A 66,481-nucleotide genomic window follows, 5' to 3' on the forward strand; every position below is an offset into this window, starting at 1 on the left:
ATACAGAAAGGATAGAGAAAGTGTTATTATAGTAGTCACTTATTATTCAGTCAGTAGCAGATACCTAGCACCACTTACCTCTCTAAGTCTTATGTAAAACACTCCAAACCCATTGTAATTTATAGGTAGGTAGCAATGATTGGATAGAGATACTCCCCATGGGCAGGACTTTATCATACTTCGCCAGCCAAACACACTGTGATATGGGCAACACTTGGATAACCTTATATGAGGACAAAGATTGCTAAATCTACACAAGACTAGGAAACAACGGAAAAACTAAGAATAAAAACTACTTCCCTCAATGTGTAGCTAAGGGTCTTAAGTCCAAACATCTCAAAAATCAGGTGTCACTTCATATAACTTACTCTATACAAGCAGTACAAAGCATTGTGGGAAAAGTAGAGCTTGTAAAGAGGTAGTGAAGGTAAAGTCTAATCTCTTATTAGATGTTTACTCCTTGCAAATTAGCTCCCCTTTATAATATATCGTATAATATGTTACAGAGCAATGTACTCACAAAGTAGGCCTCACCGCTAGTACCAATCTATTGTCACACTGGGGTACCTGCATTATTTGCATGGCCAAGTAATATAGGGAGCATGCAGGACTCTGACAACCAATTGTGAGCAATAGTGGATTATAATAAATGCAGTTTGGGTGGTAGCCCAGGGCCACAGGCCTTTCAGGAGGCCCATGGCCAACCAACCCACCCACCAAATTTTATACTGGGTAGGGCCTTTACCCATGAATTCTTATAGATCTGTTTCTGCTCTCAATACACATGTACACAAGAGCAATTTCAGGACCAATGAAGGTCCCCCTAATGTCCTGAAACTTCAGATTGAAAGCAGGCAGATTCCCATGGAACCTGGCACCTATTTGTTGAACATTTTCCCAACTGGTTTGAGGAAACACAGTTTCAAACTACTTAATCTCTGCCAGATGGAAACAAGCGGCACCCCCTTCTCAGGTGGACTTTTACGCCAGAGTAAAGGAAATCGGCACTTTGGAACACCTGAAAGCTCTCTTGAATAACAAAAATGGACACTTTTGTGCTTATATGGGCACCATGGGATACATATTGGTCTACAAGCTTAACGAGAAGAGGGTAGATGCACAAAGCCTGACAGGACAAACTGAATGGTCCACACTTCAACCCCCCCCCCCCCCCCGCCAACCCAAATGTGTCACTCCTTAGTCATGTCTCTTGTCTTAAGTGTTTTAATGTTATAACGGGGTAGCGGACGCCACTCCTTGGTTTGGCGATTGAGCTATAGCATAAATTTTTTTTTACAACAAATGTTTAATGTATTTCCGGAATTACATGTTAACCCCTCCAAAGTTTATGTATCTCCGAATATGAGATCATATAATACAAAGGAAAACACTTATTTCCCACTGATTTCCATCTTCACCTCATTTTGCCCATCAATGAAGTAATGGTTGGGAAAAAATAATGAGATTGTATGAATCTCAACAGGAAGTGTCATTAAATGATATCATGTAGGCACAAGATTGTACTATAACGTTTATCTAAGGTTAAGTAAATACATCAACCCGTCTGCCTGTCATATCAAAGTACAGATAAAGTGAGCTGTAAAGAGATTAATCCAAATAACTTACCTGACCTCATGGCTTTAAGTTTTCATGTAGAATAAACCAATAAAATCAACAATCTGACACAGGAGTTTGAAGCAGATCAGATAACAACCAAAGGGCCACTAGTCTATACCATAAAATAGTTACAAGCGTGAACTATGTTTTCCAGAAAAAGCTTTTTTGAAGATCTATATCCTGCTCCCGCAACATCATCATCAGGTTCTGTACCTGCTTCCAGTCAGAGGTGAAGTATAATATAGCCGGTTTAGGTAGTAGCCCAGGTAGCACCCCCTTCTAGGGGGCCCATGGTCACCCAAACCTCCCACCAAATTTTATACAGAGAAGAACCTTCAACCATGAAATCCTTGTACATTTGTTCCTGCTCACATTTACACAAGAGCAATTTCAAGACCTTAAAAGGCCCTGAAACCACAGATAGGAAGCAGGCAGAAGGGACGCATCCTCCAAGAAGCTTGATTCTTGTATCATATGTAGGAAGTAACTTGTAGGGGCTATAATATTCATACAGCCCAGGGCCCATGGCAGTCTTAATCCGCCCCTGCTTCCAGGCTTTCACCATGCAGAGGATAAGCCCTGAAGCAGATGTCCATTGTGTAGCGGCCACTTTGCAAGAGTCATTCCCACACTGAGCAGGATCAGGTAGTGATGGTGTTTTTGGCATGACTAATGGTCAAGTTGGAATGGCTACACTGGGATGAAACTTATGGATAGCAAATCCTTGTGACTGAAACTGGTTATAAATTGGGCTAGCCTCGTGTATCACAACTACAGCAACGTGCGGTTGAGCAATAGATAGAGACCTGTGAACTTCTTATTACTAGAGATGAGAGAATCTACTTGATGGTTCGTAGAGGTGTCATGGGTGCACTGCTCTCTCCATGCACTTCTATGGATGTTCTGGAACTAGCCAAACACACATATAATTAACAAAGCCAGTACTGTGACTAAAGTGTAAAGCTCTACAAACACATGTATCGTGCCAGCTAAACAAATAGCTGATAAATCATATCAGGGGATTTTATGAGCCGTGTTTCCTGGTGAAACTTTTGGGAAACTACTTTTTGGTTTAAAATAGTTTCAATTGAAGAATCCCTTATGTTAGTGGTTTTAACTGTTAATAAAAGTATAAGTGAAATTAAAACTTATATAGTCATGGAAAGATATTGAGACAATGGGGGTTAGCATACAGCGTATTTATCAGGGCTTCTGCACCCCACCGGATACATCAAGGGGCCAGAGCACAAGTGTCGGTGTATGATATCCCTGCAGAGCATCCGACTCAGCCGAAGGAGGATTGGAATATAACGAATAAAACACTTTTTGACGGAATACAGCGGTTTCTGCTACTAGTCAAGATATGGTCCTGCATCAGCTCACCCTGAGCTGTTGCAAGGTATTTGTGGGTTATAAGTGTAATAAAGTGGTAGGTTTCCTTTAAAGTCCAGGTTGTCAGTTTTGGGGGTTTCGTATTCCTCAAATTTAAGTTCTTGATATCAACTTTAGCAACAAAAAAGAAATCTGTGTGAAATCAACATAGTTGATTAACCACTATGTCAGACAGAGAGGTGTCAGGTGGAGCAGGCACAGGATGCAGCACAAGGGGACGTCGCAACAGGGGTGACTCTGTGAGGCCAGAACTGCCAGTGTCATCTAGCGGCTTTGTGTTGATGAACAACCCAAAGGTTCTCGATTGGTTGACAAGGTCATCCACTTCCTCCCAAATGACATCTGACAACCCTTAGTTGGCATAGCCCAGGAGCAGGTCAGCGCCCCTCACCAGTCCCGAACCAACCTCTCCTGCCGGTTCAGAGATCAACTAGGTGGTCTGGGTTCAGTGCCACAATACAGCGCCACTATACAGTGAGGACAAACTACTGCCACGGCTGCCGTGGGGAGATGGAGGGGGGGTAGGAGCAGTAGCAGCTCCATCAGCAGCAGCTTAAGTCTGGAGTCCTTAATGAGCAGCTTCCCTCATCCACCTAGTGAGGAGGGTAGCCACCATCAGCAGCAGGACATGGAGCAGACCCAGCACTCTACCACCCCAGGTAGAGGATCCCCTGGACTACTGGGCAGCCAAACTTGATGTGTGGCCACAACTTGCAGAGTTTGCAGTAGAGAAGCTGTCCTGCCCGGCCGGTAGTGTGGCATCAGAGCGGGTGTTCAGTGCAGCAGGGGCCATAGTTACCCCAAGGTGAACCCACTTGGCATTTCGTCTTTAGTGAATTTGAGACTTTTTAAAACAAAAGTTGCAAAAGCTCCAAAATTTGTGACTCTTTTTGCAACTTTTGAAAAAAAGTTGCAACTTTCACATCTGGATTCAGTTTGAAAAGAAACTGTTTTTGGTGCAAAAAGGTCACAAATGAGCACAAGCACCATGAAAAGTCTCATAAAATTAAAGAAAAAGGCAAGCCAAAAGTTTTATACATGTGCTCCTGTGACTTCTGGCCAAGTGGAGTTTAAGTCATAGAGAAAGTTTAGTACATTGTCCTCTGGGCCTGCTAAATATGCAGAACACATCAAATTATCTTTTCCAAACCCGACTGTGTGTTCTAAAAAGAATGTGGGGAGGTTTCTTCATAGTCAGACATATAGGTGTTTGCATTTGGGAGTGCCACATTGGACCCCATTGTGTCCGTGTCGTATAATGTGTGTTACAAAAGGGGGAAAAAAAATAAGTGGGGCACATGTACTTACCCATCCGATATCCTGCATGAGTCGGAAAATCTGACAAGAGTGCGGCCGCAAACCCTTAGTAAATAAGCCCCAGTAAGTACAATAGTTCAAAGCAAAAATCAATCTCTGATGGAGAGTGGTGGGGCAGGGATCTAGAAACCTTGTTGCTGCCTGGTCTTGGCTCAACATCCTCTAACATTACGGCAATCTCTCCTCTCTTCTTTATTATGAATCCGCTCCCATTGTCCTCTTCTCTCTTCCTTTTCTTCTCTTCAGTCTACCTCATCTCCTCCTCTCTTTTTCTCTACTATACTGGCTGTGTGGAGCTCCTCGCCCAAAAGATACCCCAGATGTACCAAAGAGACCCTATTGACTTATATTAGAGTCTTGTCCTGGCTCTATTGTGTATATCCAATTAAACTGTAAGGCGTTATAAAAATTGGAAAGCAGATTATTAACACTGATGAGAACCAGCCACGTTTTCAAAGGGTGAATGCCACCCCAGTATCTACAATAAAACTACTTTCTATGGACCATAAATGCACAATGGAAAGCAGTTTCAGCGGTGTGGGGTGTGCACTATTATGCTTGAAGGAATATGACTATGAGGGGGTAATATCATTAAAGGCGTGTCTAGGAGCATTAACTGAGATTTCCAGGAGGCTGTACCTGACTACAAGGGATATTTGCACCGAGCCTACATCAGTCAGAAGTCACAGCTACACATCACACTGTGACCATGGAGTTTGTACTCAATGAATAATCTGTGTCATACATAGATCCCACATTACAATATGTCCTACATTGTAAAACCGTATGTTTCTACCTGTCCATATATACAGGTGGATTTTGGCCATAAATACAGGACTTTTTTTACCCGTATGAGCACATATGGCACTGTATCAGTATAAAATACAGTGGTTTGCCAAATTATGGATGGTTGATTATTGGTTGGCAAATAGAATGCCCCTCCCACTGGTTCTGGTCTCCCTGGATACTACACGTATATATACGGCAGCATACAGTGCACAGCCGTATGCAGCACATATTTTATATGTTCCCATTGACTTATTTAGGACATACACAAAAGAAATACATAAGAAAAGAGGACATTTTATTTTTATGTATCGAAAACGATACAGTGCACAATACGGACATTGAAATGGATGGTCACATTGCCCATTGAAATGAATCGGGCCGTATACTACACATATTTACAACCGCTTTCATACTTTTGTGTGCATGAGGCCAAATATAGGGTGGATAAATAGATGACACACTGCTTATCACTACACAAAAGGACACTTTGTATTTCCTAAATCACTGCAGACTCAGGGTGGAGAACTCAACAAGCTCTCTCTGAAATAGGTTAAGTGGTTTAAAAAAGAAACATAATTTTCATATCATCTGTGTCAATGGACCCAAATTAAAGCCATGAGTATTACTAAACTGTTATAATAACAACAGCAGCATTCAACAAAGTTTAACAGAACTTTCTGTGTCCATGTATGTGTATACAAGCCAAATGGACACTGAAGTCATATTCAAGAATGCAGACACAAATAACAGTTTCATATAATTTAATGTTCTAGATGGAACATTACAGTTGTAGAATCAACTGAACAAAATCTATGATCACAAGTAGGATCATCAAGGAAATTCAATTCAAAAGGTTTCAGGTTTGCATCTTGGAGGTTTTCAGTGGATAATCTGGGATTTGGAAAAAAAAAAAGAGTTACATTAAAGGACTTATATGACGATGTTCCATACAACCAATTTAGGAATGAGGTGAAAACTAGTCACTTGTATAAATGCATTTAACAAAAACCTGTATTTCACTTCTTTACATACTTACAATATGGGCTTCTAAGCTTTCCAAGGAGTCAGATCCATGACTGGGAAGTTAGAACACTCAATGAAATCTTCTGGGAACTTATTCACCATAAAGACATTTCGAGGAACTTTTTTAATGTTGGTGTTAGCGCATATGATCTGTGCCAAAGTCACAGACTCTATTGATCTCATCTGCGCTGAGCTGAAAACTGAGGGACTTTCATAATAAAACCTAAAAGAGGATAAAAGGATTCATTATCCATTGTTAAAACTACATACAAAGCAGCACTTTGATATACCTAGCCGAGCGACTGCAGTTTAGCTCATATTAAAGGGAACCTGTCACCAGGAGACCCATTTTTAGCACTCCCCCAGTCCCCACAGAGCATAGTACATATGCCGCCAAAGTGTTTTTGTATTAAAAATTGGTTTTACAGAAAAAAAGATATGTTATATTGTACCTTTCATTACCATCTGCTGTGTGACTAGGCAGTTGCCCACTGGGAGGGGCTGGAAAGGGGCCATTCCCCCCCACCCTTGGGAAACAGCTACTCCATGTGACCTTTTCAAATATATGAAAACACCCATCACTTGGCTTAGCAACGCCCCCTGCGCCTCTACAGCCAATCCCGAGTGTGGGGAGTTATTCATGTATTTGAAAAGGTCACATGTTTCCCAGGGGTGGGAGGGAAACTGCTCCTTTCCAGCCCCTCCCAATGGGCAACTTCCTAGTCACAAAGCAGATGCTAATGAAAGGTACAATATAACATATCTTTTTTTCTGTAAAACCTATTTTTTATACAAAAACACTTTGGCAGTATATGTACTATGCTCTGTGGGGACTGGGGGAGTGCTAAAAATGGGTCTCCTGGTGACAGGTTCCCTTTAAAATTAATGGAAGCTGATCTGCAATAACCTGGTGTGGCCACTGAACAGAGGACGGAGCTGTCTGTCTCTTGTTCCATACTTTTATCAGCTAATCACCTATCCACTGGAGCCCTGGTAACTGCTTGTTTAGTGCGGTCGTACTGGACAATAACTAGAATGGTCTAGAGACAACCAGAAATAGTTGAATAAGATAGCCATACAATGGCTTTTGAGATCTCACTGTATTCAAAGTCTTTGGCACAAATAAGGATCAAATAAAATCAGTCCATTATAATATTTATTGAAGTGTGACTGAGTATGCTCAACTGCGACTACATCCAACTCCTACTGGTTATGGTTTTGTGGCCTGCATAGATGTCACATTAGATCTACATCACAACAGAGGATCTTAAATAATTTTTAAAAAATGCTCATCTTGCACTACACATCTAGGCTAGAAAAGGGTCTTTTAAAGGAAACCTACCGTGAGGGATCTACTATCAGAGGTAGATCTGATGGTAGATTCCTCCTGTCTGCCTCTGCCCTAATCTGTAATTTAATAATCCTGGAGCCTAACCTAATTTATTACGAAAATAAAGTTTTTTAACATGTAAATTAACTGCAGAGGCTACTGGGGCGTGTACTAGCCTGGCAGGGTACTGAGAACTAAGGCTACTCCACGCCCCAGTAGCCTCTGCAGTTAATTTGCATGTTGAAAAAACTTTAAAGGAAACCTACCATTTCAAATGGTAGGTGTAAGCTGTAAACACCGAGCACCAGCTCAGGGTGAGCTGGTGCCGGTGCTTAGTTTCGTTAGTGTTATAAACCGCGGTATCGCGGTTTTAACACTTTTTAAACTTTAGAGCAGAAACTGCTTCGGCGCTGCGTGCGCACGATCATGCGCGCGCCTACATAGGAAATGCTGCAGGCGTTGCACGGTCGCGCGCAGCGCCGAAGCAGCTTCTGCTATAAAGTTTAAAAAGTGTTAAAACCGCGATACCGCTGGTGCTCGGTGTTTACAGCTTACACCGACCATTTGAAATGGTAGGTTTCCTTTAATTTTCTTAATAAATTAGGTTAGGCTCCAGGATTATTAAATTACAGATTAGGGCAGAGGCAGGAGGAAGCTACCATCGGATCTACTTCTGATTAAAAAAGTTTCACTGTATACATTTAATTTATTTATTGTTCTGTAAATTGGCACATACCTATCTCCATCTCTAGTCCTACGAAATTGGTTTCCGATCAAACAGGTGAACAATTTCCCAATTCTCCCATTTGAATTGAAAGGCTCAGAGATTCCACCCACAAAGATATCAATATTTTCAGGTGTTCCATACAAATGAATGAGCTTCTCAGCAAGTTCCCTATTCTTCAGTATATCGGCCAATTCATCAACATTACGTGGTGCTGAAAGTCCACAGAACCTTCTCCATGCATTGTACCCTATGAGTACAGAAGATTACTTTAATAAAAAATGTATCAAAGGGAGGCATAGGGAAATGTAGAGGAAGGAAAAAAGGTGGGGGGATGAATATTGACTATTGAAGTGGAAAAACCCTTACTTCCATGATCTGATCTTCAATAAAATACACTTTAAAAATACTTTTTTCACAACTGTTAGTCTGAAGTTTTCTAGTGGCTTATGTTGCACAATACATTTGTTGTACCTCTGTCCTACTCCACCTACTTCCCAGTTTACATTGTGCCAAAAACCAAGAACCTTGACTTTGATGCCCAATTGTGAATTAAATCTGGGCTTCTTGCTATAGAGTCACAACCCATTGAATTTGGATCAATGTGGATTTTTAGCTTATCCATCTTCCCCTATATTTTAATTGGAATGAATAATTTCTTTTTGGTAGTTTTAGTAGATTATACATGAACAAAATAACAATTATACATACAAAGGAGGCATTTTACCACCAACACCAATGCTTTGCAGCCTTTAAAAGCTGTCCTGTGAAAGATTCTAGGTGGAACTTTTTTTGGTAGTTTTACCCAATTCATTATATAGGCTCCTTATTGTCAAATAGACACTGGCAGGTTGTCTGTTCCATCCCAGGACTACCCTCCTGACAGTGTAGATTCATAAACCAATGGCATCAATTGCTAAAAACTTTGGGGCAAGAGAAAACAGAATCAGCAGAACACCACCAATAAAGAGATGCAAAGAGTTGGAGTTGGTAGATGTTGTGAAAGGTTCTCAAGGTGGTTAATTGTACATTTTTTTTACTTGTAGACACAGGTGTGAGCATTGCTTTGGGTTAAAAGTATTTGACCAACAAGCAATTGACTTAAAAAACATTGCAATTCGGCTTTAAAGAAAGATAGAGTCAATATACAGTCACATAAATTATCAGTTGTATATCTCCACATTATAGATGAGAAATAGGACTAGACAAAAGACTATGATCTAGGACAATTTTTTTGGGCGGAAACCTAATGCAGGGCTGTCTATGGGACTGGGTTTTATAGTGTCATACAACACAATATAAGAGTATAATATAATATGAAATAATAAATAGTTAGGATTCATTTCAAATTGCCAAATTTTAAATGTGTCCACGTCTTACCTGGTAACCCATGGTCTCGACCTCGCTGTATGTTTAATGCTGCAAGATCACGACCAATACGATTAACTACTGGGAAAAGACGTTCCCTCAAGGCGTCCACCATTATCTGATCCTGAAGGTTTAGTTTGGCTTTATTCAGCATCATACCTCTGAGGATTGGATCAATTCCACCTGCGGTATAATAAAGGGTCATTAGTGGTAAAGAGTATTGATTAGTGGTAGGATTAGTATATCTATACTGTTACTATCATATAACATTTTACATTTCGAGTATGAGTAATGAAATTGATTACCTTGTCTTGCTATTCTCCATGGGGCAAAAAATGTTTCAAAAATTGGCATTACAGGCTCTGGGCTGGCGGGAGAGTAATCCTCTGCTAATCTGTAAACAAATGGCTGCACCAGTGTATGACCCATCCTGAAGGCAATGGTGAAGACATTGGCTATTGCTGGGTTCACGTCTTCACTGTAAGATGTATATGTGGGAATATTTTTTGAGGTTTCATCACCCAACAAGAGGTGTATCCAGTCTTTGTATGTTATTTTCTGTCAAGAAAAATTTACAGTAAACAATAAAACTTTCAGTCAACATATTGTCATCTAAAGGGATCCTGTCATTTTTAATTAATGCCAAATAACAATTTTCTTTATAATGAACATTCTTAGTGCCAATAAGTATACCCAGCTCCCAGGCATTAAAGACAATTAAGTCATGGTATTGAGTATTGGAGTTAATGGTATTGAATATGAAAAAGTTATGCGGCACCTGGAAGACTGCACCCATTATCTTGCGGGCTTCTTGGTATAGTTTCTCTTCTGACCAATGTGGGTTTAATTTATGTAACTCTGTCGCAAGGCGATTGTGCTCTCTCATGAAAAGCGTATGAAAGGTAGTCAGCATGGGCTGCTCATTAGCACGACTGTCCCCTGAAATAACAGATAACAAAGAAAAACATTTTTTTATCAGACATTGGGTTTCCTGGCTCATCTTGCATGGGAATGAGTTTCTAAATCAGAAACTGTATTCAGGCCACGGCTATAAATCACAGCACAACTTTCATTTCTCATATTGACCTGAAAAAATCAAAGCTGTGCTTAGATTGGTTGCTCTGGGTTTATTATATATAGAGAAGTGTAGGGCAGGGGCGTTACTAGGAAAAGCTGCATCCCACCCATACTTCTGAATGGGGCTGCCCTACTCCCTCAGAAAATACACATATTTGTATGCTCATACATACACATTTATGCACTGAAATATAATTTATACACTTACAGAGATCTGTCCTCCTTTGGTTTTAATGAAGCCTGGAGCCAGGCTTATTTGCATCATTTTTAATGCCTTTTTTTCTCTAAACCAGGGTCATAAGAAGTGTTAAAAAAAAAATAAATGGTTCCTGTCACACACCTGCATGTCATAGTGCTTGGTTTACAATCCTTCATCCTGGTGGAAGACGTCCTTTAAACAATCTTTTACCACCACAGACAGAAAAATAGAATTAATTGAAGACAAGGAAGATGTATTTGCGAGAAGGTATGCCATGAAATAAGAGGGGTGTAGAATTGGGGACACATCTAAGTTTCCTTCGAGTACTTGCATTAAGGGGTATCTATTTGACAGATGCTATTGTAGTACAACTGTACTACATAAAAGAAACAACTGCCTAAGCAGTCTTGTTTTCTTTTATAGGCTGCCTAAAAATGTCAAGCAAGTCAGAGAACTTTCCAAAATCTCACCTGATAAGAAACAAGGTACTCCTAACGATGGGTTAGACATAGAACATTGGTCAGGTGCGTTCCCATTAAATGACAGGAAGGAAAGTCCATTGTCGGAGAAAATCTGATTAATAGCCAAAAGTCCCAGCTGGTTTGTGTTATTGCGAAGCATGTTGGCGACATGGTTGTCATTTCCATACACCTGGCTGGCATCAATGTATGAAGTCAGACCATTCATCTGCTCACGTACAGGATTTGTCAGACGGCACACAGAAGCTGTGCGAATCATACCGATACACTCCGTCCCTTTGATGTATCGGGGATCCCCTGGTGAAAACTGGAAAGATACAGAAGCGAATTTCAGATATTTGATATGTGTTGATTTGTTGTCATTTTATTGATATAACATGATAATTTTTTTCCCAACCATTTCAAAGACACTTCGTCCTCATGCACACATGCCATTCTAGTCCATGGGGCCCCGTCCATACCTCTGTATGCCCCTAATCTATATGATCTTTCAGCATGTGGAGGCTTATAAATAGGTACAAGGGAGGTCCACTAACAAACATTGATATGTAAATGTATGAGGAAATGGTCTTACCATTAAGGGAAAACAGGGATGAGTTTTTACACAGTTATTACAATCCACATTTTGCAAAAATGATGAAGTTGTTGGTGTGGGAACAGAGAACGTAAGGTCGTGATCTATCCACTGTGCCCATTGCATGAACATAAGTGATCTTCCATCATCCAATTTCAAGGATTCAGTGGATATCTTTACAACTTCATTTGATACGTCACGTGCCTGTTACAAAAAGTCAGAAAACCATGTTACAACTGGGCCGAAGGAAATTTTTTACTTCATGAACATCCAACTGATTGATGAACAAAATGGCTACTTCTGATTATACACAGTGCAGATGCCTTATTATGTCATCATGACATATTCTAACAACAGAGGGGAAAAAACTAGCAATGAGCAATTCAATTTGCTGGCTCATAGATTCAGTACAAATCTGGCATTTTCCAGGAACCAAATTTTTTTTCCAACAAATATTTCAACATGGCGACGAGCTAACATTGTCATTCATCCCAGACCATGTAGAAGAAATTAGATTAGAATGAGTGAGGAAAATTTTAAACATTTGTAATATATTAATGAAATAAGACAGGAGTTTTTTTTTTTAATGACCAGGGGCCCCTGATCATTTTATTGAAGGGGGAACATGGTAACACAATCCCCTAAGATTGCTCTCAAGGGTTGATTAACAAAGGGGATTATATGTTGGCATTGAAAGGGTTAATGTTATTCTGAGGTAATGTGTTCTGTGTTTCCCGCTTTTTCCATGAGGTAGTTTTCTGCACTTTTCTGTCAGATGTTGTTTTCCAAGATACTGCCTGCTGATTCGCTGGAGGTGAAGGTCAGCTGTGATTGGTAAACAGCTGGATCTATGGCAGCGCTATAACCAGGCAAAATATTGGAGGCAGCCAGCTGATTGGCAGCTGGCCGAAGCCACTTACCCATAAATTGAGCTGTCAGCAGGGTGTCTAGGCCAGTCTGAAGAAGAATCCGGTTACATTAGGGAGGGCTGGGCGAGGCGTTGTATTATTTCTCCTGTCCATCGCACTGCTTATTAGTGGGGTTGTGTCTCCCAGCTCAGTAATATAATATTATCATGTTGTTAATCTGTAGTTTTGATTTATTCTGTTTATTCATTTAATAAAATTATTGATTTAATTATTTTGGAAACCCAATAATAAAGCATTACGGCCAATTTTTAATCTAACATGGTTTATTATGTCTTTATTTATTGTGGAATTATTATGTTTATTTTACAAGTGGGATTTGTGTTACCATGAGAAAAATCAACGTTTAAGAAGACTAGTGGCATTTGTATAACAATTTCTAGGATAATTGGATCAACAATGGTTTGGAATCGAACCCAAAGCAAATCTATAATATCTGAACCCAAACTACTGTTTGGATAATGTAAGTAACTGACAAATGACCTATGGTAATTCTGTCTTTCACTGCTACCAGCCCTGAATAGTAGGCAAGTTCTCTTACCAAGGGTAGAGTAAAGCCATGGATGGTGCGGCTAGGTGTCCAGCCTCGTGGCAGCGATATCCCATCCTCATATTCAGGCTTGAGTAGACGAGTGAAGCCAGTACCAGATGCACCAAGATAAGGTTTCTTTCTGTGAAGAAAAATCAATTCCTTAATATTCATACTGTACATTGTGGTTTTCTGTGCAAATACTAGATGATATGTGCTGATATAACATTACATATTAATTTATTATACATTAGTGTCCTTCGCTTTTAGATGCGGAAACTAAGGAAAAAAGGCAACACTATCATGAGTCTGTCCCCTCTTCTGAGCGCAAGTGCTGGACCTACACAGGGGACCACATCTATCAGCTATTAATTGGTAGGAATAACCCTTTAATGTTCAGTACATTATAAACATCATAATTATTTTTGTACAAATTTAGCTATTTTTTGTTCCTTGAAAACATAACATATACTACAGGCGGTCCCCTGTGGGTAAGGCGTAACTTGAATTTATGGGAAAACCCCTTTAAGGGGCTAATTATTAGTTATGCGTAATCAGATCAGAAATATTTGATATTTTATATTTATATCTTTGTACAATACTATGAGTAATATTAAATAGAAAATGAGCAGCCTTATAGTCTAAAAGAGGTTTCTCACCTGTTGTTACACTCCCCAGTGATGGTGCGGTAGGGCGATGGCTCGCAGAATTTTGGCAGATATTGATAGGCACATCCGGTCAGCTGGGCAATAATTTCATTCTGTTCTTCTGTCAGATAATCTACATAACACCAAGTGCATGTTAATAGTTGTGTGATATACAGTGTAATAAACAGGCAGTATCTAATAGAGAAAGCAGAGATCTTGTAAATACATCGTGCTGGAGACATTATACAACATACAGTATTATTATTATAGCATTAGTTATGTTGTTTTAATACCTGAAACATTGGCGGCTTGTGGATAGTTGATTTTTAACTTCTCAGCTACAAGCTGAAGTGTGACATCCAGATAATCAGCTGATCGGACAATGTTTCTAGCTCCGCCTACAGCTTGTTTGAAGAAAGCCATTATATCTGATATTTTTGCATCTTCTCTTTTTGATCGAACCTTCAGACTGAAAATACATTGACAATTGTTTGATGAGCAACAATTTCTTATGATATTATAAGATATTAAGCTAAATGCACATGACTGTTGTCTGCTCATAGGCTGCAAATAGCAAAATTTTAAAATGCAAATCAGATCAATGGGGTCTCGACTCCAAAATAGACCCTCCAAAATTATGCGAGTTCCCCTTATCCGATTTATACTTTGTCTATACTGTTAACTGATCTTAAGTCCTACAAATGTTGATGAAGCACCAAATGGGGCTCTACTGAGTTTTATGGGTCTTCTGGTTCAGCATAGACACATCTTCAACCAAGAAGTCTCTGTACTATGGGAAGAAAAAGGAAACTTGCACTACCTTGTTCTGCTGGTAGCAGTGGAAACCCCCACAATCTGATATTTATCTCCTATCTTGTGTATGGGTATTATTATTATTATTATCATTAATACCAGGAGTCATTTAGAGGTCTTGAACGGGGTTTGATCGAGGGACTTCAGGGACTGATAGAGGACTGATAACCTTAAACCGTCTTTTAACGGTCTCATTTTTCACCCCGAGCTATAGTATTCTTACCTTGTCCGGGTCTGGTAGTATGCAGAATCCACCAGCTTCTTAGCTTCATTGACCGAATTCCGAACATCATTATTATTCAGAATATTTTCTCCTCCTTGAAATATAAATAATAAATTGGTTCAATCCACATTCACACACAAAACAGAATCCTTACATAACATCTTAGATCTGTGATGCTTGAAGAGTTTTGTGGGAGTACAATGTACATAGCCTAACGTTGCCTCTGAAAGTGTGGCTAGTCCTTAGGAACAAAACTAATATATAGAGAGCTGTAATTTGAAACAACCTTTCGGCAAAACTGCAACTACAACATTTAATTCATTCTATAAATTAATCTGGGCTGAAAATGTTAATCACATGATGTAAGGATAGTTCCTCAATATCAGATCAGTGAGTGTCCATCACCCTGTCAGTCAGCTTCTCTTAGCTGGTGATGAACAGAGAATAGAACAGGAAGCAGACAGTTCCATCCTTCGTCTAGTAGCTAAACCAAGTAACTGCAACCTTACCTCACATACATGTGAATTAGGAAGGTAAAAGGACCGGCAGAAAATATCCAATATTAATGAAAAATTCTACCTTCGTGAATTATTTTTGAATTAATCTCTTCTTTCAAGAAACTGAAGTGAAGGAATCAATATTCATGTATTTATTTATATTAATATAAAATAATAGAGATTTATCAAAAGTGGTAAATTAATTTCTAGCCAATCACATTTCAAAAGTTCAGAAAAATAAATGCTTGAACATGAATGGCTGCTATTTTAAACTGCTCCGTTTTGTATTTGCACCACTTGAAGTACATTCATACGTGTTGGGGGGTATGCCTTTTCTGTGGGTCAAAAAAGCAGCAAACTTACGCCCATTAATCACCCTATCAATACCGAAATAACAACACATCTGCAAAGCACGGAACTGAAACAATTCTAAAACCTAATTTATACTACAACGTAGAACCACAACACAAAAACATTACAAATAATAAAGAAAAAGTGCAGCCCATGTGGCTAAAAGGGCAAAAGGACAGTCTTACCTAAGGACTGGTGCACAGCCAGGGAATATGGACGCTGTAGGGGAGTACTCTGCCTCTTATCTTCCCCTGTCAACCCAATTGTTATTAACAAAAAGGCAAAATTTCACAGATAGAAGTCCAACCTGTCTTTATCAGCCCTGGTATATGCAATTTCAAGACACAACCTAGCGACGACCCTGTAACTTATGACTTTAGGGTGGGGCGCCATCTTGGATTCCTGTGTGAGGCCATGCTTGCTGAGTTTCTGTGTCTCCATTGGAAAACTGGCGTGAACTATAGCTTATATGGCGTGGTGGAGTGCACACCAGAGCCACTTAATTTATCCAGTGTACAGTACACCAGCAGGGGGAAAGCAGGTGTTCAATACTTCAATCTTAATAACTTACCCTGATCATCTATTCACATAAATAGTGCCCCCTGTCTCACTGTAGTGATTATCAAAAGAGGATAAGAGGAAACCGTTATTTTTTAATCTTATAAGGTTCTTTTTATTAGCAAAATTTAGAAATAACCCTATTCTGTAAAACATTGCTGAACAGTAGAGATGAGCGAACATACTCGTCCGAGCTTGATGCTCGATCGAGCATTAGTGTACTCGTAACTGCTCGTTGCTCGGACGAGTATTTCGCCCGCTCGAGAAAATGGCAGCTCCCGCCGTTTTGCTTTTTGGCGGCCAGAAACAGAGCCAATCACAAGCCAGGAGACTCTGCACTCCACCCAGCATGACGTGGTACCCTTACACGTAGATAGCAGTGGTTGGCTGGCCAGATCAGGTGACCCTGGGATAGACTAGCCGCTGCCCGCGCTGCTCGGATCATTCTCTGTCTGGATGCCGCTAGGGAGAGAGCTGCTGCTGGTCAGGGAAAGCGTTAGGGTTCTTCTATTAGCTTGCTGTTAGGCAGGAGTGATTCTAAAAGAACCCAACAGCCCTTCTTAGGGCTACAATAACGTTATAATTTTTTTTTTTTTTTATTTGCAGCTAGTACCATATTGTGAGGAATTAGCAGGGGGACTTCCTACCGTTGTGTTTAGCTCTTAGTGACACACATATCCACCTCAAACACCAAAGTGGGAAAATTTATTAGGGGTTTGAGTAGAATTAGGCACAGTCTGCCAGTTTCTTTTTATTTTACGTTTATTGTTTTAATAACTCAGTGTCATCTCATCTGGCATAGTAGGGTGCTGTAATACTTGGCTAGAAAATAGCCATAGGAGAATACAAACGGCTTAATTACGCCTACAGTAGCGTTATATATATTTGTTTTCTGGTTGATCTGCTGGTGGCTGTAGTTGTTGCAGTGCATCTACTAGTAAATTGTGAGCAATTTGGAGTCAGACTTGCGACCACTGTGTTTTAGTGACGCACATATCCATCGCAAAGACCGAAGTGGGAAAATTTATTAGGGCCCGGGGTTGTATTTCAATTAGGCACAGTCTGCCATTTCCTTTTTTATTTTACGTTTATTTTTTTCATAACTCAGCGTCATCTCATCTGGCATAGTAGTGTGCTGTAATACTTGGCTAGAAAATAGCCATAGGAGAATACAAACGGCTTAATTACGCCTACAGTAGCGTTATATATATTTGATTTCTGGTTGATCTGCTGGTGGCTGTAGTTGTTGCAGTGCATCTACTAGTAAATTGTGAGCAATTTGGAGTCAGACTTGCGACCACTGTGTTTTAGTGACGCACATATCCATCGCAAAGACCGAAGTGGGAAAATTTATTAGGGCCCGGGGTTGTATTTCAATTAGGCACAGTCTGCCATTTCCTTTTTTATTTTACGTTTATTTTTTTCATAACTCAGCGTCATCTCATCTGGCATAGCAGTGTGCTTTCATACTTGGCTATAAAATAGCCATAGCAATAGGATAGCATCGTTTGGTTTTAAAAACTAAAAAACACAAAAAAAAAAAAAAAAAAAAAAAAAGTTAAAAAAAAAATTCAAGTTATAACTCTCATTTTCAAAATGTTTAACCCGAGGGCTAGGGGTAGAGGACGAGGGCGGGGACGTGGGCGTCCAACTACTGCAGGGGTCAGAGGCCGTGGTCCTGGGCGGGGTGAGACACCACCTGCTTATGAGGGAGCAGGGGAACGCCGCAGAGCTACACTCCCTAGGTTCATGTCTGAAGTTACTGGGAATCGTGGTAGAGCACTGTTGAGGCCAGAACAGTGCGAACAGGTGATGTCGTGGATTGCCGACAATGCTTCGAGCAATTTGTCCACCAGTCAGTCTTCCACGCAGTCCACCCATGTCACCGAAATCGGCACTCCTCCAGCTCCTGCACCTCAGCCTCCTCCCCCCCAGTCTGCCCCCTCCCAGCAAAATTTGCCATTTGAACCGGCATACTCTGAGGAACTGTTTTCTGGACCATTCCCACAGTCACAAACCACTTGTCCGGTTGCTGATGAGCAATTTTCCGATGCCCAGGTTTTCCACCAGTCGCAGTCTGTGGGTGATGATGACCTTGTTGACGTACTGGAAGAAGTGTGTAAAGAGGTGTCCGACGATGAGGAGACACGGTTGTCAGACAGTGGGGAAGTTGTTGTCAGGGCAGGAAGTCCGAGGGGGGAGCAGACTGAGGGATAGGAGGATGATGAGGTGACAGACCCAAGCTGGGTTGAGAGGCCGGGTGAACACAGTGCTTCTGAGACGGAGGAGAGTCCTCGACCAGAACAGGTTGGAAGAGGCAGTGGTGGGGCCAGACGGAGAGGCAGGGCCAGAGCTGGTGCATCAGCGCCAAATGTGTCAACTAGTGAAGCTCCCGTGGCAAGGGCTCCTGCGGCGAGGGCTAGATTTTCAGAAGTCTGGAGGTTCTTTAAGGAAACACCGGATGACCGACGGACTGTGGTGTGCCACATTTGCCAAACCAGGATCAGCAGGGGTTCCACCACTACTAGCTTAACTACCACCAGTATGCGCAGGCATATGAATGCTAAACACCCCACTCAGTGGCAACAAGCGCGTTCACCTCCGGCCGTGCACACCACTGCTCCTTCCCCTGTGTCAGCTGATAGTCAGCCCCCTGCCCAGGACCCTGCCACAAAAACCCCATCGTCGCCTCCACGATCCTCCACAGCATCCACCAGCGTTCAGCTCTCCATACCCCAGACGCTGGAGCGGAAACGCAAATATAGTGCAACCCACCCGCACGCCCAAGCCCTTAATGTGCACATCTCCAGATTGCTAAGCCTGGAGATGCTGCCCTATAGGCTAGTAGAGACCGAGGCCTTTCGCAGCCTCATGGCGGCGGCCGCCCCTCGGTATTCGGTCCCCAGCCGCCACTACTTTTCCCGATGTGCCGTCCCAGCCCTGCACCAGCACGTGTCAGACAACATAATCCGTGCCCTGACCAACGCCGTTTCTGACAAGGTCCACCTGACCACGGACGCGTGGACGAGTGCTGCCGGGCAGGGCCACTATATATCTCTGACGGCACATTGGGTTAACTTGGTGGAGGCTGGGACCGAGTGTGACCCTGCGGCTGGTCATATACTGCCGACGCCGAGGATTGCGGGGCCTACCTCGGTCCAGGTGTTTGAGGCCTACTATGCCTCCTCCTCCTCCCACCCCTCCTCCACCTCCTCCTCCGAACGACCATCCGTGGGCATGGCGCCATCAGTCGGTAGCTCTAGGCACAGCAGCAGTGCCGTCGCTAAGCGACAGCAGGCGGTGCTCAAACTGCTGAGCCTAGGCGATAAAAGGCACACCGCCCAAGAACTATTACAGGGCATCACGGCGCAGACTGATCTGTGGCTGGCACCGCTGAACCTGAAGCCAGGCATGGTTGTGTGTGACAACGGCCGTAACCTGGTGGCGGCTCTGCAACTCGGCAGACTGACACATGTGCCATGCCTGGCCCATGTGTTAAATCTGATAGTTCAGCGTTTCCTCAAGACATACCCCAATCTGTCTGATTTGCTCACGAAGGTGCGCCGCATCTGTGCGCATTTCAGGAAGTCCAGCACAGATGCTGCCACTCTCAGGGCAGCGCAGCGCCGCCTCCAACTGCCCGCTCACCGACTGTTGTGCGACGTGCCCACGAGGTGGAATTCAACACTGACCATGTTATCCAGAGTTTACCAGCAGCGCCGAGCGATTGTAGACTGCCAGATGTCAACTTCCACCAGAACTGGTAGTCAGGTCAGTCAGCTTCCTCAAGTCTACAATGAGGAGTGGACGTGGATGTCTGATATCTGTCAGGTGCTGAGTAACTTTGAGGAGTCAACACAGATGGTCAGTGGCGATGCCGCCATCATCAGCCTCACCATCCCGCTGCTTGGCCTGTTGAAAAACTCTCTGGTCAGCATGAAGTCGGAAGCTTTGCGCTCCTCACAAGAGACGGGGGAAGAAGATTCCCTTGTTGATAGCCAAAGCACCCTTAGGTCTGTTTCTCAGCGCATATCGGAGGAGGTGGAGGTGGAGGAGGAAGAGGAGGAGAATGTTGGCGAGACACAAGAGGGGACCATTGTTGAGTCCTTCATTGTTGAGCGTGTATGGGCAGAAGAAGAGGAATTGGAGGAGTTGGAGGAGGAGGAAATGGACAGTCAGGCCAGTGAGGGGAGCGAATTCTTACGCGTTGGTACTCTGGCGCATATGGCAGATTTCATGCTAGGCTGCCTATCCCGTGACCCTCGCGTTCAAAGAATTTATTCCAGCACCGATTACTGGGTGTTCACTCTCCTGGACCCACGGTACAAGCAAAATCTTTCCACTCTCATCCCTGGAGAGGAAAGGAGTGTGAGAATGCATGAATACCAGCAGGCCCTGGTGCACAAGCTGAAACAGTATTTCCCTTCTGACAGCGCTAGCGGCAGAGTGCGTAGTGCTGCGGGACAAGTAGCGAGGGAGAGTAGGCGAGCAGGCAGCTTGTCCAGCACTGGCAAGGGTACGCTTTACAAGGCTTTTGCCAGCTTTATGTCACCCCAGCAAGACACTGTCACCTGTCCCCAGTCTCGGCAGAGTAGGGCTGATCTTTACAGAAAGATGGTGAGGGAGTACGTAGCTGACCATACCATCGTCCTAAATGATCACACAGCTCCCTACAACTACTGGGTTTCAAAGCTGGACATGTGGCACAAACTGGCGCTGTACGCCTTGGAGGTTCTTGCCTGCCCTGCCGCTAGCATCTTGTCCGAGCGGGTTTTCAGTGCAGCTGGTGGCATCATCACCGATAAGCGTACACGCCTGTCGACTGACAGCGCTGACAGGCTGACGCTTATCAAGATGAATAAAGCATGGATTTCTCCTAATTTCCAATCTCCAGCAGGTGAAGGAAGCTCAACCTGAATAATTTATCCACTCCTCCTCCTCCTCCTCATTTTCCTCCTTCTCCTGCTCTTTGTACAGTAAAGCAGAGGAAACTGGCTATTTTTTGACAGGGCCCACTGGCTCTACCTATAGTACTTTATGCATTTAATTTTTCTGGAGGGCCACCGACCCGGTCCTCTGTTTTAAACAATTTTTTGGACTGCCACATACAGGCACTCAATCTATTCCATTTTTCTGGAGGGCCACCTACCTGCTCCTCTGGTTTGAAAACTTTTTTGGACTGCCACATACAGGCACTATCCAAATTGAATTGTCTCCATAGCAGCCTCCACACGTTGTCTCCATTGCTACCTCCAAAAGTCGTTTATATAGCTGCCTCCATACATCGTCCCTTTATCAAACGAGGTGTGTCAGGCCGAAATTTGGGTTGTTTTCATGGATTCCACATCAAAGTTGTTATGTTAGGATTGGTACACAAAAGACAGGGGATAGTGTGCCCTGAGCTTGCCCCAACCTCTGTCCCTTCCTATAGCCCCCCCACGCTAAACCGTGGGGCGACTACTTGAAGACTCGAAATATTCTGGGTAAGTGTGGGAAGGGGAACACAAACAGACTGACAAACATAAAACATAAAAGAATCGTAAACAAGCCGGAGTCACAACTAGAGGGTACGTCAAAAGCAGAATCAGTAAGCAAGAGTCAAAGTCCAAAACTAGCCGAGTTAGCAACAATATAGATACAGATACAGAGCAATACAAACTAGCAGCAACCAGGTGGAGAAAGGGATTTTCAAACACTGGCACTGGTGACTAGTGAAGCTGCAATTTATGCAGCCAGAACTCCACCTCCAGAACCTGATAGGTGCTGGACAGCATCTGGGAATTAACCCCTCATGGTGCAGAAACAACCAAGCACCAAGCAGAGGTTCAAAGTCCCAGCCACTCCTAGACAGCGCGAGATCTTAGCAGCCGCTGCCCAGGACGAGAGGTGGAGTTTGCGCGGATACGCGCCGGGGTTCGGAGAACGCTGCTGGTACCACCAGAAGAACCAGAAGTTCCAGCAATCTCCCTAGCGAACCTGACAGTACCCCCCCCCTGACGGGGGGCCTTCGGACCCCTAGATCTTAAAGATGGCTTCTGAGGGTAGGTCTGATGAAATAACCTGAGTAACCGTGGAGCATGAACATCTCTAGCCGGAACCCAAGACCTATCCTCAGGACCAAAACCTTTCCAATGGACCAGGTACTGCAGGGAGTTACCTACCCATCTGGAATTCACCACCTTTTCCACCTCAAATTCCAGATTCCCCTCCACAATAGATGGAGAAGGAGGGTCAGAAAGAGGCAAAACAGGCTCAACATAGCGCTTCAGAAGACTCTTATGGAAGGTGTTATGGACCCGCCACCCTGCTGGAAGTGTAATCTTGAAGGAAACCGGGTTAACAATATGAGTAACAACAAACGGACCCACAAACCTGGGCGCAAACTTCAAAGAGGGGACCTTCAATTTAAGGTTTTTTGTTGATAACCACACTTTATCCCCCACCACAAACGTATCAGATTTAGTGCGCCTTCTTTCAGTTTGTTGGACCATAGAATTTTGTGCCCTCTGAATATTCTCCCGAACTTGTGACCAGAGCGAGCGCAACTTGGATGTAATGGCTTCCGCTCGAGGAATATTAGAGACAGGCACAGATGAAAAAGAGAAACGTGGATGAAAACCATAATTACAGAAAAACGGAGATACCTGTGTGGACGAACTACAGTGGTTATTAATAGCAAATTCTGCCAACGGAAGGAATTTCACCCACTGGTCCTGACTGTCCGAGACAAAGAGTCGCAGATATTGAATCATCTCCTGATTCATTCTCTCGGACTGACCATTAGACTCAGGATGAAACGCTGAGGAGAACGACAGATTAACTTCCAGTCTAGAACAAAATGCTCGCCAAAATTTGGAAACAAATTGTACGCCCCTATCAGACACAATATCATCTGGTATACCATGGAGGCGTACAATGTTCTGTATAAACAAATCAGCCAATTCTTCAGCTGAAGGTAACTTTTTTAATGGAACAAAGTGTCCCATCTTGGAGAAACGGTCCACTACCACCCAAATCACTGTATAGCCTTGAGATGCTGGCAGATCAGTGACAAAATCCATTGACACTTTAGACCATGGCCTGGTGGGAACTGGAAGCGGAAGAAGAGGCCCCTCAGGACGTCTCCTGGGAGTCTTTCCTCGCGCACAGACCTGACAGGCTTGGACAAATGCGTGCACATCATTAGTCATGTGAGGCCACCAGTAACTTCTCTTTAAGAGATCCAAGGTACTCCGCATTCCCGGATGACCTGCCAATACTGAGCAATGCGTCTCCTCCAACACTCTCAAACGACAAGAAAGAGGAACAAATAATTTGCCTTCCGGAAGGTCTTTGGGTGCAGATTTTTGTCCTGCTAAAATTTGAGAGGAGAGGTGGGAGGAGACAGCTGCCAACACAACACCTGGAGACAAAATATTACTGTCCGTAGTCGCTGGAAGCTCAGGAGTCCCGAAGCTACGGGACAAGGCATCAGCCTTCACATTTTTTGACCCAGGTCGGTAGGTGACCACAAAATTAAAGCGAGAGAAAAACAAGGCCCACCTAGCCTGACGTGAGTTCAAACGCTTAGCAGTATCCAAATATACTAAGTTCTTATGATCTGTGAGCACAGTTATCGGATGAAGAGCTCCTTCCAAAAAGTGTCGCCAGACTTCAAATGCCCACTTAATGGCAAGGAGCTCTCGATTACCAATATCATAATTCCTCTCACAAGAGGAAAACTTTCTAGAGAAATATGCACAGGGCCTAAGTCTGGTGAGAGTGGAGGACCCCTGAGACAACACTGCACCTACTCCTACCTCGGAGGCATCAACCTCCACAACAAACGGTAGAGAGAGGTCAGGTTGAACCAAAACTGGGGCTGACGAGAATGCCGCTTTTAAAGTTTCAAACGCTGAGCAAGCGGCAGGGGACCAGTTGTTTGGATCAGCACCCTTACGGGTTAGATCCGTGAGGGGTTTGGCGATCACAGAAAAGTTCTTTATAAAGTTCCGATAATAGTTAGCGAAACCTAAAAATCGTTGTAGGGCCTTAAGATTGGTAGGCCGAACCCAGTCCGTGAGCGCCTGAACCTTACTCGGATCCATCTGTACATCAGAGGGAGTCACAACATAACCTAAGAAGGAAACCTTCTGGACGCAAAAAACACACTTTTCCAGCTTCGCGAAGAGGTGGTTTTTGCGCAACCTGGTAAGTACTTGGCGGAGATGTTGCTGGTGAGAAACCATATCAGGAGAAAAAATCAAAATATCGTCTAGATACACCACCATAAACACACCGATGTAATCATGAAAAATGGAGTTCATAAAGCCTTGAAAAACCGCTGGGGCATTACTCAAACCAAAGGGCATAACCAGGTATTCAAAGTGCCCCAAAGGTGTATTAAATGCGGTTTTCCACTCATCCCCTTCTCGGACCCGAATCAGGTTATAAGCCCCTCTGAGATCTAATTTAGAGAAAACTTGGGCCCCAGAAACCTGATTTAAGAGATCCGGGATCAAGGGGAGGGGACCTGAGTTTTTTACCGTTATCTTATTTAATTCTCGATAGTCAATACACGGCCGTAAACCACCATCTTTTTTCTCAACAAAAAAGAACCCGGCCCCAGTGGGCGACTCAGAGGGACGAATATGTCCGATTGCCAAACTCTCATCAATATAACTCTTCAGTGCCTCCCGTTCTGGTACCGACAAGTTATATATACGACCCTTTGGCAATCTAGCATCAGGAAGAAGGTCAATTTTACAATCAAACTCCCTGTGAGGAGGAAGGACTTGGGACAAGGGTTTTGAAAACACATCTGAGTAGTCCGAGAGAAAACCTGGAAGACCCTGATCTTCCGTCACTACTGTACATAGTGAAACTCTGGTCAGGTGCTCCTTACAGAGAGGACCCCAATGAACCAGCTCCAGAGTTTCCCAATTAATTACCGGATTATGGATCCGGAGCCAGGGTAGACCAAGAATGACATTTTCAGACAGGTTTTCCATAACTAGAAAAGAACACCATTCTTCATGCATAGCTCCCACCATAAGCTTTATCTGCGGGGTTCGGAATTTGATCAACCCTGCCTGTAGGGGGGTCAAATCCGCACCCGACATCTGGATAGGAGTGGACAATGGAATCAATGACATGCAAAACTGAGAGACAAAATTATAATCGATTAAATTAGTCGCAGCACCTGAATCCAAAAAGGCGCGACCAGTGCAGGAAACAGACTGAAACTTAACCGTACAAGGTAAATACATTCTAGACACAATAGGGAGTACCTGAGCTCCTAAGCAGTCCCCCCGACTACTGCTTAGGAGCGGAAGTTTTCCTGCTGCTGCCTCTTGGAACAGGTGTTGATCTGATGATCAGGACTTCCACAGTAGAAACAAAGATGGCGTCTTATTCGATGTTGCTTCCGCTGTGCAGGAGAGATGCTATCCAGCTCCATGGATTCCAATTCTGGACTACCTGGAGACGGACTGGCCGCTGGCTGACAGTCCGAGGACACCCGAGGTGATCGCCTGGATCTTAGGCGACGATCAACTCGGATGACCAGAGTCATAGCATCATCTAATGTCTGAGGCTCGGCATAAGCTAAGACTAAGTCCTGTACTCTGTCTGACAGTCCGGACATAAATTGGTCTTTTAGGGCGCAGTCATTCCATTGAGAGTCAGTCACATACTGTCTGAACTGGGCACAATAATCTTCTGCTGTCCGTTTTCCCTGACACAGAGATCTAAGGTGGGAAACTGCAAGTGCTCGCCGGTCAGGTTCGTCATAAATCTGGCCTAAAGCAGAAAAAAAAGCGTCAAGAGAAGAACGGGATGGAGAGTCAGGTGGGAGAGAAAAAGCCCAATTTTGCGGATCCCCACGCAACAGGGAAATTACCACGCCCACCCTTTGAATCTCTGTGCCCGATGAACGAGGGCGTAAAGAAAAGTAAAGTTTACAACCCTCCCGAAATGAAAAAAATTTCTTACGGTCACCAAAAAACACGTCAGGGAGAGGAACCTTAGGTTCAGGCGTGGGTGGCAGTGGATCCTGCGGTGATGTCTGCCGTGGAACCTGCATAGATTCCTGAATTTGGAGACGGGAAGCTAGATCCTGAACAAGCTGAGTTAGGGTCTGGACCTGAGCGACCACAGCTGACAAAGGCTCCATGGAAGGAGAGAATGTAGCAGGTCGGATACAGGATGCAGACCTATGTGTGGCCAGTGTTTCTGTTAGGATTGGTACACAAAAGACAGGGGATAGTGTGCCCTGAGCTTGCCCCAACCTCTGTCCCTTCCTATAGCCCCCCCACGCTAAACCGTGGGGCGACTACTTGAAGACTCGAAATATTCTGGGTAAGTGTGGGAAGGGGAACACAAACAGACTGACAAACATAAAACATAAAAGAATCGTAAACAAGCCGGAGTCACAACTAGAGGGTACGTCAAAAGCAGAATCAGTAAGCAAGAGTCAAAGTCCAAAACTAGCCGAGTTAGCAACAATATAGATACAGATACAGAGCAATACAAACTAGCAGCAACCAGGTGGAGAAAGGGATTTTCAAACACTGGCACTGGTGACTAGTGAAGCTGCAATTTATGCAGCCAGAACTCCACCTCCAGAACCTGATAGGTGCTGGACAGCATCTGGGAATTAACCCCTCATGGTGCAGAAACAACCAAGCACCAAGCAGAGGTTCAAAGTCCCAGCCACTCCTAGACAGCGCGAGATCTTAGCAGCCGCTGCCCAGGACGAGAGGTGGAGTTTGCGCGGATACGCGCCGGGGTTCGGAGAACGCTGCTGGTACCACCAGAAGAACCAGAAGTTCCAGCAATCTCCCTAGCGAACCTGACAGTTAACCTTGTCGCCACCCTGCTGTGTTATCCACAAAATACACTGGCAAACTTTTACCATTTACGGATATTATTTCAGCGCTTCTTGCGCATCTGTTTACATTCCCCTCACCCGCCATATCCTAAACTTATAAGAACGCTACTACACTTGATCTTATACAAAAGGTTCTTAGAAGTGCTGTTTGGGGAGTAGCCTAGAGACAGGGGCTTGGATTGGCGAAAGCTCGCCTGGCAGCGGAGCGCCAGCTCCATGCGCATCATGCGCTTCTTGCGCATCTGTTTACATTCCCCTCACCCGCCATATCCTAAACTTATAAGAACGCTACTACACTTGATCTTATACAAAAGGTTCTTAGAAGTGCTGTTTGGGGAGTAGCCTAGAGACAGGGGCTTGGATTGGCGAAAGCTCGCCTGGCAGCGGAGCGCCAGCTCCATGCGCATCATGCGCTTCTTGCGCATCTGTTTACATTCCCCTCACCCGCCATATCCCAAACTTATAAGAACGCTACTACACTTGATCTTATACAAAAGGTTCTTAGAAGTGCTGTTTGGGGAGTGGCCTAGAGACAGGGGCTTGGATTGGCGAAAGCTCGCCTGGCAGCGGAGCGCCAGCTCCATGCGCATCATGCGCTTCTTGCGCATCTGTTTACATTCCCCTCACCCGCCATATCCCAAACTTATAAGAACGCTACTACACTTGATCTTATACAAAAGGTTCTTAGGAGTGCTGTTTGGGGAGTAGCCTAGAGACAGGGGCTTGGATTGGCGAAAGCTCGCCTGGCAGCGGAGCGCCAGCTCCATGCGCATCATGCGCATCTGTTTACATTCCCCTCACCGCCATATCCCAAACTTATAAGAACGCTACTACACTTGATCTTATACAAAAGGTTTTTAGAAGTGCTGTTTGGGGAGTAGCCTAGAGACAGGGGCTTGGATTGGCGAAAGCTCGCCTGGCAGCGGAGCGCCAGCTCCATGCGCATCATGCGCTTCTTGCGCATCTGTTTACATTCCCCTCACCGCCATATCCCAAACTTATAAGAACGCTACTACACTTGATCTTATACAAAAGGTTCTTAGAAGTGCTGTTTGGGGAGTAGCCTAGAGACAGGGGCTTGGATTGGCGAAAGCTCGCCTGGCAGCGGAGCGCCAGCTCCATGCGCATCATGCGCTTCTTGCGCATCTGTTTACATTCCCTTCACCCGCCATATCCCAAACTTATAAGAACGCTACTACACTTAACTTGGTGCAGGCTGGGACCGAGTCTGACCCTGGGGCTGGTCATATACTGCCGACGCAGAGGATTGCGGGGCCTTTCTCGGTCCAGGTCTAAAAAAGGCCTACTATACCTCTTCCTCCTCCCACCCCTCCTCCACCTCCTCCTCCTCCTCCGAATTACCATCCGTGGGCATGGCGCCATCAGTCGGTAGCTCTAGGCACAGCAGCAGTGCCGTCGCTAAGCGACAGCAGGCGGTGCTCAAACTGCTGAGCCTAGGCGATAAAAGGCACACCGCCCAAGAGCTATTACAGGGCATTCCACATCAAACTTGTTAACTTTGTCGCCACCCTGCTGTGTAATCCACAAAATATACTGGCAAACTTTTATCATTTACCGATATTATTTCAGCGCTTCTTGCGCATCTGTTTACATTCCCCTCACCCGCCATATCCCAAACTTATAAGAACGCTACTACACTTGATCTTATACAAAAGGTTCTTAGAAGTGCTGTTTGGGGAGTAGCCTAGAGACAGGGGCTTGGATTGGCGAAAGCTTGCCTGGCAGCGGAGCGCCAGCTCCATGCCAAGGTCCAACTAACATAGTTTTAACTGCAGCACCTTTAATCTACTACTAGTTCACTGCCTCCATACATGGTCCCCTTATCAAACGAGCTGTGTCAGGCAGAATTTTGGGTTGTTTTCATGGCTTCCATGTTAACTTTGTCGCCACCCTGCTGTGTAATCCACAAAATATACTGGCAAACTTTTATCATGTACCGATATTATTTGAGCGCTTCTTGCTCACCTCCTTTGGTTCCTCTCTGCCACCCATTGGTTTGAAGCCTGAGTCCATTTAGGGTATGTTGCCATGACACTCTCTAGCCTGCCGCTGCTGCCGCTGCCGCTGCCGCTGCATGCCATCCCCTATAGTGTCAGGGTCAATTATTGGATGTTTTAGATGCTATCTAGCCTCATTCGGTCACTCTGTCATGGCCATGCTGTTGCCCATAATTTTGGCATAATGGTGCGATTAAGCAGCCTCAGAGGCATCCATGCATGCTGCCCCTGCTGTTTCCTGTCCATTTCCGTGGTGTTTCCATCCTTTTCTGAGGTTCCCAGGTGTTTGGCCAAGCTTCCCTGTGCAGAGCCTTGGTCCCCTTGAAAAATGCTCGAGTCTCCCATTGACTTCAATGGGGCTCGTTACTCGAAACGAGCACTCGAGCATCGGGAAAAGTTCGTCTCGAATAACGAGTACCCGAGCATTTTAGTGCTCGCTCATCTCTACTGAACAGATATTACGTTACATTGTGACACCATGGCACACATGTAAACAAATTTACCTGGACTGGAATCCGAATTTGCCTGGATCAGTAAACTTGCTAGTAGAAATACAGCAGAAATGTATCGGCAATGCATTCTGTGACACCTGAAAGAAAATTCAATAGAAGAGTCTCTGAATACGACATTGAGAATCTCTTCCTACTCCGGATGATTCAAGGGTTACCACATTGATATAACTAATAGCAAAATGCTGACTAAGCACAGAGACAGAAATTAGATGCCACACAGTACAGAGGATGACTGTCAATCGGAAATTGCCTATAGTTCTATCCTCCTCATCCAGCAGGACCTTAGTTACCCCATGAACATAATTCCCTTTATTTATGCCTATAGATCATGAAGGAGAAGACCTGCTCCAGTGTTAGGAGCATTTACCCTCTGCCAGATTATACAAGACTGACCAAAAACATTTAAAACACTCTTTTATTTTTAGTTGGTCACATGAACAGCCAAAAGGTAATTTGTGAAGTTCCTGTGAGGACCTATGTCCTGTGGGTACTTCCATTAATTCTGACATTCAGGTAGGTGTGAGGGGCCCCTAAAAACAGATGGGGTCGTTGAGGAATTTAGAGGACTTCATTCGAGTTTGAGGCAACCTGGGAGGGAGCAAGTATGAGGGGAGTAGGATTTTCAGCAGTGCACTATGGAAAGATATTGAAAACTCATACTAGTTACTGGCACCAAAAGATAAAAAAGGAAAGTGTTGTTAAACTAGATGGTCCTAAAAACTCAAGGATATTTTTTACAAAAATATTTTAAAAAACGGAAATCTTTTACATTTTAAAAATATTAATGGTTGAAGGCTTTTGGGCACACGAAGATTCAGAATCTTTATTTATATAGCGCCAAATTCCATAGTATAAAACATGCATACATGTAAAGTAAAAGTACGGAAGTACCTTTTTTATTAATGGATACCTTTAACGGATCAGATTAAAAAAGGGAAAACTTTGCTTTCCTATAATGTAAGTTAGTTTTTTTATTATTTTATATCGATCCATTTTTGTTCCAACTAACTCAAATAAACTAAGGTCTAACAGAAGATTAAAAATGGAAACTAATGGACTAATGCAAGTCTATTGAAATCAATGGTATAAAACGTATCCGTTATTCATCGGTTTTCAAACAGAGACTGCTAAACGGAAACCTGTATTCAGATGGGAACTGGCTCTTAGGCCCCTTCCACACTTGCGTTGCAGATCAGGTCAGAGTTTGATCAGGGTGCGATCAGGGTTTGGTCAGTGAAAAACTGACATTTTGCATCACAGTTCAATCAGTTTTCAGTCAGAGTTTGTTCAGTGTCTCAGTTTTTCACGCACATTTTCAATAGGACTGAGCTCTATTTTTTCTATGGCAATTGATGCGTGAAAAATGCATTGCACTTACATTGCACTTGCAAGTGTCTCTGAGTGCAATGCGTTTTTGATGCGTCTCCATAGACTTGTATGGTGCATTTTTCACACGAGTGACTTGCAAAAGTAGAGCATGTCGAGATTTAAATGTGCGTGAAAAAAAAAATACAAGTGTGAAAAAGCCCATTGATTACAATGGGTCAGAGTGCAATGCAAGTTCTGCGCGTCAAAAGCACGCGCGTGAAAAACGCAAGTGTGGAAAGGGCCTTAATCTGATACCTGACAAATGCTAAACATGTTCAGTGCGTTACAAAGGTCAGGCTACACCTTTGTACATGGAATTAGCTGTATTTTGGAGGTCCCTTGTGTTGGGTGTATGGATAAGTCATCAAGTTGGAAAATTCCTTGAGGTCACTTTCATACGGTGCTTTTTGAGATGCAATCCAAAGGCTTTCCCTGTAAACACATTCTGAAGTAAAATTCCATTTCCATCAACTAAACTCTCTCCTCTACAATCCATTCTCAATGCAGCAGCCAGGCTTGTCTTTCAGACCAACTTCTACACGGATTCCTTCAGTCTGTGCCAGTCACTGCATCGGTGGCTTGTCGCCTTCCAAATGCAGTTTAAATTAATAACCCTCATCCATAAAGACCTGCATAATGGTGCACCTCTCTACTTCTCTTCTCTGATCTCAGTCTATCGTCAAACCCGTGTTCTTTGATCTGTCTGTGATCTTAGATTATTCTCTTCCTTAATTCGAACTTCCCACTTACGTCTACAGGACTTCTCCAGAGCTGCACCAATTCTCTGGAATGCCCTACCCCAGTCTATTAGACTAATACCCAACCCCAAAGGCTTCTAACTTGCTCTCGCAATGTTACCTCAGCATGTGATCACGATTGGAGCCTTTGGATTGTATTTAACCCCTTCCCGATGTGCGCCGAAATAGTACGGCCCGTTGCAAGGAGAGGGCTCTCTATAGCCGGTAAGTCTTTGCTGAATATTGCAGCAAAGACTTACCAGTAGCACCTGCGGTTCCTACCAATCGCCGCTGGCAAAGCTTGGGCATCTTGCCGAAGATTGTCCTACCGAATGATAGCAGTGAAATCTAAATCAAAAGTCGCAAAAAAATTACTCCATCCACAGCTCCGTACAATGAAGTATGAAAAAGTTATTAGCGCCAGAAAATGGCAAAATAAAAAAAAAATAAAAAATTTGTACAGGAGGTTTTCATTTGTGTAAAAATGTATGAAAACATAAAATCTATACAAATTTGGTATCCCCGTAATCGTACCGACCCAAATAATAAAGAAAACCTGTCATTTGGGCCGCACAGTGAAATCCGTAAAATCCAAGCCCACAAGAAAACGGCACAAATGCGTTATTTCCCCATTTTCACTGCATTTAGAATTTTTTCCCGCTTCCCAGTACACAGCAGGGAATATTAAATACTATCACTATGAAGCTACAAAGAAAACAAGCCATCACAGAGATCTTTACATGTAAAAATAAAAAAGTTATTGATTTTTGATGGTGGGGATTGAAAAATGGAAATGAAAAAACAAAAAAGGGCCCGGTCGTTAAGGGGTAAAAATAAAGGGGCGTTTGTTCGCCATGGCACAAACACATATGAGATGTGGTCAAGCCCCTTCCCATTGCATTCAACTTGAAGTCGGCTTCAGTGTTACATACAGTATACTCTTACTGGAATCAATAAGTGTTCTTATAGTACCTGGCTCATTACGCTATAACACCACATGAACTCCTGATGAAAGTTTTTATTGATTATAGTACATACCTGAATTAATATATGAGTGAACACAAATTCAGATGACAGTATTGTGATGAGTATTTTTCTTCAGTATTTGTAAGGAAAAAAACAGGGGGGAAATTTAAGGGAAAGATTGGAATCTCTTCAGTATTCCGTTCTTTGACTTGGCTTGCAAATACTGATAGAAAATACTGAACAAAATACTGCTGTGTGAATAGGGCCTGAAGATAGCTGAACAAGGACTTTCCACAGTCAATGTGTGAGTTATACAGAACTACACATGAAAATCCACTGCATTTACACTACATGTACATGGCCCTTTAAATGTGTAACTTCTTAGTATGATAATATCTATAGTGGGGATCTATAGAACAGGTGAATCCAACACTCGGAATCTTGGAACGTTAAAACTTCAGTCTTTATTAACCCCCTTAAGGACGCAGCCATTTAAAGGAAACCTACCACAGACCACCCGGTAGGCTACTTAATGCTGATGCCGGCACATAGTTTTGTTAGGCACGGCAATCGTTAGTTTAGCTAAAAAAACCATTTTCTTACATAGTTACATTTTACATATTTAGCATCAAAACCCCCCTATATAACCCACTCATTTTCAAATCTGCACCCCTCAAACTATCAGAAACAGCTTTTAGGAAGATTGTTAACCCCTTGAGATCTTCATAGTAATCAAATAAAAATGGAGGTGAAAACCCACCATGCAATTTGTTCTGCAATTTCTCCTGAGTACAGAGACCCCCCACATGTGGCCGTTACTTGTTTTATGGGGGCACAGCGAGGCGCAGAAGGGAAGGAGCACCCTGGATTTTAGTTTCCTCATTGGCCCCTTTTGTAGGCTATAAAATTTTCGTTTTTTCGTTATTGGGGCCATGTGATGGCATTTTTTTTGCGGGATGAGATGCTTTTTCCAGTTTTACCATTTTGGGCTTGATATCCCCTATTGTTGAAAATTTAGGAACTTTTTTTTAGGGCAGGAGTAGAAAAGCATCAATTCTGTATTGGATATTTTACTTTTTATTTCCAGTGTTCCCTGTTTAGCCCAATAATCATGTTATCTTTATTCTATGGGTCGATGCGATTACGGGGATACCAGACATGAATATTTTTTCTTACGTTTTACTAAATTTGTCAAATAAAACCCTAATGTGGGGAAAAAAATCTATAATTTTGCATTGCCGTCTTCCAAGTGGCATAACATTTTTACTTCTTTGGCTACGGAGCTGATTTTTGCGGGAGATGTTGTACTTTGCACCAGTATCAATCCGGATTACATATGTTTTTTTGATCACTTTTTATTGCAATTTTTGTGGGATTGAATAGGTAAAAATCATAATTTTTGGAGGGTTTATAACAGTTTTTTTTAAACGTTTATTGTCAGGGACGCCATCTTACCGGCAGTTCTTGCAGGTAACTTTGGGGTCCAGATCGGCACCCGAAAATGGGCCGATCATGGGGGAAAGACCCCCAAAGCCAAGTTAAATGCCACTCCGACCGGGGGTGTTAAACTGGGGTGCTGGCTATCAGTCGCAGCTGGCACCCTGTGTTTCCAGATGCCGGTTCGGCTTAGATCTTGAGCTGAACCAGCATTGGCTCTGCGTCCGATATATCGGCCGCTGAGCGCTAAGTCAATGCGCTCAGCATCCGATATACGGACGCTGAGAGTTAAGGGGTTAATAACAGTTAAAAATAAATGCTGCTGTGCCTCCTATAAACGACAGGTTTTGGACAATACTTCTTATCCTGGCTCATGGGGGAGATTTATCATTAGGCAGGTTTTTGCGCAGATGTCTATGTGTTAGACTGGCAGGTTTGCACCAGTCTGATTTAGGGTGTTGGCACACATGCCGCTTTGGCTGCGTTTGCAAGCGCAAACATTACCGCACCTACGCAAAACACCGGTGGGTGCGGTTTGGTCTGCATTTATGCTTGCAAACGCAGCCAAAAACGGCACATGTGCCACCACCCTTATAGTCCGGTGTACGTGCAGTAATAAATGCCTTCTGATGTGACTATCAGGGCGCCTTCACACGTTGCGTTTTGACCTGCGTTTGAAACGCATATACAACAGCTGAGGAGGGGTGATTTGCCTAATTACATCACTATTAACATTTCTGTTTACAAAACGCATCGTAAACGCGATGTTAACTCATGCGTTAACAACGCGTTAACACATGCGTTAACATTGCGTTTACAAACGTAAACGGTAATGTAATTAGGCAAATCACCTCTCATCAGCTGTTGTATATGAGTTTCAAATGCAACAAAAAACGCGACCAAAAGGCAACATGTGAACACGCCCTCAGCTGTGAGTGCTCTATGCGAACTGCACCAGTCGCACGTATGTTTAAAATATGCACAATTTCTGCCTTTTTGCAATGTTTTTGCAGAGGAAATTCTCAAACTATACCTCCTATGTGGTGTAGTTTTCTTCTTTAGAAAACTCTCAGTTGATAAATGTTGTGTGGAACACTTTGTGGTGTATTTGTTCCGCCATTCCGTAACTTTAGAGTTGCGTTTTTTCCCTCACTAAAAAAAAACCCCACAAAAACGACGTTTACGCAAAAAATTGCGACAATTATACGCCAAGAAGCTGCATAGGACTAATGATAAATTCCCCCCCCCCCCCCTAGATTTATTAATCATCTCTACTGGATGGACACACACACAGTGTCAAGGGTTCAATAAGACTTGTTTGAAAACGATACAAAGTACTAAATCAAAGAGCTGGAGTCACAGCCTATTACTGACACCCAGTGTCGGCAAAGTATAAGGGTCCCTTTCCAGTTTAGAGTGAATTAGCAACTTTGTTTCTTTACTATCACCACTTTACTCTCATTGCCAACCTAGTGTATACAAATGACAAAATAATTAAGGACACACGATACACTTAAGCCACAAAGACTTGTTTTCATTAATACATTCTCATTCAGGGCTCTACTGACTGTAGATTTTTTACAATTTTTGATAGTGCTATTCATATTAATTTTTTCTTTTTAATGCATATCAATAAAATTATACTTTTAAAAAAATTACTTTCTCTTGACCAATGGGTTCTAGTGAGGCCGCCTAGGCCTTTTTCCCAATGTGTTTCAAAAACAATGTAAATGCGACAAAAACGCAGCAGTAATGTAACATCTAAACAGGGTCTGAGAGGAATACAAAGTGCTGGTGAGTTGACTCTTTTTCGTACTTTTTCTTTTCCCTGCTCCGGATATATTTTTTCACACTACTTAGCTATACTATTGCTTGACAAAAGCAGAGCACTGAAACTTCACAGCCGACGGTAAAATGATCATTATTCTGATTACTCTTCATATCTTTTGTTCATCATAACGACATTCATTTCTCCAACCACTTACCGTACTCCTTCTACTAGCAAAAGTCACCTGTTATTTCCCAAGATGAAGTAAATCACACCTCGGAGGATCTCAGCTGGTGCCTAATGAGACTCACAGTCCAAAACCTGGACTGTCCTAAAGGATGAACCTGATCCTTCTCTGCTTTTCCCAAAGGGCAGTTTCCCACGTGACGTTTTCATCCAAAACGCAAGTGGGAGGGTTTATGGCCAAAACGCATATGCGTTTCTTTGCACTTCATTGAAATCACATAAGAGTTTTGGCCAAAACTCCTCCCATTTGCGTTTTGGATGTGTTTAAAAACGAGACAAAAACGGCACGTGGGAAACTGCTGACACATGAAATCCTGCCATTAAAGGAAACCGTAGAGAGAACTTTGACCTGAGGCTGCGTTCATACATTGCATTTTGGTTGCGTTTTGAAAAGCATTACTACAGCTGAGGAGAGGTGATTTCCCTTATATTACTGTTAACATTTCCGTTCACAAAATGCATTGTAAACATGATGTTAATGCATGCGTTTTGTTAACGCATGTGTTAACTTTGCATTAACAAACGTAAACAAATGTAATTAGGCAACTCACCTCTCATCAGCTGCTGTAATGCGTTTCAAACACAATGAAAACGCAAGCCAAAATGCAACGTGTAAACGCGCCCTAAGTGTTACCCAAAAGATGAGATATAGATAACCCATGGAATACCTAGTCCCAGTCTGTGACCCAAACAACTTATAAATCATATTTCCCTGTTTCCCCTAGGAGTCCTCTTATCTTTACCCCTCCTCCATGACTGTGCACAGCTCTGAAGTGTTAAGGAGGTCGCACTGGTTTCGGACGCCATCTTGACTACTGTCCGCCATCTTAGATACAGCGGCCACCTTGGGGGGGGGGGTATGCTTCCCTCTTAGAAGCTATAGAGTTAAATGTTTTAATTCAGCTATTTTTCTCATTTAAACTGTTGTTTGCCTTTTCACAATATCCTTGGCATTTCTTACCGTCCTTCGGGCCTCTGTATTCTTGTTATTTATTTTGGTTATGAAGAAGCTTCTAGGAGCCATTGTGTAGATAAGCATGGCTGTAAACAAGGCCAAGTCATTTTTCCCAGAATGTGCTGGTACAAAAGCATAATGGCCAATAGAATCTAATTCCCTTATCTCCATTCATACAACACCCCAAATGCTGATCTCTATGTGTTAAAATATAGCTGTATCTGTTTGAAATAAACAGTGTGATTTGAGTGCATGGGAAGACCGACTGTGTCTTTCATTGACTCTGTCAGCTCGCTGCCGGCAGCTATCTCATCCTCCCTCAAAGGGTTAATTAGGACTCACCTTACAAAAGTCAAGAGGGCTGTTGGGGCCCTGCATAAAAATTCCTAACAATATTTGGCGTCCTTTCCTGGGTGGGCTTAGAAGTAAACAACAACAGCACCGAGACAGCCTCCGTGAAGGGTCCCCGCCGGCTTGGTGAACAGAACTGACAAGAGCGCTCTCAGGGTAAGATATTAATTTTTCTTGTCTACCTTGATTTGTCACTTCTGGTTCACTAGTTGGACGGACCGGGTAAGACTGTCTCTGTGTTATGTATTTGCCACTGTTGTTCACTGTAACCTAAGCTCAGAGTTTTTGGCAAAGAACCACTTTGTAAGGTGATGGACAGAGACTGGACAGAGACTGGACAGTGACGGATGGTCAGACAGTCTGTGATGTTAGCTGAAGCTGTGGGACGGGAGGGAGTAGTCCTTAGAGGTCCGCACTGCTAAAGTAGGAGATACTTTGTTGTGATTGTCAGATTATCATAGTGTCTATAGTACTGTTTGACTAGTGTCAATAGGGTTACCCATAGAGGTAGAGAGCTCAATTTGTGCACGTGCAGCGGAGACCCACTCTGATCAAGTGTGCGTTTAGCTTCATTTTGGAGTCTGAACGACTTTGTGGATGACTGTAAGAACTAGTAGTGACTTGGTAAAGAGTCAGTAAGAGAGTTGACTTGGTAAAGAGTCAAGGAGAGAGTAGTTCAGTAAAGAGAGTTGATTTGGTTAAGAGTCAATAAGGGAGACTTGGTAAAGAGTCCTCTGTGGAAGTCTGGTATCTAGGTTCTTTGGGGTCGGTCACACAAGGTGTCGGATTCCTTGTGTCTGTGGGGGACAGGTTTGGCAGTGTTGCGGTTGTAGACATTTGTGATGGGAAGTAAGCAAAGTAAAGTAAGCCAAGGGTGCGGACCTAGGAAGGCTACTCAGATTGTGTCCCACATGAAGGGAAAGAAATGGACAAAAGGTAGTAGTGAAATTTTAAAGGGTTTGGGTATGTCAGATGATCCCTTGAATGTACATAAGTGGGAAACAGCTTTAGAGGAGAAAAGCGGCTGGCTTAAGGACAGAAAGTGGTATGCACAGGCAGAAGGCTGGCTTGAAGTGAGTAGAGATCTGACATTAAAGGGTTGGACTACGGTTGAAGGAAAGAAGGGATGGTATCAGAAGTTCTCTGAGCAATCACCCCCCCTTAACTGCCTGACAGACAGATACTGTGACGGACAGACCACTCGCCCAACCCCAATCCGACCAGTGTATGCCAAGGGCAGTACTAATTCAAAAGGTCCGGACGGATGGACCTGTTGCAGATGTGGTCTGCAAAACCCGGACTGGACTGAGACTTGCAGGAACTGTGGAGCTCCTAGACCTCATCATTCCATAAGACCTGTCCGTACTGAAGTGAGATTAGAGAATGCTGCAGTAGCTCCGATAGTAGACGGACAAGGACACATACTGAGGGAAGGGGAGTTGGCACAATATGGTCGTGTGAATTTCTATAGACCCTGGTCTGCAACAGAGTTAGATGCCAAGCAAAGGCAAGCCCCCGACCCTATAGCAGAGCCTATGAATTTTGTTTCTTACTTGACTAACACCAATACTTCATTTAAGTGTACTTGGCAAGATTTGGAGACCTAATGTAGCATGTGTTTCCCCCGGGGAATGTGGGACCTAGTCAAAGAGAGCATGAGACCGCAATTAGAGTCATTCTTGCATAACTATCTCCCTGAGGACAGTGCACCTTTTGTTGAGACATTGGAGTCTGGCCAGCATTTTATAGAAAGCATGGAACGCTGGGCTAGAGAAAGGTTGCGAGAAAATCCTATATGTCTGGATGAGATAAGACAGAGACCCAGACAGCCAGTAGAAGAGTTCTACGGGGAACTGTATGCAGCTTTTGGACACATGGGATATGATTTGACCAATGACCAGCACATAGCGCACTTTGCCAACTGTTTTGTTAAGGGATTGTTACCAAAGGTGCGTAACGGACTGGAGACTTCTTTACCAGATTGGCGCACAGAGGGACCTACCAAACTCTTACAGAAAGCCAGAGGGACAGAAATCAGACTTAGTCATGACCAGTCCACTGCCAGAGTAAGACTCACAACAATCCCGGAAGTACCAGCCGCCAGACCCAAAAGGAGGGCGGGTTTCAACTGTGGGGAGGTGGGACATTACAAGATTGACTGCCCATACCCTAGGAAACAGAAAGAGACTCGATGGGGTGGAAATGAACCAGGATGTCAGCAGGCACTCCCCCTCCAAGACAGCCCACAGATTCCCCAAGACAGCCCCACTCAAGGTGGGGGCCCTGCTCCACGCTAGGAAGCAGGCAACCCCGTGTCCGCCGTGCAGGCTGTTGTCTCTACAACAGGCACAGCCACAGGTGATCAGGTGCTTGATATAAAACTGAACGGGGAGCTAGTTCCTTTTGTTGTAGACACGGGGGCAGCCATTACTGTTATCAACAAAAAACATCTGAAACCTGATCAGATTTCAAAACAGACACTCAGAGCTTCTGGGTTTGATGGACAGAAGGCATCATACCACACAACGGTGCCTCTCTCACTTGACTTTGGTAAGACCGTTGACCATACAGTAGTGACAAAGTGTTTGGTACTGGAAGGCAGAGGACAGAACCTTTTAGGGACGGACGTGTTGCAGGCACTGCAGGCCTGTATACAGTATCACCCTGATGGCACTATTACCCTGTCTTCAGGACTTCCTGAAAAGGTGGTGTGTAAAATCCTAGCACTTGCTGTTGACCCGGAAACCGTGGGTCAGATTTATGTGGACAACCGGATTGACACAGAGGTCCCCATAGCCTTTTGGGCCACCTCTAAAACTGATGTGGGGCTACTACCAGTCAGCCCGGTAATGGTAAACCTAATACCAGGAAGGGAGCCTCCTAGACTAAGGCAGTATCCTCTAACCCCCGCCCAACAAGATGCTGTCAATACCCAGGTACGAGACCTTTTGCAGGCAGGGGTGATAAAGCGCACTGAATCCCCAGCAAACACTCCTTTGTTTCCAGTAAAGAAGAAAACTCAAAAAGGGCAGCCAGACACCTACAGAATGGTCCATGACCTAAGGGCTGTCAATGAGTGTACTGAGGCGATCACTCCAGTGGTCCCTAACCCACATACCTTAGGCCGGCGCCACACGTGGCGCTTTTGTCTGCGTTTGCAAAAGCAGACAAAGTCGAGCCCACCGGGGCGGGCCTCGGCCCGATCGCATCGGCGTTTCTATGGAAACGCCTGCGATCGGGAACGAGATGCCGGTGTTTCGTGTTAAATTAACGCGAAACACCGGCGGCTCGTTCCCGATCGCAGGCGTTTCCATAGAAACGCCGATGCGATCGGGCCGAGGCCCGCCCCGGTGGGCTCGACTTTGTCTGCGTTTGCGTTTGCAAGCGCAGACAAAGCGCCCTGTGTGGCGCCGGCCTTACTGGCAGGAGTTCCCGAGAATGCCACATTCTTTACAGTGGTTGATCTGGCAAATGCATTCTTTTCAGTACCCCTCCACGAGGCTTGCCAGTTTTTGTTTGCTTTCACTAACCAATTTTTCCAGTACACATGGTGTAGGCTCCCTCAAGGGGGGCAAAACTCCCCCACCCAGTATTCCATGGCTCTACAGGAAGTACTGTCAGGCTGGTTTCCCCCCCCCCTGATGTTGTGCTTTTGCAGTATGTGGATGACTTACTGGTGTGTGCACCCACCCTGCAGGTTTGTCAAGATGCATCTATTGATCTTATGTGTTTTTTGTTCCAAAAGGGTTGCAAAGCATCCAGAGATAAGCTCCAGTACTGCCAGGAGAAGGTGGTCTTCCTAGGCCACTGCCTCTCAGCCGCAGGCAGACACCTGACAGAGGAAAGAAAGCTGGCAGTCCAGAACATGCCCCTCCCTAGAGGCCTTAAGTCCCTTCGCATGTTTTTGGGACTTGTAAGCTACTGCAGGCCTTGGATAAGGTCTGCTTCCAGCCTGATGCAACCTCTCTATGACTGCATTGCTTCTATCCCATTTGCCCTCACTCCAGAGGCAATTGATGCATTCCACAGCCTTAAGCTGGCAATCCTGTCTGCCCCAGCCCTAGGCACACCACATTACAGCAAACCATTCATCTTGTTCTGTACTGAGTACAAAGGTCATGCCACAGGTGTCTTAGTTCAGGAGCATGGTGGTCTTCCCAGGCCAGTGGCCTACTATTCAGCCCGGCTAGACTCAGTTGTGAGAGGAGCCCCCTCATGTGTTAGAGCAGTGGCTGCAGTCAGCACTCTGCTCAGCAAGGCCAGCGAGTTGATCTTGGACTACCCAGTTACTGTGAAAACCCCACATGACTTGCACAGTGTCCTCACCCAGGTACAGCCCAAACATCTGAGCATGGCCAGACAGCTCAGACTCCAGTGTGCACTCCTGACGCCCCCGAACGTCACACTGAAAAGGTGCACAACTTTGAATCCTGCCACTCTGTTGCCAGCCTTGCAGGATTCAGAGGGGGGAGGGGAGGAAGGGTCCCCTCCACCAGACTCCTTGTTCCTTCATAGCCTTTCAGATGAGGAGCTTTTTGAACTTGAGCATGAGCATGACTGTTTGTCCCTTATCCAACAGGAAACCTGTGGTTTTGCTCATGTCACAGATAAGGAGCTATTTAACCCGGATGTTGAGTTTTTTGTAGATGGCTCCAGGTCGGTGGGAGAAGATGGACGGTTCTACACTGGATATGCAGTGGTCAGTGGCGCACATGAGGTAGTAAAAGCAGAACCACTCCCTCCACACAGGTCAGCGCAGGAGGCAGAGCTGATGGCACTCAAGGAAGCGCTACAGCTGGCGGAAGGTAAGAGGGCAAATATCTACACGGACAGTAGATACTGCCATGGGGCTTGTCATGACTATGGACCCATATGGAAGGCCACAGACTTCCTCACCTCTGCAGGGACCCCCATTAAGCATGGCCAATTGATTAAAGCAGTGATTTTCAACCTGTGTGCCGCGGCACACTAGTGTGCCGCGACACAAGGTTGAGTGTGCCGCGGGGGAAAGTTGCCCGAACTAGGCTGCCCCGGTGTCGAGCTGCCGCCGCGCCCCCGTATTTCTGCCCCATACTTACCTCCAAGTCCCACGTCGGCGATCCGCCCGTCTTCTGTAGCTCCTGTACCGCGCGGCCCATGTCACGTGACTGACGCGACCTGACGTCAGGTCGCGTAAGTCACGTGACCAGAGGCGCGCGGTGCAGGAGCTACAGAAGGTGAGCGGATCGCCATTAGGAGTGAAGGAGACGTCAAGAAGACATCAAGGGTAAGTATATAGGGTTATTATTTGTATAAGGAAGGTAGCTAGGGTTTTTTTTTTATTAGTAAAGGGAGGCTGGGGCTTTTTATTTGTTAAGGGGGGCCTCTAGGGCCTTTTAATTAGTAAAGGGGGGTCTCTAGGGCCTTTTAATTAGTAAAGGGGGGCCTCTAGGGCCTTTTAATTAGTAAAGGGGGGGCTCTAGGGCCTTTTAATTAGTAAAGAGGGGCTCTAGGGCCTTTTAATTAGTAAAGGGGGGCTCTAGGGCCTTTTAAATAGTAAAGGGGGGCCTCTAGGGCCTATTAATTTGTAATGGGAGACCGCTAGGGCCTTTTTATTAGTAAAGGGAGGCTGCTAGGGGCTCTTGATTAGTAAAGGGAGGCCGCCAGGGGCTTTTTATTAGTAAAGGGAGGCCGCCAGGGGCTTTTTATTAGTAAAGGGAGGCCGCCAGGGGCTTTTTATTAGTAAAGGGAGGCAGCTAGGGCCTTTGTATTAGTAAAGGGAGGCAGCTAGGGCCTTTTTATTAGTAAAGGGAGGCAGCCAGGGGCTTTTTATTAGTAAAGGGAGGCAGCCAGGGGCTTTTTATTAGTAAAGGGAGGCAGCTAGGGCCTTTTTATTAGTAAAGGGAGGCAGCCAGGGGCTTTTTATTAATAAATGGAGGCCGCCAGGGGCTTTTTATTAGTAAAGGGAGGCAGCTAGGGCCTTTTTATTAGTAAAGGGAGGCAGCTAGGGCCTTTTTATTAGTAAAGGGAGGCAGCTAGGGCCTTTTTATTAGTAAAGGGAGGCATCTAGGGGCTTTTTATTAGTAAAGGGAGGCAGCTAGGGCCTTTTTATTAGTAAAGGGAGGCAGCTAGGGGCTTTTTATTAGTAAAGGGAGGCAGCTGGGGGCTTTTTATTAGTAAAGGGAGGCATCTAGGGGCTTTTTATTAGTAAGGGGAGGCAGCTAGGGCCTTTTTATTAGTAAAGGGAGGCCGCCAGGGGCTTTTTATTAGTAAAGGGAGGCCGCCAGGGGCTTTTTATTAGTAAAGGGAGGCCGCCAGGGGCTTTTTATTAGTAAAGGGAGGCCGCCAGGGGCTTTTTATTAGTAAAGGGAGGCCGCCAGGGGCTTTTTATTAGTAAAGGGAGGCCGCCAGGGGCTTTTTATTAGTAAAGGGAGGCAGCCAGGGGCTTTTTATTAGTAAAGGGAGGCAGCTAGGGCCTTTTTATTAGTAAAGGGAGGCCTTTTATGACTGTTTTAGTGTCATTTTGTGCTATTTTGGTTGGTGGTGTGCCCCAGGATTTTCTAAGTATAAAAAGTGTGCCGCGGCTCAAAAAAGGTTGAAAATCACTGGATTAAAGAGCTCATGGATGCTCTCTTACTTCCACAAGAGGTGGGGATAATAAAAGTAAAAGCACACACAAAATTGGCAACTCCACAAGCCAAGGGCAATGATTTGGCTGACAGGGCGGCGAAGGCAGCTGCACGGAGGGAACCCAGAGACTGTCCGGTAGTCTTTATGGTGAGTACTGAGCCTAAAGAATTTGATCCACAGGTGTTCCTGTCCCTGGTGGCCCAAGTGTCATCAGAAGAGAGGGAAGTGTGGAGGAGAGCTGGGGCCCAGATGCAAGCCGATGGGACCTGGATACTGGGAGAGAGGGTGTGCCTGCCAAGATCCCTGTACCCAGCAGTAAGTCAAATAGCCCATGGACACACACACACATCCAAAATGGCCATGCTAGCGCTCATAAACCGCCAGTGGTTTGCCCCGGGCATTACTACCCCTGTCACTAGACTAGTTGAGGCCTGTATAGTCTGTGCCCGCCACAACCCGGGTAAGGTGGTAAAGACCCCACAGAAGGTGACACCCAAGCCGCTGTATCCCTTCCAGAGACTGCAGATGGATTTTATCCAGCTACCAAAAAGTGGTACATACGAGTACGTGCTTGTGTGCATTGATCTCTTTTCAGGGTGGCCGGAAGCTTTTCCCACGAGCAAGGCTACTGCCAGAGCCGCAGCCAAGAAGTTGGTGAGTGAGATTTTCTGCAGGTTTGGACTCCCAGAGACCATAGAGTCCGATCGCGGAACCCACTTCACTGGACAGGTAATGACTGAGACCCTGTCCCTCCTGGGTGTAGAACAATCCCTACATACCCCCTAACACCCCCAAGCTAGTGGAAGGGTTGAGAGACTAAACGGCACTCTTAAGTTAAAGATCCAGAAGGCCATGGAGGATACAGGGAAACCATGGCCCGAGTGCCTTCCTGCTGCCCTTTATTCAGTCAGAACCACCCCCAACAGAAAGACAGGATTGTCCCCTTTTGAAGTACTGTTTGGGTGTGCACCAAGGTTAGGCCTGTACTTCCCGCAGACCTTACAGCTGATGGGGGGAAACCAAGTGGACTATGCTATCCAGTTGAGTCAAGCTCTAGAAAAGGTCCACAAAAGTGTTTTTGATTCCCTTCCAGATCCAGATAGTGATCTCAGGACCCATATCCTGAAGCCTGGAGACTACGTGTGCGTGAAAAGACACACCAGAAAGAGTTTGGAGCCTCGCTACGATGGTCCATACCAAGTCCTGCTGACCAACGCCACATCTGTCAAGCTTGAAGGGAAACCAACATGGCTCCATGCTTCACATTGCAAGAAAGTACAACAGCCCTCATCCTAGTGGGCATACATATCCTTTTCTTAATTGTCCAATGCACTCATGACCAACATAAAGTAATTGCAATTACAGGAGAAAAGGGAAACAAAACACTATGGTATAACTCCACTGAAGTGACGGTGGCAAGTTTTGAGCTGAGCTTTTGTGAGATAGCAAAGTGCAAAATTAAGAGGGGATGCCCAGGGGGAAAATGTGAAAATTGGATGGAGGCCCACATGTGTAAAGAGGGAACACAGTACATATGTGTAACAGATGACTACTGGGGAAAGACCTGTAAAGACTGGGGTGCAGTAGGGTGGAACACAGGAGGTGACTGGGGATACAAACCCCAGTCGGCCCTTGACAGTAAGGATCACAGGGGACAGTCACTTAAGAGCCGTATGACAATAACGAAAAGACCATGTGATCTGGGGAGAAATCAGATTGTTATCACCATAGAAAACCCAGGGGAGTACGATGAAGGCATGTACATAATAGGCACATATGGGGGAGCAGCAGAAGACTATAGAACTCCATTCTGGATACGTGATATGGAAGGACCATATGGTCGGACAACCAATGTTTTCCTTCAAGAAGTACCAGCGTACCGTGGGATAGTGGCCCGAGCAAATCCTAGCTATGAGGACAAATTAGCCATAGAAACAGGATATGAAGCTACTAATGCATGGGTGGAATGGATGAAGTATAGTGCAGCCAGTCAGAACATGAGCAATTGTTTGGTCTGTGGCATGGCTAGATCTTCTCTCCTTGCTGTCCCTTTTCCAGCTGCCCCTGACAGCGCTCCCACTTCTCTTTTTGGTTGTCTTATGACTCTTTTTCAAAACAAAACTTCAGCAGATAACAAGTGTGAACCAGTGACTAAGGAGTACCATGCTGTAAAACCATACAAGCCTCCCTCTGGTGCCCTGGTGAATGCTAACACAGATCTCCTCTGCATCTACAGAGCCGACCAAAATGCTCCTAAAGTTGGTAACTTCACTTACGAGATTTGTGAACTATACCCGAGATGCTTTCAAAGGTGTTGCTGAGCAGTTGGACGCCTCATCCATCATGGCGTTCCAGAACAGGATGGCCCTGGATATGATTCTTGCTGAGAAGGGAGGAGTTTGCAAGATGGTGGGGGCTGCCTGCTGCACGTACATACCTAACAACACTTCTCCGGGGAGGTCAATAACACGCTCCCTTCACAAAATTGAGGCCTTATCTGCAGAGTTAAAGGAGAATTCTGGAGTGGACACATCATTCTTTACTTGGTTGGGGGACTGGAAGAGTTTCTTGACTCAAGTGGGGGTGATATTGGGGATTGTGATTTTGCTCTTGTCACTTATGGCGTGCTGTGTGATCCCCCTCATCAAGTCCACCGTGTCCCAGATGGCCGTCCGGGCAGTAAGAACCACCAGAGGAGAAGTGCTCGGAATGGAGAATGATTCCCATTTGGAGAACCAGCCTGATAATAAACCTGTGAACTATGAGAACTCAGTGATGTGATTTGAGTGTGCAGACCTTTAACCCTTTTAGTGACTGGCCTCTGGGGGATCTGGTGAAGAGTTAACAAGTCCAGCAGGTACGGGCTTAGCCTACCTGTGGGTACCTGGAGCTTGAGGAGGTCGCTTTAAGAGGTTGTAGGTCTGCAGTCTCAAACAAGGGGGGAATTGTTAAGGAGGTCGCACTGGTTTCGGACGCCATCTTGACTACTGTCCGCCATCTTAGATACAGCGGCCACCTTGGGGGGGGGGGGTATGCTTCCCTCTTAGAAGCTATAGAGTTAAATGTTTTAATTCAGCTATTTTTCTCATTTAAACTGTTGTTTGCCTTTTCACAATATCCTTGGCATTTCTTACCGTCCTTCGGGCCTCTGTATTCTTGTTATTTATTTTGGTTATGAAGAAGCTTCTAGGAGCCATTGTGTAGATAAGCATGGCTGTAAACAAGGCCTAGTCATTTTTCCCAGAATGTGCTGGTACAAAAACATAATGGCCAATAGAATCTAATTCCCTTATCTCCATTCATACAACACCCCAAATGCTGATCTCTATGTGTTAAAATATAGCTGTATCTGTTTGAAATAAACAGTGTGATTTGAGTGCATGGGAAGACCGACTGTGTCTTTCATTGACTCTGTCAGCTCGCTGCCGGCAGCTATCTCATCCTCCCTCAAAGGGTTAATTAGGACTCACCTTACAAAAGTCAAGAGGGCTGTTGGGGCCCTGCATAAAAATCCCTAACAGAAGCTAGCAGGAACCAGAGGGCACATTCAGACATTTTGGTTGCGTTTACATTGCATTTTTAAAAGCTTTACAACAGCTGAGGAGAGGTGATTTGCCTAATTATATTATTGTTAACATTTGAATTTACAAAACATTGCATTAACTATTGCTTTTGTAAATGCAAATGTTAACAGCAATGTAATTAGGAAAATCTCCTCTTCTCAACTGTTCTTATGCGTTTCAAAATGCAATGTAAACATGTGAACGTGGCCTGACAGTTTCACAAGGTAAGGCGACTATGAGATTATTATTTTTTAACAAGAAATAAGATAGGAGGGTGATTAGGGAATATGAAGGGGCATTGAACATGTGGTGCTGCAGAAAAGGGGCATAAATGAGGGCTACGGAATAGGGGGCGTTATAAGGAGTGGGGTAAAGAAAAAGGACAATGTAAGGAGGGGGCTAGAGAAAAACTACATGATAAGGAGGGGAATACAGAAAGGGGCATTATAAGGAGGGCAAAAGAAAAGGGGCATTATAAGAAGAGGGAGACAGAAAGGGTTATAAGGATGGGGCTAGTGAACTGGTGCATTATAAGGAGGGGGCAACAGAAAAAGAGCATTGTAAGGCCTCTTGCACACTAGCGTTGCGTTTCACGTGCGGGTGCAATGCGTGAAAAACTGACGTTTTTGCTGCGTTTTTGTTTCATTTTTGTTCGCGTTTTTTTGCGTTTTCGGTGCGTTTTTCACGCGCGTTTTTTTAAGTCAATGGGACTTTTTCAAAGGGACCATGGTTCGGGAATAAAATGTTTTATTTAATTGAAAAATAATGTCTTCTGATAAGTTGCAAACATCTGCGATCTATTCTTCACTGTTCCGCGCGCATATATTATCTCCCGACAAGTTAGCAGATGTGAAGAACAGTGAAGAATAGAATAAAACCAGTGAACACAGTGAAAACAGTGACCACAGGATCATTTAAGATAAAAACACAGTGCAGAACACAGTGCAGAATAGATTACAGATGTTCGGCACATCTGCTTACTTGTCGGGAGATACGCGCGGAGCGCTGCGAACAAAATAGCATGTGAAGAACAATATATATGTGTGTAAAGAACACATTGCAGATGTTTCCATACATCTGCAATGTCTTCTTCACACATATATATTGTTCTTCACATGCTATTTTGTTCGCAGCGCTCCGCGCGTATCTCCCGACAAGTAAGCAGATGTGCCGAACATCTGTAATCTATTCTGCACTGTGTTCTGCACTGTGTTTTTATCTTAAATGATCCTGTGGTCACTGTGTTCACTGTGTTCACTGGTTTTATTCTATTCTTCACTGTTCTTCATTGTGTTTTTTTAATTAAATGATCGTTCGCGAGCAGGGGAAATACTGTTATACTGGTCACCTAGCAACCCTTACGTTTAAAACGCATTGCACTCGCATTGCACTTGCAATGTTTGCGAGTGCAATGCGTTTTTGATACGTCCCCATAGACTTGAATGGTGCGTGAAAAATGCGCGTGAATCGCAAAAATAGAGCATGCTGCGATTTTGACGCGCGTGCAAACGAACGCAAGCACGCGCGTTGAAAACCACGCAAATGGAGAAAGACCCATTGAATACAATGGGACAGAGTGCAATGCGAGTTCTGAGCGTCAAATGCACGCGCAGAACTCGCGCGTGAAAAACGCCAGTGGAGAAGGGGCCTAAGAGGGGGCAACAGAAAAGGGGTATAAGGAGGGGGAAAGAAAAAGGTGCATTATAAAGAGGGGCCTATAGAAAAGGGAAATTATATGGAAGGGGGTAAAAAAGGAGCATTATAAGAAGTGGGCTACAGAAAAGGGGAATTAAATGGAGGGGGCAACAAAAATGGGCCATGGGGGGGCACCAGAAAAGGGGCATAAGGGTAGGGAAGAGAAAAGGTGCATTAGAAATCCAGAAATCTGACAATGGGGGTCCTGTCCTAACTAATTTTTGGAACGGCAGAATGAGTATGCGTCCTGTCACACCATTCAATAGTATTGGAGAGACAGAGCACAGCTTTTGGGTATATTCAGCACTCTCATTCACTGTCTAAGTGAGAACCACAGATATCTGAGCACTGTGCTTATCAATTTTTAACATACTTTAGCTGTAGCGACAGGAGGCATTCTCATCCTGCCACTCAGGGCCGGATTAAGGGTGGTGGGGGCCCCTGGGCGCAAAATCTGGTGGAGGCCCCCACTGAGTGCAGCGTGCATACACGTCCTCCTGCTCACTATCCACTATCCCCACAGTAACACAGCTACATACAGCCGCCTCGTCCCCAGTAACACAGCTACATACAGCCGCCTCATCCCCAGTAACACAGCTACATACAGCCACCTCATCCCCAGTAACACAGCTACATACAGCCGCCTCACCCCAGTAACACAGCTACATACAGCCGCCTCACCCCAGTAACACAGCTACATACAGCCGCCTCACCCCCAGTAACACAGCTACATAGAGCCACCTCACCCCAGTAACACAGCTACATACAGCCGCCTCGCCCCCAGTAACACAGCTACATACAGCCGCCTCATCCCCAGTAACATTGCTACATACAGCCGCCTCGCCCCCAGTAACACATCTCCATACAGCCGCCTCATCCCCAGTAACACAGCTACATACAGCCGTCTCATCCCCAGTAACACAGCTACATACAGCCGCCTCACCCCCAGTAACACAGCTACATACAGCCGCCTCACCTCCAGTAACACAGCTACATACAGCCGCCTCATCCCCAGTAACACAGCTACATACAGCCGCCTCACCCCCAGTAACACAGCTACATACAGCCGCCTCACCCCCAGTAACACAGCTACATACAGCCGCCTCACCCCCAGTAACACAGCTACATACAGCCGCCTCACCCCCAGTAACACAGCTACATACAGCCGCCCCATCCCCAGTAACACCACTACATACAGCCGCCTCACCTCCAGTAACACAGCTACATACAGCCGCCTCGCTCCCAGTAACACAGCTACATACAGCCGCTTCATCCCCAGTAACACAGCTACATACAGCCGCCTCGCTCCTAGTAACACTGCTACATACAGCCGCCTCGCTCCCAGTAACACAGCTACATACAGCCGCCTGGCCCCCAGTAACACAGCTACATACAGCCGCCTGGCCCCCAGTAACACAGCTACACACAGCCGCCTTATCCCCAGTAACACAGCTACATACAGCCGCCTCACCCCCCAGTAACACAGCTACATACAGCCGCCTCACCTCCAGTAACACAACTACACACAGCCGCCTCACCCCCAGTAACACAGCTACATACAGCCGCCTCACCCCCAGTAACACAGCTACATACAGCCGCCTCACCCCCAGTAACACAGCTACATACAGCCGCCCCATCCCCAGTAACACCACTACATACAGCCGCCTCACCTCCAGTAACACAGCTACATACAGCCGCCTCGCTCCCAGTAACACAGCTACATACAGCCGCCTCACCCCAGTAACACAGCTACATACAGCCGCCTCACCCCAGTAACACAGCTACATACAGCCGCCTCACCCCCAGTAACACAGCTACATAGAGCCACCTCACCCCAGTAACACAGCTACATACAGCCGCCTCGCCCCCAGTAACACAGCTACATACAGCCGCCTCATCCCCAGTAACATTGCTACATACAGCCGCCTCGCCCCCAGTAACACATCTCCATACAGCCGCCTCATCCCCAGTAACACAGCTACATACAGCCGTCTCATCCCCAGTAACACAGCTACATACAGCCGCCTCACCCCCAGTAACACAGCTACATACAGCCGCCTCACCTCCAGTAACAAAGCTACATACAGCCGCCTCATCCCCAGCAACACAGCTACATACAGCCGCCTCACCCCCAGTAACACAGCTACATACAGCCGCCTCACCCCCAGTAACACAGCTACATACAGCCGCCTCACCCCCAGTAACACAGCTACATACAGCCGCCTCACCCCCAGTAACACAGCTACATACAGCCGCCCCATCCCCAGTAACACCACTACATACAGCCGCCTCACCTCCAGTAACACAGCTACATACAGCCGCCTCGCTCCCAGTAACACAGTTACATACAGCCGCTTCATCCCCAGTAACACAGCTACATACAGCCGCCTCGCTCCTAGTAACACTGCTACATACAGCGGCCTCGCTCCCAGTAACACAGCTACATACAGCCGCCTGGCCCCCAGTAACACAGCTACATACAGCCGCCTGGCCCCCAGTAACACAGCTACATACAGCCGCCTTATCCCCAGTAACACAGCTACATACAGCCGCCTCACCCCCCAGTAACACAGCTACATACAGCCGCCTCACCTCCAGTAACACAACTACACACAGCCGCCTCACCCCCAGTAACACAGCTACACACAGCCACCTCACCTCCAGTAACACAGCTACACACAGCCGCCTCACCCCCAGTAACACAGCTACATACAGCCACCTCACCTCCAGTAACACAGCTACATACAGCCGCCTCATCCCCAGTAAAACAGCTACATACAGCCGTCTCATCCCCAGTAACACAGCTACATACAGCCGCCTCACCCCCAGTAACACAGCTACATACAGCCGTCTCATCCCCAGTAACACAGCTACATACAGCCGCCTCATCCCCAGTAAAACAGCTACATTCAGCCGTCTCATCCCCAGTAACACAGCTACATACAGCCGCCTCACCCCCAGTAACACAGCTACATACAGCCGCCTCACCTCCAGTAACACAGCTACGTACAGCCGCCTCATCCCCAGTAACACCACTACATACAGCCGCCTCACCCCCAGTAACACAGCTACATACAGCCGCCTCGCTCCCAGTAACACAGCTACATACAGCCGCTTCATCCCCAGTAACACAGCTACATACAGCCGCCTCGCTCCCAGTAACACTGCTACATACAGCCGCCTCGCTCCCAGTAACACAGCTACATACAGCCGCCTTGCCCCCAGTAACACTGCTACATACAGCCGCCTCATCCCCAGTAACACAGCTACATACAGCCGCCTCACCCCCCAGTAACACAGCTACATACAGCCGCCTCACCTCCCGTAACACAGCTACACACAGCCGCCTCACCCCCAGTAACACAGCTACATACAGCCGCCTCACCTCCAGTAACACAACTACACACAGCCGCCTCATCCCCAGTAACACAGCTACACACAGCCGCCTCACCCCCAGTAACACAGCTACATACAGCCACCTCACCTCCAGTAACACAGCTACACACAGCCGCCTCACCCCCAGTAACACAGCTACATACAGCCACCTCACCTCCAGTAACACAGCTACATACAGCCGCCTCACCCCCAGTAAAACAGCTACATACAGCCGCCTCACCTCCAGTAACACAGCTACACACAGCCGCCTCACCCCCAGTAACACATCTATAGACAGCCGCCTCACCCCCAGTAACACATCGTTGTATCTACCTTCACCCCTACCAGATATGCAGTCCCATTTAACATACACCTCAGCCCGTACCAGACATGCAGCCCGCAGTTTATACAATTACACACATTTATACACTGATATATACACACCTTTATATACACACATAAATTTCTACACTCATATGCTTGCACCCATATATATACAAGTATACACACACATTTATGTACCCATATACATTTATACACTAATATAGAGTATACACAAACACATACAGTATATATACATCACACATACGGCATACACACACATATATATATATATATATATATATATATATACATACAGTATACACTGACCATATATACATATACATGCAGTATAAAAACACCATATACACACATGCTGCATATACATACAGCAAATACAGACACATTCAGTAGATACAGCATTTTCACACACATATGGGAAATACACACACACACATTCAGTATACAGAACATATACATACATACCACACACACAGCATATAAACATACATCATATATACATATATATATATATGCATACCGTATTTTCCGGGCCATTAGGCGCACCGGAATATAAGGCGCATCAGACCGATGCGCCTTAAATATGTAATAATTCCATATATAAGGCGCATCGGACTATAAGGCGCAGGGTCCGGGGGTGTGGCGGAGGTCCGGGGGCGGAGCGGAGACCCGACGGGACAAGACGTGACGCCGAGACAAGACGCGGAACGCGGGGAAGGTGAGCGGGGAAGGTGAGCGGGAGGTGGAGAATGGCATACTTACATAGATCCCCGCTACCGGAGACAGCAGATCTCCAGCGGGAACTGCAGACCGACGCGGCAGAAGTTGTTCGTGCCGCGTGGTCTGCAGTTCCCGCTGGAGATCTGCTGTCTCCGGTAGAGGGGACCTATGTAAGTAGGACCTATAGGGCGCACCGGACTATAAGGCGCACTTTGGATTTCCAAGGAAATCCAAGGCTTTTATGTGCGCCTTATAGTCCGGAAAATACGGTATATTTAAATGTGCACATATATATGCTTATACAAATATATTCATGTATAAATACAGTATATTCATCTATACACAGTATATACACATATAGATAGTAGATGCATATATACACAATATATACACATATACACAGTATATACAAATATACACTATATATAAACAGTAGAATCATATATACACAGTATATACATATATACACTTTATATAGACAGTAGATACATATATACACTTTATATACACAGTAGATGCATATATACACATATACACAGTATATACATATATACACAGTATATACATATATACACAGATACACAGTATATACATATATACACAGATACACAGTATATACACATGTACACAGTAGATGCATATATACACATATACACAGTAGATGCATATATAAACATATACACAGTATATACATATATACACAGATACACAGTATATACATATAAACACTTTAGATACACAGTAGATGCATATATACACATATACACAGTATATACATATATACACAGATACACAGTATATACATCATATATACACACAGATAAATAAATATGTAATGTATACTTACCCTTTTAGGTTGTTCGGCTGTCCCATCAGGAGGGTGTTCGGGCGGGGGGAGTTAACGATGGCTGCTTGTTCCAGCTGGCATCGGGGGCCGCTGGGGACTGGAGGACTGCTGAATGTTCCCGTGCGGGGGGGGGGGCGCGGTGAGCGGAGGACGGCTGAATGTTCCCGGGGGGGGGGGGACGTGGTGAGCGGAGGACGGCTGTATGTTCCGGCGGTGGGGGGGGGGGGGGGGCGCGGGGAGCGGAGGACGGCAGAATGTTCCGGGGGGGGGGGGGATTTGGCGATGAGCGGAGGACGGCTGAATGTTCCGGCGGGGGGGGGGGGGGGGCGCGGTGAGCGGAGGACAGCAGAATGTTCCGGCGGGGGGGGGGGCGGGTAGCGGAGGACGGCTGAATGTTCCGGCGGGGGGGGGGGTGGGGGGGTTGAGCGGAGGACGGCTGAATGTTCCAGCGGGGGGGGGGAGCGCGGGGAGCGGAGGACGGCTGAATGTTCCGGCGGGGGGGGGGGAGCGCGGGGAGCGGAGGACGGCTGAATGTTCCGGCGGGGGTGGGGGGCGCGGGGAGCGGAGGGCGGCTGAATGTTCCGGCGGGGGGGGGGGGGGGCGCGGGGAGCGGAGGACGGCTGTATGTTCAGATGTTCAGGCGGGGAGGAGTGGGAGATGCGGAGGATGACTGCCTGTTCGGGCAGGAGGAGGGTGGCGGCGGGGGGATGCAGGGTAAGGCTGCGGGATGGGCGGGCAGGGGGCGGATGGCTCGGCCATGGAGCTGAAGGGCGGGGAGGTGGTAACTTGTGCCGGGGGGCGGACAGGTGGGCGGGCAAGACATGCAAGGGGATATCCGTGGAGGTGGTGACGTGTGCCGAGGGCAGGCGGCTGAGGAGTCAGGGACCGGGGAACGCGATCCGGTGGAGGCCCCCTGGGGGGGCAAAATGGTGGGGGCCCCGGGGCTCGAGCCCCGGGAGCCCCGCCTATAATCCGGCCCTGCTGCCACTCCATGGATGTGAATGTATAGGGTACCTAAGCCACACACTGAGTCACACGTAAAGATCAGCCTGTGGGATTCTGATAGGGATTTTTATGCAGGGCGCCAACAGCCCTCTTGACTACTGTCCGCCATCTTAGATACAGCAGACATGTTCGCTGAGCACTCTCCAGTTGAAACTTCATTTTATGTAACCTGTTTGCTCGCCTGTCAGCTAATTCCCCTTGCACATTTAATGAGAAGCCAGTCTGTCCTTCATCTTTAGTTCAATATTTTGATTTTTGGTGCCAGTTTATCTCTGTCTTTTCAGGAAATTAGTATAAACAATATCTGTATACAAGGTCCCTGAGAATTGAGCACAATTAATTAACTTTTTGTAGAATGTGCTGATGACCAATAGCTTTGCAGTATAATATCTTTGATGACTCTTCTGTCTGTTATATATTATGCATTTGAGATATTAAATGGGAGAAGATCTTTACATACACTAAGAGACTGACATGTCTTGGTTTTTATGTTCAAGTTCCTGGTACTAGGACAACCATGAAAGGGTTAATTAGGACTCACCTTACAAAAATCAAGAGGGCTGTTGGGGCCCTGCATAAAAACCCAAACAAATTGTTCACAATCACATAAAGCATAAATAGGTTAACTGTTAGGGATGTTTTATGCAGGGCCCCAATAGCCCTCTTGACTTTTGTAAGGTGAGTCCTAATTAACCCATGATTGAACATAAAGACCAAGACACACGTCTCTTAGTCAAGATCTTCTACCCTTTATTAATCAAAATGCATAATATATAACAGACAGAAGAATCATCAAAGGGGTGTGAATAGTATACTCCAAAACTATTGGTCATCAGCACATTCTGGGAAAAACAATTAATTAATTGTGCTCAGTTCTCAGAGACCTTGTACACAGATATTGTTTATACTAATGCTGAGAAGAATAAGATAAGTGGCTCCAGAATCCTAATATAATCAAGGACAGACTGGCTTCTCATTAAATGCCAAAGGGTATTAGCTGACAGGCAAGCAAACAGGTTACATAAAATGAAGTTTGAATGATGATATTAACTTGACAATGGTCAGGGAACATGGCCGCTGTATCTAAGATGGCGGACAGTAGTCAAGATGGCGTCCGAAACCAGTGCAACCTCCTTAACATTAACTACTGACATTTAAAGGCTAACATAGCTAAGACGCATTCTTCCTTTTCAAGTCTACAGGTCAGGTTTAACAGCAACAGGAAGCAAACCAAGGCAAATAAAGTTTTCAATTACAGAAGGCACCATGCTTTCAAAATGGTTTTTAAAAAAAGGAGAAAGTCACATGTAGGCATAGAGTTAATGAAATAAAAACAAATAAAAGAAAGAACTAACCTGTTACTAACTGGATCCGCAGAAGATCCTCAGTGGAGAACTGATGAAACTCTGGACAACTCTGCTAAGCTGGGTTGTATAGGTGTGACTACCGGTATGAGATTTTAAAGGGTCATGGACCATCCTAATCCCGCCTCCTTGTCACATGAGATGGGGGAAGGCTAATCATATGTAATGATGAAACTTTGAGGGACAGAGCTTTAAAATTTTGCCATAACTTCCCCAGGAGACCACTATGAAGAAAATATGACCAGGTACTTACAAAGTAGATTTTCTCCCATCTAGGTATGCTAAACATGATTATGAAAAATAGATTATATTAGCCAATATGATGGCTTTCCCCTGGCCAAAACTCCAGCTGCTTAAGGCCATAAAAGCATCCAATGTTCCCTATCATAAGTACAAGGATTACGAAATAAGACATTGGTAACTTTGAAGTGTGATATTTCTTTGTTCATGACTTGTCTACATTGATTTGCATTCTCTATTGTTGGAGATGTAGGAGAGCTGGGAATTTCAATGAAACATTTGGCTATTGTTTGCCTTCGAATTGCTGTACCCATCACTCATTATCTAGCAGATTGCGATATCTTGTCAACCATTCTGTACACATCTGATTAGGAATTATACAATACACCCAAAACTCATCACAATGGCACAACTTAAACCAAAACACACACATTGCAGATTATTTTAGATGTATCACGACAATGAAACATTTATATCAAGTCAACCCTTCTATGTACATGTAATTCTGGGACAAACCAATAATATTTTGCTTTCTCTTCCTGACATCAGTAGGAAATAGGGGGAACTGTTCAGATATGGAATGGGGGCCAGTAACTTTAAGCTACACAAACTGTTCATCTTTATAGAAAGTTTAAGACCGTGTGGGGCCTCCAAATGGGTTATATAACTCCAATGACATATTGGGCCTCCAAAACTGCCATATCAGCCAATAAGAATTCATGTTTCAGTTTTAAACTATTTTGGAAAACTGAACACTTTGTATGGACAACAACCAATGTTTTGCTTCTGTTAGGTTAATTGAATTCAATTACTCTATGAGGTCTGTTATTGCAAATTATTGTGATATGCAGTATACTAAGCTTCACAGAAAGATTTATTCAAGTGCCATTTACATAGTTTCTACGGCTGATAGAGACCAGGTAAATCAGAATTCATGAGAACCCAGTAATCAGCCTGTAACGGGTCACACAGACAACGGAACTAAAAGTCTCTATGGGAAGAGTCCGGAGGGAGGAGTCTGTGGACCAGTGGACCCTCTGGACCACCGCAGGAGATGGTATGAGGCCTGCGGTGGCAGCCAAGGTACAGGGATGTGCAGGAAACAGTCCAAGCCTGGGATGACAGCAGCAACACAGAGGAACACTGGTGACACTGGCACGGACTGCAGACACCGCTGGACTGGAACCCTGGGAGGCACAACAGGAAGCGTATGGAAACGCTGGAGACGGGAGACACGGAGGCGTCTGGAAACGCTGGAAGACAGGACACACCAGGAGCGTATGGGAACGCTGGTGACAGGAGACACAGAGGCGTATGGAAACGCTGGAGAACACAGGAAAGCGTTTGGAAACGCTAATGGGCTTTCTCTTCCACAGGAACGGCTTAGGGAAGCCTGGCATGGAAACCATAGGAGATCCTAGGAGAAGATCCGGCAGGGTGTGAAGGGAGGTGCCGGATTATAAGGGCGAGCCGGATTAGCAGGAGCCAATCAGGAGGACGCTGGCCCTTTAAGGCTTGAGAAGTCCGCGCGCGCGCCCTCTAGTGGTGGGAGCGTGCAACTGCAGGCAAGGAGGCGTGCAGCCTACACGCCGGGAGCCGGAGCACAGACAGGAGCCAGGAGAGGTAAGTGAGGGCAGGGAGACGGGGACCGTCAGGCAGCGGAGCACGGGTGTACCCGCGATCCGCGACATGGATCGCGGCAGCACCCGTGACAGTACCCCCCCCTTTAGGGCCCCTCTTCTCTTCTTCTTCCGCCTCTTCTTTCGCCTCCTCCAATTCATCTTGGTGACGGAACACCTAAGGAGAAAAGCAGAGACAGGACAAACTTGCATAGACTCCTCTGCAAGCAGTACAACCAGAGGTTGAAGTGGCTCTTGGGAGGCCGGAGCAGCACTGGGAAGCTGCAGAGGCAGGAGCGACTCTTGGAAAGCTGGAACAGCTTTAGGAAGCTGCGGAGGCTGGAGCGGCTCTTGGAAAGCTGGAACAGCTTTAGGAAGCTGCGGAGGCTGGAGCGGCTCTTGGAAGCCGGAGGCCGGAGTGGCTTCTAGGAAAGCCGGAGAATCTGGAGAGGTCACTGGGAAGACCGGTGGAGACACAGAAGCGACCTCTGGGAAGGCCGGTGGAGACACTGGAGCGACCTCTGGGAAGGCCGGTGGAGACACTGGAGCGACCTCTGGGAAGGCCGGTGGAGACACTGGAGCGACCTCTGGGAAGGCCGGTGGAGACACTGGAGCGACCTCTGGGAAGGCCGGTGGAGACACTGGAGCGACCTCTGGGAAGGCCGGTGGAGACACTGGAGCGACCACTGGGAAGGCCGGTGGAGACACTGGAGCGACCGCTGGGAAGGCCGGTGGAGACACTGGAGCGACCTCTGGGAAGGCCGGTGGAGACACTGGAGCGACCTCTGGGAAGGCCGGTGGAGACACTGGAGCGACCTCTGGGAAGGCCGGTGAAGACACTGGAGCGGCCTCTGGGAAGGCCGGAGAAGAACTTGGAAGCGGTGGAAGCATGGCGGCCGGCTGGAGTGGTTCTTGGAAAACCGGAATAGAGCTTGGAAGCTGAGGAAGCACGGCGGCCGGCTTTTGGAACACCGGAGCCAAGCGAGGCTGACATGGAAGCCGGACTTGAGGTTGCTGGCAATCAAACAGCTGCAGAGGCATGGAGGCAGGCTGGAGTGGCTCTTGGAAAGCCGGAGCAGCACTGGGAAGCTGCGGAAGTAGAGTCTGCGGTAGCCGGGAGTCTAGCAGCTGTCGGAGCAGGGTGGTAACCCCGCTCAGATCCTTTCTCCAAGAAAAAATCAGTTGAGACTGCTGGGTGAGGACCTCTGCCAGCAATTGGTCTGAGTCATTAGAACAGTCCATGTCCTTGACAGGATCCATGGCCTTGGCGGGGTCCATGGCCGGATCTTGCTGTAACGGGTCACACAGACAACGGAACTAAAAGTCTCTATGGGAAGAGTCCGGAGGGAGGAGTCTGTGGACCAGTGGACCCTCTGGACCACCGCAGGAGATGGTATGAGGCCTGCGGTGGCAGCCAAGGTACAGGGATGTGCAGGAAACAGTCCAAGCCTGGGATGACAGCAGCAACACAGAGGAACACTGGTGACACTGGCACGGACTGCAGACACCGCTGGACTGGAACCCTGGGAGGCACAGCAGGAAGCGTATGGAAACGCTGGAGACGGGAGACACAGAGGCGTCTGGAAACGCTGGAAGACAGGACACACCAGGAGCGTATGGGAACGCTGGAGACAGGAGACACAGAGGCATCTGGAAACGCTGGAGAACACAGGAAAGCGTCTGGAAACGCTAATGGGCTTTCTCTTCCACAGGAACGGCTTAGGGAAGCCTGGCATGGAAACCATAGGAGATCCTAGGAGAAGATCCGGCAGGGAGTGAAGGGAGGTGCCGGATTATAAGGGCAAGCCGGATTAGCAGGAGCCAATCAGGAGGACGCTGGCCCTTTAAGGCTTGAGAAGTCCGCGCGCGCGCCCTCTAGTGGTGACACCGTGCGACTGCAGGCAAGGCGGCGTGCGGCCTACACGCCGGGAGCCGGAGCACAGACAGGAGCCAGGAGAGGTAAGTGAGGGCAGGGGGACGGGGACCGGCAGGCAGCGGAGCACGGGTGTACCCGCGATCCGCGACATGGATCGCGGGAGCACCCGTGACACAGCCATGCCAGCTATAGTTGGTGTTTTGGCTATAGCAATGGTGGTCCTGGTCTATAACAGTACTGATTGTATGTCACTTTTCCTTAGATTCAATCTCAATTTTTTACAGAACTTAAAAAATTGTAAAAAAAACTTAGTTAACCCCTTTGCACATACATGTACGTAAGGGATTGCAGTTACTGAACTCAAAATACATGAAGCTGATTAGCCACGATGGCGATAATATTAATATAATATATATATTATAAAAAGGGGCTCACTATAATCATATTTTACCCGACCATAAAAGTTACATGTTACCTATGCTAATCCAAAAACTCTTCCGAGTCAGAAGTGTTGAGGCACTTTAAAGAATACACTCTGGGTTCATCAAAACATGGGGCAATTCTTTGTTGCTGACTAGGCTCTTCTAGGGCTTTTTTTTGCATGGTTGGTAAATTTTGACTGGTAATAACTGTTTACCCATCCATTAGATTGGATTACTGGATGCATGAGCGACATGACGGTGAACATGTGGAACATAGAACATGTAATCTGCCAACTCTGAGCAGGTGATTGGAAAAAAGCCATAGTTACTTAGGATTCATTTTGGAATCCTAATTTGGAAACTAGTTCCCCAAAAGGTTAAAACTTCACAAATGTACTATTATGTATGTTTACCAAGTGACTCATGTCAATCATGCCCCAATAGTCACATGATTTGAAAACACACCTTCTCTCTAACTTTCTCCCACTTCTCCATTGTGATTATCAGAGCAGCCGCCATACAAAACTGGCGCAAATACTTTATAAATACATGTGCAACCAGTTTACACATCTATTTGTGTGCAATCTTTGCCAGAATTCTGTCTCAGACTGCTGAATAATTGTGGGCCTATATTTGTCATTTTTAACGTTTTTTTTTCCCAAATTGTATCCATTTTTTTAGCCAAAAAATGTTACCTATGCTATCCCATGAAAGAAAAGAAAATCTGATCAGAAAGAGTTAATTAAAGAGTAACTGTAAAGGTTTTCAATAGCTCTTGGGATGTAAAAAAAACTTTGTATATTATCTTTGTTACCTATATGCAGCATTTTCCTTGATATACCCCTCAGATTACCTCAGAGCTGCAGTAACTGCTTCCTCTGCCTGTGTTGATAAACCTTATGAGTCTGCACTTTGTTTATAGTTTGTTTCTCAGTTGGTTTCATGAGAAGAGAGAGGCTGCTGCTCCCTGCTCCCAGGGGAGTAGGTTATGTGACAGAGCTCTCTCTGTGTATGTAGCAGGGCTTGATGTGTCCAAGAGTGAATACAGATGTCTCCTGCACAGAATAGTGAGGTACAAGATCTCCCCTATTCCCTATTAGTCCCTCCATCACAGTCTGTGATTCTATATAGAACTTTCTCTTTCTCTCCTCATGCTACTCCCTAAGTTATTAACCCATAGTGCTCACACATCACAGGCTATAGACTTCATGTAACTGGTTTACTTATTATTTCTTCCACTTACTACATGTCCCCTGCTCCTGCATGTGATAGATGCTGCCAGGCTGGTCACCATATACATCCTGTATGCGCACTGTGCAGTTTTCAGTGTTCATTTACTTGTGGAAAACTAATTGGATTTATTACTAAATTACTTTGAGGGAGAGGGTAAGAAAAAAGCTTTCTGTTATGGGATTCCTATGGTATGGCTAGAACAAAAGAATCATAGTGACAACTACTTCATGAAATGTGAAAGGTTATAATTCCATATGGAAGCTTTACATTTCATTCCCTTAATCTTCACTCAATAATTCATCCCATCCCATGGCACAGATACAGGCATTCCCCGGGTTACGTACAAGATAGGCTCTGTAGGTTTGTTCTTAAGTTGAATTTGCATGAAAGTTGGAACTGTATGGGGCTTATTTACTAAGGGTCGCGGATCGCACTTTCATTGGTTTGTTTGCCGATTTCAGGATTTGCGCTTTGACTAGTATTTAACAGGGGTTTGCGATGGGATAGTGTCGCACGCGATGGGTTTTGGGCACAGCTGCACTGGCTTTCATGCGACAGAAATGGGGTACATGCCGTCTGACGATCCGACTGATTTGGACTGAGCACGGGATTTAAGTTTCAAATTGTGTCACAAGACAATGCACTTATATGCACCAAGAAGAAGAAAGTGAACTCCGGCGGACCTGAGTGGGGAAGCAACATATGCAGGATATCGGGCACACGATCTTAGCGAATCACACCTGAGTGCATTATCGTCGGACAATGCACTTTCACCGAACTCCTCGGACTGGTAAGTAAATGTGCCCTTATTTTTTAATAATTGTAGCTCCAGACTAATTTATTTTGGTCTCTGTGACAATTGGATTTCAAAAATGTTGAGTTATCATAACCAGGAGTAACAATAAAGCTTAATTGCAAACACCTCTGATAACTGTTAAAGCACAGTAAATTACTAACATCCAGAGGTCTGTTTGTAACTAGGGGTCGTCTGTAAGTCGGGTGTTCTTAAGTAGGGGACCCCCTGTATACTAGTATCCAAGACTACTTTGGAAGAGATACATAGCTCTGACGAAGGTGGAATCATACCTTAACGAGATGACAAATCAAGTTCTAGCACCGATCACGGGTGTAAACCCTATGATTGTAGCAGTCCAGAGGTGGCGGCACATGAGTGCCGTCATCTTGGCTTAGGTTGTTGCTTCCTGTGATGTCATCAGGGAATGACGATCTGTCACCATGGTCCAGGGGCATAACTAGGAAAGGCAGGAATCTAGTGCAGAGTGAATGGGGCCCCCTTTCAGGCTTAAAAATATTCATATTACAGTCATGTACACACACATTTATATAACTATATACATAAACATACAGTTCTTCACTCATACACACAGATTTAAACACTCGCAAACACATTTATACACTCCTACACACTTACGCACACACATATACACATCACCTATACACACACATACAGTGCCATATACAGACATACTACTTATATACACACATAGGGGGATCATTGGTTTTGCTGTGCTTTTTTGGCATAAAAATATCAAAAAAGACATATTGAGAGTTTTTGGGATGTTTCACTGTTAAAAAGTCTCACAGGGCTATTTCCACCACTTCATTAATCTGGTGTAAACATACAACTACTGCTAGTGCAACACCATGCAAAGCCAGAATTATAGGATATAAAAAGTCTCATAGTTACTCCAGTTCCCTGCTGGTGTATGTGCTGGTCACCTTGGGACCCCGGCGTCCGTGTTTTCATCTGATGTTGCCAGGAGAATAAAGATTTTTTGGATCAGAAGATGTGAGTGCTTCCCGTGTTCCTTCTATTTGCATATAAGAACAGTGACATCACAGGGGGAAACACTCCCTGCACATTGGGAGTAGGTGGTAGGGCTAGAACAGGACCAGGGCCTAACTACATCGGTAGCAGCCATAGCAGCTGCTATGGGGTCCACAGGGGTGTACCTACAGTGGTAGCAGCCGTAGCAGCTGCTATGGGGCCCACAGGGGTGTAACTACAGTGATAGCAGCCATAGCAGCTGTTATGGGGCCCACAGGGGTGTAACTACAGTGGTAGCAGCCATAGCAGCTGCTATGGGTCCCACAGGGGTGTAACTACAGTGGTAGCAGCCATAGCAGCTGCTATGGGGCCCACAGGGGTGTAACTACAGTGGTAGCAGCCATAGCAGCTGCTATGGGTCCCACAGGGGTGTAACTACAGTGGTAGCAGCCATAGCAGCCGCTATGGGTCCCACAGGGGTGTAACTACAGTGGTAGCAGCCATAGCAGCTGCTATGGCTGCTACCACTGTAGTTACACCCCTGTGGGCCCCATAGCAGCTGCTACAGCTGCTACCACTGTAGTTATCACTTTTGCATTTAGTTATGAAAAAAAAAAAGTTTGTTAACAATTTAGGTGTTTTATAGGGGTTAAAACAAAATGGAGGTGCTGTCTACAAATTGTAATATTTTTTCACAATACACTCATTTTGGGTGGAAAATTAAACATTTACAATAGATTAAATGAATCCACACGCTCCACAAAGTGTGATACCCAATTTCCCCCGAGTACACGGATACCCCATATGTGGTGGTAACCTGCTGTATGGGCGCACGGCCGGGCATAGAAGGGAAGGAGGCGTCATCCAGATCAGATTTGCTATGTCACATTGTACAGGCTATAATTTTTTTCTTTTTTTAATGTGGACCTATAGGGGATTATTTCTTTTGAGATGCCACATGAGATGCACTTTTCTGGTACGTATTTTTGGGGCATCTATAGGCTAATTGGTGAGATTTTATTAACTCTTTGTTGGTGGAGGAAATGAAACTCATCAATTTTTAGGAAAATTTTTATGTGTTTTTTTTTGCCCGTTAACCATACCATAAAAATAGTATATTATTTTTATTCTATGGGTCGCCACGATTACGAAATGCCCTCATGTATATAGATTCTTAATTTTTTTCCCATTTTTACTGAATAAAAAGTAATTTGGCAAAAATGTTGTTAATTTTAGAATCACCGTCTTTCATATGCATAACTTTTTTATTTTTCGCCTCACAAATCTCTTTAAGGGCTTATTTTTTGCGAGAACAGTTGTTCTTTTTAGTGGGCTTATTTTAGAGTGCATAACATTTTTTAAATCACTTTTTAGAGCATTTTTTATAGGGTATTAATTAAAAATTATCTTTTTTGGAGGGTTTTTTTTTGTCTTTTTTAACGGGGCTAACTGCGGATCTAATAATGATTCTGTTTTATTATGCAGATTGATACAGACGTAGCGATACCAAATATGTGGGGGTTTTGTGTATTTTATTCAATTGTACTGAATAAAAATTAATTTGAAGAAAATATTATTCATTTTAGCATCACCATCTTTTTATATGCATAACTTTTTTATTTTTTCAGCTGACAAATCTTTTTAGGGGCTTATTTTTTGCGAGAAGAGTTGTTCTTTTTAGTGGGCTTATTTTAGAGTGCGGAACATTTTTTTATCACTTTTTAGAGCATTTTTTAAAAGATATTAATTAAAAATGATCTTTTTTTGGAACGTTTTTTCAAACTGTTTCTTTCAGTGACTGTGTGCCTGTCAGCGGCAGTCTCTTTCAGTGACTGTCTGCCTGTTGGTGGCAGTCTCTTTCAGTGACTGTCTGCCTGCTGGCGGCAGTCTCATTCAGTGACTGTCTGTCGCCGGAAGTCTCTTTCAGTGACTGTCTGCCTGTCGGCAGCAGTCTCTTTAAGTGAATGTCTGAGAGTTCAAGTTTAATTTTTGCACAGCTGTTTATAAAATTACAGCTGTTCTCTGATTGGTTTCCATGGGCAACTGGAACAGTTTTACCTCAGACACTTCTGATAAATCTCCCCCTATCTCTGTTTCTTTATCCCTTTTAAGCAAAGTATA

General features: G+C 45.2%; 1 protein-coding gene across 6 annotated transcripts; it reads right to left on the reverse strand.

Moving 5' to 3' along the window:
* Positions 1 to 5,389: 5,389 nt before the first annotated feature.
* LOC140119327 (myeloperoxidase-like) lies at positions 5,390 to 37,196 on the reverse strand. 6 transcript variants are annotated; one of them, XM_072138226.1, is made up of 15 exons: positions 37,099 to 37,196; positions 29,825 to 29,910; positions 16,061 to 16,126; positions 15,028 to 15,121; positions 14,285 to 14,460; positions 14,004 to 14,124; positions 13,357 to 13,486; positions 11,890 to 12,093; positions 11,307 to 11,622; positions 10,339 to 10,499; positions 9,866 to 10,118; positions 9,573 to 9,743; positions 8,205 to 8,442; positions 6,152 to 6,361; positions 5,390 to 6,006 (listed from the first exon to the last, which is right to left on the reverse strand). In XM_072138226.1, the coding sequence occupies exons 1-14, from the start codon at positions 37,179 to 37,181 to the stop codon at positions 6,163 to 6,165; spliced, it is 2,298 nt and encodes a 765-aa protein (XP_071994327.1). In that variant the 5' UTR covers positions 37,182 to 37,196; the 3' UTR covers positions 5,390 to 6,006; positions 6,152 to 6,162. The 6 variants fall into 6 exon arrangements, with proteins under 6 accessions (XP_071994327.1, XP_071994329.1, XP_071994330.1 ...); XM_072138228.1 differs by lacking the exon at positions 37,099 to 37,196 and adding an exon at positions 36,327 to 36,461; XM_072138229.1 differs by lacking the exon at positions 37,099 to 37,196 and adding an exon at positions 36,354 to 36,449.
* Positions 37,197 to 66,481: the final 29,285 nt, after the last annotated feature.

This window comes from Engystomops pustulosus, chromosome 2, assembly GCF_040894005.1.
Source record: "Engystomops pustulosus chromosome 2, aEngPut4.maternal, whole genome shotgun sequence".
NCBI classification, from domain to species: domain Eukaryota; kingdom Metazoa; phylum Chordata; class Amphibia; order Anura; family Leptodactylidae; genus Engystomops; species Engystomops pustulosus.

What these genes read in the sequence shown, in the direction of transcription:
- LOC140119327 (XM_072138226.1), bottom strand. Translation starts at nt 37,181, where the DNA reads ATGGCGGACAGTAGTCAAGATGGCGTCCGAAACCAGTGCGACCTCCTT. An exon ending in ACAAGCCGCCAATGTTTCAG is followed by an intron (nt 14,125 to 14,284) that starts GTATTAAAACAA and finishes GGTGTTATGTAG; the next exon opens with ATTATCTGACAGAAGAACAG. An exon ending in AGTACCTTGTTTCTTATCAG is followed by an intron (nt 10,500 to 11,306) that starts GTGAGATTTTGG and finishes CTGTTATTTCAG; the next exon opens with GGGACAGTCGTGCTAATGAG.